This window comes from Lonchura striata, chromosome 10 (genome assembly GCF_046129695.1).
Source record: "Lonchura striata isolate bLonStr1 chromosome 10, bLonStr1.mat, whole genome shotgun sequence".
Classification (NCBI taxonomy): Eukaryota; Metazoa; Chordata; class Aves; order Passeriformes; family Estrildidae; genus Lonchura; species Lonchura striata.
The window spans coordinates 16459011-16531099 of NC_134612.1; the positions used below are offsets into that span (position 1 = coordinate 16459011).

The following is a 72089-nucleotide window of genomic DNA, read 5'->3' on the forward strand; positions in this document are numbered from 1 at the left end:
ACAAGAGAAAAACAAAATGAACCCTTTACTCTCATACATTAGTCCTTACACTAGGAGTCCAAAGATGCCTGAAAATGAAGAACAGGACAAAGTAACGTATTCACATTTTCTCCCCACCCCAGAGGCACTTCAGAAAAATGTGATACACTGGCAATGTGCAAAACAGCCCCTACTGGCTATGGCTGGTGGCACAGTGGGGAAGGTGCTCGCTGGTACAGATCCCATGTCTTTAGAATTACTGATTTTCTGACTATTTCTGTGCAGAGCAAGTCTGCACACGGTGCCAGGCAAGATTCTCTGTATGTCTCTTCAACATCAAACAGATCAGGAGAGAAGGAGTAGTAAAAAGCTGGGAGGAGGGGATCAAGAGAGGAAACAAAATGGTCTGGATTGATGCGGACTGGGATTGTCCACCATAGCCTGTGTATTGCAACTGCTAGTGAAGGGGATCTTCATAAATAGGGTTAACTTCACAAAAACATGGAGAGGGAGCAAGAACACTGAAGGCTGTTAAGCTCTCTAGTTAAAATATACACTTGGCATGCAATAGGACATGAGGATATGTGAGTGAGCAATCCTGTCTAGTGCACTCTGCAGCTCCTGGGACTCTGCATCCCTGAAACTCAAAGGAGCTTGTTCTGAAATTGGCAGGGAAGCACCAGCACATTTCCCTTCAGTTTTTCCACAGAGACAAGACAGAATTCCCATTTCAACTGAGCAAACTGAGCTTAATGGCTGCAAAAATTTCTTCCTCTGTTATGAAGCCCGCATGTAACCAGGGGCAATTACCTAGACTAAGGTATCAGGAAGCACTCAGATATCCACCTTTCAGAATCTTTTATCAAGGGAGGTAATAAGTCATACTTTACCACAGTTATCTGTAGGAGAAATGATCTCTGGTGACCTTCGCAATGTGTCTCAATCCAGCCCCAGTTCTCATATCTTTCTGTGAGGGTTAGCTTGTCTACCTGTATTCATCAGACACAGCTGATGTGATTAATAAATGTTGACTGATTATTTAATGGGGTGACCTCAAGAGAGTTGCTCGAGGCAGTAAAGGAGTTGTTACAGGTGGGACTTGTTGCAAAGATTTTTCCTTTCCACCTGCTAGCAATATTACTTAATTATTTGGTGCCTTCTAGCTTTAAAAAATGAAGGAAAATATTCATGTAACTAATCTAATATTAATCCAGTCTGCTCTGCTTGTGCAGACAGGAATGAGAGATAGTAAGAGCTTCAAACTTTCCCTAGTTATAACAGGACAGAGGTTGCAGCACAAGGTATTTTGAAAAAAGGGCCAAATGCCAATCTGAGAGGAAAGCAACAAAAAATTAAATAATGAAGTAGGTCCAATTTAGTGATAAAGGTGACAATGGGGAATGCTGCTAAGGTGGCAGCCAGGCAGTCAGGAATTCTTGACAATAGTCCTAGAGCTTGCTTTTGGGCAATTCTCTCCTTATTCCAGTGTTTCTGTAAAAGCATTGACTAAACAGAGAATAATAAAGGTTGCCTTTAGTCTATTAAATGAGTGGTGACAGTTTCACTTTGTAGTAATATAATGGAGAGCTGCTATTTGCCTGCCAAGTACTGTATTTCCAAAAAAGGAAAAAAATAAAAGAGGAAAAAGAAAGAAATAAGAAAAAAATAACCCTATCATAAATAAAAGTATAAAAGTACAACTGGAAGTTCCAGGATGAATACAATTTTTAAACTGGAATGATGTGATCTACTTTCTCTGCCACATCTTTCCTTGTCCCATATCCTTTCATAAGACCACCTACTAGAGACTAAATATAAGCCACTGGCCCAGCTGAAACAGCCGGTGACAGGAGGTGACACCCTGCAGGCTGCTCTGATCTGGCTGCTCCAGCATTTTGTGGTAACTGGCAGACACGTCTGCACACAGACGTGGGCCAGGCTGGCTGATGAAGTCAGTGCTCCAAAGCATCTGTTGTGTTGACCTCTGCACTGGAAGCAGGGCCAAAGTGAACAAATTTAGCGTACCTCGAGGAAGTTTGCTGTCAGACAGCTGGGATTGCACAAAATAAGAGTAAAGTCCCTTAGAGAAGGAGTTCCCTGACATTCACATAGCACCTGGCACACTCTTCCTTAGCCATGGAGGATAGAGAGTAAGAACATGCTGGAGATTGAATTATCTGGCTACTGATGGAGCAGGGGGGTGTAAGGGCAGGAGATAAGCTGCTGTACTTCAGAGAATTAGTGAGAGAATGCAAGCAAGCAGGTTGGGATGGAGTGCAGGCAGATGGAGAGCCCCAAGCACCTGCTAAGTCTGCCTCTCTCTAATAGTCAGGGCGGTGTGCAGAGCAGCTGGAAATACTTGGATGCTGCTTGTGTGCATGGCAATGGTTACCAGGAAGCTTCAGACTAGGACAGGTAAGACAGAGGGGTAACTAGGTTAGAAAATGAGATGGGAAGCTAAATCATCTTGATCTAGTTTTACAAAGTGGTGACCTTGGATCCCCCCTTGGCATAAAATTCATGTAAGAAGAATTGCAAGCAGCTGAGCTGGACTCAGCAAAGCATTAAGTTTGGAGTGAGTTCTGGGCATCTTCCCAATTATGTCTGCGTGTAAGAGCTTGGCAGGAGTGAGAGGCAGCATGTGGGAGAGGTCTGGCTCACTGATAACAACAAAAAGAAACAGGGTGTCTCCAAGGAAAAGGTTAACTTAGCCCAGTCACTTAAGTCTTCTTATTTAACCCCCACAAAAAGCAATAATAAATGCTTAAAATTAGTGATATGAATGGATCCTGATGACACTGTGGGCATTTATTAAACTGTAGCCTTGAAGCCCTCAAGGGAACAAGGAGCACCAAGCCAAGACAGCAGAAAACTGGGATTCAGCACTAACAGAGCAGCCTAGCAGGGGGTCTGATGGTAATTTCATGAGCTGGGTAGTAGCTACATATTAACATACCCCTGAAATACTCACTTTTCTTTATTCAGGTCCAACTTGGTGCCAAATGAGCCAAAACTATTGTTTGGGTCAGGTAGGACTCTGACAGTATTGTGCTTCTGGAGTGGATGAAACCTGGCAAAACAGATGTGCGTATCAGGGGGAAACACCAAATATTTGTTGGCTGATTTGGGGTGGGTTTTCTTCATGTATGCAGATCTGAAATGGATAGTAAGTGGGTTGAAACACTGATGTTAAATGCAGGTAAATGAACATGTACCAGGGAGGCTGACACTGAATGGGAGCCAGCAGCTGCTCTCTCCTGCATCCCCAAATGGAGCAGATGCTTTCGAGGCAGAGATGTGAAACATAATGATAGATGTTACTCTTGCTTGCCTCCAGAAGGGAGCATGCAATTAAAATGTAAGCATGAATGGAGCAGAATTTTCTTTCAGTGGCAACAGTGTTCATAGAAAGAGTGTGAGCAAAGCAGAAGGCATGGATTGCTGTCTGCACAGACATCCCCATTTGTGTTGGCAGTGTACAGAGGAGAGAGCTAGTAAGGTATTATCCACAGCCAAGTTCTTGGACCTGATACACAAACATGAGTGTGATTTGAGGAGCTGATACAATCTGATATGCAAACATGTTGATTTTTTCCAGCAAGCTGTAAGAATATAGTTTGAGGCTTTTCAATTGCTAGAGGGCTGGTTAGGGAGCTCACGGCAGCACTGACCTAAATCTTTAGTAAATCTTAGCAGACTGGGAAACTGCAAATACTGAAAACTGAGAATGCTGGGCCAATATGCAGAAAAGGGCATTTATAATCAATGCAGATCTGATTTGTTTATAATGAAATCTGCTTTCCAAAGGAAAATGCTGTTTTCATTTAAGTTGAAATGTTTTAAAAGGCACTAGTCTTGACAAAGCATGTGTAAGCAAAACAGCAGTGAAATACCAGACTGATTTTGATGCTCTCAGTATAGCACATTTTGAGCTTTGTTTAAAAACTTTTCAAAACGTATTTATGTTAAATAAAATATAATTTTAAATGGCAATCACGTTTTCCATTTTCATGGAAAATTTTGATATGGTCTTGTGCTGATTTTGTTCTGCTTGAGGACAGAAGAGCAGGAAAAAAATAAAATCAAAGAAATGGGATTTGCAATGAATGGAAAACTCAAGTTCTTTGTGATTATATCTAGTGCACTGCAGGCTCATTCCCAGACTGATCAATATGGAACTGCCTATATGTGGAATTTCAAGGTGTCACTGTAATCAGCAGTAGCCAGTGAAAATGGCTCAATGGGATCAGATATTCCCAAATGATCTTTTTCCATCAATAGTACTTCCAACTTGGCTGGTAACTGTGGGTACTTAGATGTGGTAATGTTTTGTAAGCATCACCCTGCACACATTAATAGCAGGCTTTTGGGTCTTCATCCATTAACCTATAGATCTCAGAAAGTAAAAATTCATTATTGAACAAGTTTCTCACGGGAGTCAGTGGCTCAGTGTCTTCATGGCTGATCTGGAGATAAATAAAACATCATTTGCTAATAACCACAGCAGATGGAACAAGGATTGCCTGTCATCGCTATTTCCCGCTTCACCAAGCATGCAACGTGATCTGCCTTGCCTGATGAACTGGCCCCAGGCAGGCACAGTGCACTGTAACAAAAAATTCATCTAAGATCATGCCAGTGGAATGCCCAGAGACACCTCAGCCATAGAACTTCCTTGGGAAAGGTGTTGGACATGACAAGCAATCAAGTCCAGTTTCCCACTGAGATGCAGTGGGATGAAGAAGAGTGTCAGTGGGAAGCAGTGAGTATCTGCAGGTCAGGGACTTCCCTTCCTGGTTCAGCCCAGGCAACAGGAGAGACACTCTGCCACCTATTTCTCCTATTTCTGACACCTAGTTCACCTGAGGCCAAAGAAAAGGAAGAAAAAAACCTTTTGGAAAACAATCCTTTCGTGGATAATGGATTGTCAGGTGATTTAGCAAGAGAATGCAAGTACTCCCACAAACAGAAAAATACCTGAAAAGTCTCTTTGCTGCAGCAAAGGAGTAGAACCATCACCCCATCTGGAAGCAAAACCCGGGTTACACAACAATCAGGCACAATATTAAGACTGAGGCTGAATATTCACTTGAACAAATACTGATGATTTGGAAAACTTGTCGGTGTTTTCAAGCCAAATGAGTTTGTGGCAGATACATTTTAGTGAAGTACAAATCATTAGCCTGATTACAGGCACATCAGTGGAAATGCTGTGTCCCCTCATGTCTGGTCATTACTGTGTCTGTGCTACAAAGAATTCAAGTCATATTCTTCTGTAAACCTATTCTGTAAACCTTCTGTAAACATAATCTGCAGCATCTCTATTTGTCATTAACATCTTTGCAAAAGGAGCCTGCATAGTACATTTATGATGCCATTTAAGAGCCACAGCCTTTTCCCAGCATGACCAGTGATGGTATCCAGTGTGAACATCCATGTGAACAGCAGTCAAACTCTGGCACCTCTTTCACCTGGATTTGGGCAGGCACTGCAGGGTCATTCATGTTGCTTTCTGCTCGGTCCATAATGTTTTAACTTGTGCATTTCCAGAACAGCACCACATTTCTTTGGATGCCAGGTGAGGCCAAATGCCTGTGTGGTGAGCAGGGAGCACATAGATCCCCCTATAGATCCTGATATGTTCTGCCCTCCCCTGCTTGACATGACTCTGGTTATACTCCTAGGCTGGGTGTGTCACACAGGGCAAACACTGTCCTAGAGGTGGTGCTGCCCTTCATAGATATTGGTGGTGAAGCAACTGTGGAAGATAAAATATAAATGTGGAGCAAGGATTAAAGGTTGGAAGCATTTTTTTCCCTATTTCTGGCATCTGTTGGTTCCTTCACAATCTTGTCATTGTTTGGGAAAATGTCTGCTATAAATACACTTAGATCAGATGCTCTGAGATCAGCATCTAGTGTAACAGATGAGAATAAAAATCTGTTTGATGTTAGAAAGAGAGTTTCTTTTAGTTCTTGCAGGTTAGTGATTCATCTGGCATTTCAAATGTGAGAAGCAGCCCATTATTTGCATGTCCAGTGGCACTTGCTAGGGAGAGACCTCCTAGGCACCAGAACTTTGCAGTCACTAAAGTGAAGACAGGTTGATGTTGAGGTGGACCTGGTGGCTTGTCTGTGTCCCCTAACTGTTTAGTTACCCATGTTCATTGTCTTCCTGACAGCACCAACCTTCCACAGTTTAAAAACCTCTAGGTAGCAGTGGAAATACTGTACAAATGGCTCTGCACGTCATCACCTGGTAGCATTCTACTATTGCATGCCATAGGTAGGATATTCAACTTTGTATTAATGTTTTTATATTAACATATAGCAGAAATTCTACATATGTACTAACCCTGCTCCTGCTGAACTGTTCTTTTGAAAGAACCATGTGGGGTGAAGGAAGTTGTAATACTGTGCTGCCAGTTAACTTTGGAAATTACTACATTTTTTATTCAACTGGCAAATGCACGTGTACCAGAGAAGAGAGCAGTGACTACAGTCCATCTGCACCAGTAGGTGTCAGATGGGACATGAACAGATTTTAACAGATTTTCAGAGAGTAGAATTCAAATCTGCAATGAGTTTGTTCTGGTCCTAAAGTAGGACATTGAGATGGGATATAGGGTATTTCTAACACTTTCCTTAGCATGAGAGACAAACTCAATGGAAATTGGTTCTAGGGCTTCCTCCCATATCCTTGCTCAGACATCCCTCCAACATGAGGGATGCCTTTGGCCTCTGGGATCTTGGCCTTGGGAGGCAGGATCTCTGCACACACTGTAAATCCACCATGTCTCACTATTTGTTACAAGAGCAAACAAGACCCTGAATCCATTTGATGAGTCAGAAAAGAAGTGGGGAAAATTGCACTGTCTCTGTTGAAGCATCAGGAAAAGCAATGATCATTACTAGTTTGTTTTTCATGAAGAGATGACAGTTTGCCCCAAAAGCCTGCATTTGGCCATTTTATGCATCTGTGAGGAGCTCCAGCTGTTGTTTCCTCTATCTATGCATTGTTGTCGTCAACCAAGACAATACCACATTCAAATAAGGGTGAAGTCTGTAAATAAAAGCTGTTTAAATGCCAACAAATAACAAATATGTTGACTCTGGAGGCTGATTGATTACAAATTATTTATATTTTGCTGCACTTTTCAGCAGACTAACAGACTTACTGACAGTACCATCCCACATTTAATTGTAAGCAACTGGAGTAATGTCATGGCATTTTGATTACGTCTTACAACACATCCTGCAATGTGTCAGCTTGCTTTCCAAATATCTAATTCCTGCTTCTCCTTTGATCACTGAGAATAGCCACATATAGACAAAGCTTTTCTGAGTAATTTACAATGTTTCTGATGGAAATTAAGGAGAAATCCACGCCTGGAAACTTCTCCAGAGTCTGAATTTTTAACTCCTATGAGTTTGTAAGGTTTGTTGCCCTTATTTTATTTTGATTGACTCAGCACCAGGTTTTTTGGTTTCTATTTCTCAGTCTTTCAGGAAGCTGTTTCAGTTGCAAGAAGCTCTTAGGATTCAGCTCACAGAGGCTTCTAACAGGAGAACTGTCAGCTGTGCTTGATCTCAGAAGGAAAGGGTCAAAAAAAGTCAGGGCAATACTGAGGAAGAGGGTCTGCTGAGGGAAGGAAAGTGATATATGAATTATAACTGGATTTCAGCACTATTAAAATGGGTGAGATATGGCCTCATCCTTCCTCACAGCTCCAGCAAGTTCACCTGAGGCTATCAGATAGGGGTCCTGGGGCCACCAGACCTTGTACCCCAAGGGCTCAGATCATATTTTCAAGGCAGAAGAAAAATAATTGCTTGTCAATCTGATACACAATTACTGGACTGACTAGAGTGGTCAAGGGGACCTTTTTTGGTCTTATGGAAAGAAAACAAATGCAGTGTATTAGCAGGTCTGTCATGCCAAAGCATCAGCTGAAGGCAAGCAACTGACTGCCGGGATTAGCACTCTTCCTTAGTGGGGAGAGAAGTCTTTACACAATGTGGAATGAGGCAAATGAAGTTTTCAGTGCACGAGAAGAATGGGAAACACTGCTGACAGCCAGCTCAACAGGCTGAAGAAACAGCAGCCCCAGGGAAACTGTTCAAAGGCTTTTTTGGTTATTTAATGAAGTGTGGTTGAGTTTTGACCCCTCAGATTCAGCGCTGGAGGTTCTCTGTGAGCATTTGAGGTCTTGCTCCTACCCCTGGGCTCATTAGCTACTCAGAGATTTTTTTTTAATCATATTCCCTGTAATGGTTTTCTTTCCTGCTGCATGGAAGGCCACTCAACTGACAGAACAAATTCCTCATATGGTGAAGCAGAGATAGGGACCAAGACCAGGAGCCCATGGAAAGCTCAGGGAACAGGAGGGACCTCAGCCAACTTGGGCAAAACATATCTCCAGGCATAGCCTGGTGAACACGCAGCATTTACCAGTTCCTGTGGAACTTTTTACAACAGCAGGTTAAAGAAATCAATTTTATTTATAGAGAAAGGGCTTGTCTTGAAGCTGTTGAGCAAGTTCTTATAGACCACAGTGGATAACTCGGTGGCAGGGGCTCCCATTACCCTCATCAGCAAAGTTTTAGCCTTTGCAAAATGCAGGCTTGCTCCCCTTTGTCCAGAGGTTACTACCAGCAGGATGGCTTCTCCCTGCTCCCTCCCTCCCAGGCCCCAGCTGGGACCTGCCTCCAGCACCCGACCCCAGCAGCAGCCCTGCTGCAAACACAGCCACGGTGTGGAAAAGCAACGCCAGAGAAACACATGTTCAGCTCCACTTTGTAATTTAAATTCTGGCGAAGCAGCCGGGCGGGAAGCCCCGGCCGCTGCTCCGTGCATGGCCCAGCTCCCTGGCTCAGGTCAGCAGCAGAGCTATTGCTGCAGTCCTCCATGGGGCACGGCGCTGACACAACGCACCGCGCCGGCCCGCGCGTGGCAAAATATCCTGAGGCCGCGGCGAGTTTCTGTCTCCGGCCCGCGGGTCAGAGCACGTAGAAGTCGTTGTTGTTGGACAGGTCACTGTAATGGCAGAGGGCGAGCGCGGGGCCCTGCGCCGGCGGGGGCTCGGCCCGCGCCCTGCCCTGCGGCGCCTGCGGCGGGGCCCTGCCCGCGCCCGGCGGGCAGCGCTGCCCGTCCCAGCGGGGCTCGGCCCGCGGCGCGTGCCCGCCGCCCGCGCACCGCGGCCCGCAGCAGCGGCACGCCAGGAGCTGCCTGGCTCGCCGCTTGGCCTTCGACGCGGAGACCGAGCCCGTCCGGCCCGGCGTGAGAGTCACGGGAGTGGCACCCCGGGGGTCGGGCTGCCCTTTCAAGCGGCTCCTTCTCCTCTGGACGGGGTCCAGGCTGATGTCGGACTGCGAGGAGCAGCTCTCGTTCCAGCCGGCGCTGGCGCTCAGGCTGCGCAGCGGCAGGGCCAGCCGCAGCGCCTTCCAGAACTGCGAGCCGGAGCGCTTGGACTTCTCCCCCTTCCAGGTGACGAAGGAGACGGATTCCTTCAGCTGGAGGATGCTGGGGTGGGTGCACTGCAGCGGCCTGTACTCCACCACGATGAGCTTGGTGGCTATGGCGTTCTGGCACATGATGCCCAGCTTGAACTCCAGAAGGCTGATGCTCTTCTCTGTCAGGTAATCGGGACTCAGGACCACGATCATCCTGCGGCTCCTCTGGATGAAGTCGAACACGGCTTCGGTGGTATCTAAGAGTACAGGGGTAGAGGAATTGGGGTGCACAAAGAGAAGGGAATGGGGAGAGAAAAGCTAAGGAAGCTGTTCGGTGGCACACCTGCACAGATCCCTCTTCCCACAGAGGGAAACCTGGCACAAGCTCTGTGACTTTCAACTTGCCCACACTCCTGCAGGCAGCATTTTTGCTGTGCAGGGGGTTTTTGAGAAGGCTGAGGTGGTAAATGAGAAGACAGGATATGCCATGATTGTACTCTTGACTTCTGCACAGCATCACTCATGCCCAGAGAAGTGCAGGCATTTGATAAAGGGTGGGTCTTGTTTGGGAACCAACTGCCCACAGCTTGAGCAATTCTCTGCATTAGAGCATCAAAGCAATCCTGTCATCCTGCCCCAGCTCAGACTGCAGGGGCTGACCCACCTCCCCACTGTCATGCTCTCTCATCTTTAAACCTCCACATTTAGAAAGCAAAAATGTCATCCTTAAACCCCTCCACCAATTCCCCTGAGCATCATGGGAGGTGGAAATTATGTCCTTCAAAGCATTTCTTGGGATTAATTGCAAGTTGTAAAGCTCAGGAGGAAGCTTAGCTGAAATGGTGCCAGGCAAGAGCAACATCTCTTTTATTACCAATTTTGAAAAGCAGCAAACATGAAGGATGTCCTTGGACTTCTACCTGTGGCTTGGGATGCAGAAAGTATATTGAAGGTGTAGTGGCTAAAGGGTGGGCAGTGGAAAGGCTCAAGTATATGGCTGTGGCACTCAGCAATTTAACAAAAGCTGAGTAATAAAACTGTAAAATATTTCAAAAACCCATACACTTACAGTGCCGCTGCCTGAGATGAGAGGGGACCCAAGGACAAATTGGTGTTCAAGCAAGACAAAGATCATTAGAGTAAGAGCTGTTGTACATTCAGAGAGAAAAATCTGCCTCTAGGAATGTCTTTCAAATATCTGCTCTGGGAAGAAGGGCTACCTCCTGCTTCCCTTCCATTTCACACTGCTGAAGCCTTCAATCCTCAGGCTGGAGACTCTCCTCTCTCCCTGACAGCAGAACACTGCTCTTTTATATGAATAAAAATACTGTTCCTCCCTGCAATGGCAATGCCTCTTAATTCTCCCAGCACTTGGCTGTCTCTTATCTCACAGCAGAAGGTGTACTGTGTTGCATCTGAATGCACCTTAATATGGTACAGAGCAGTACTTTTCAAAGGATAACTAGCTGTAAAACTCATTGTCCTTAGATTATTTGGAGACCTAGATAGGAAAAATGATCATACAGTAAAATGCTAATGGACAAAGTAGGGCACTGTTCGGTTAATAAAATATTGGAATCAAAATCAAATTATTTTGAGGGTGTTTTTTTTCTTTTTTTTTATAAATAGTTTGGTGGGATTTTTACCCCCAACACACACAGGAAAACACTGATTCATTGAAACCAAAAGTAGATGGTAGTCAGTTCTGTCAGAATTGTCACTTACTACCATGACATGTTTTTACCACCTATTTCAAAGGCATAAAGAATTGGCAGCAATCTCCCAAGTCTAGACCTCATTCAAACTTTTCTACAAGTGATTGAAATCTATTGTGAAAACAGCCAGGTTTCAACAGTTTGTGAAAGAAAAAGCTCTTTTGCTGTTTGAAAGGTCTTTCTTTTTGAAACTGGAGTCACAAAACCACAGCAAAATGTAAGCAGGAGCAGCCCCTGGGAGATCTACCTGCCTGCTCAAAAAGCCCAGCTTCAATTAACATGAATTACTCTGATGCTGCTAAAAGGAAATGTTTTGATTGAGGTGACAGTGCTATTTTTCTTTTATCAATTCTGAATTTGCAACATATTTTGAGATTTTTTATTTTGAGATTTTGAGACTCAAGATTTTCCAGTTTGGTTTTTTTTTTTTTGTTTCTTTTGCAAGGAAGGTGTTCAAATTTCCAAAGATAAATTTGATTTTGAGAAAGGGATGCATTTAGACTTGGCTGACCAGGATACTTTGGGATGTTCAGTTTGCAATGTTTACTCAGGTCAGGAAAAATCCTGAGTAACACTTCACAATGTGCAGGTAGAATCTTCCCTCCCAGTGAAGCAGCACTGGATGGGACAGGCAGCAATAACACTGCAGGGGCTTGGGGATTCAATACTCTTGGTTATACGCTTTTCACTAAAAAACCTTCCATCTTTGCTAAAAGTTTGCAAAAGGCACTGTGTATTTTTACTGGTTTACTTGTGTCTTCCCAGTGCACCCCAAAGATGTAACAGATTATAAGGATTATGGTCACAGATCCCATACTCATAGACCTCAAATCCATAGATGGTCACAGGTACTCATTTTGCTAGTGGTCTGGAAGTGCTGGGCTGTCTCTCAACTTACCTGCAGGCAGGCAAACATGGGAAATGGGCAAGAAAGTGACTTGAAAGAGAAAATAGGAAGCTGACTGAACCTAGAAACTGATGGGCAAAGCAGCCTGGGAGTGAATTTGATTTCTGTGGTTTTGGCAGATTTCTAAAATTCTGATTTGATATTTAAAGCAGAGATTATGTTGCCTTCCCATCTTTCTGTCTTGTGATTGCCAAGTGAGCACTCTTCAGATCAGAGACTCTGTGTGTGCATGTCCACTGCTGTGAGCTATCTGAATGCTGTGTGTCACTGTGTTTCTGCTTAAATGGTCCTGGGAGCTCAGGTGCCTCTGCAGGCACAGCATGAAACAGCCAGGAAAATGTCCTGTTCCAAGGAGGAGCCCCAAATGATCTTGATGCTTGGACTACACACAATCATCTTTCTTTAACAGCATTTTGCAGATGTAATGGGAAGATGGTACTCATGAGAAATGCACAAGGACTGAAATGCAAAAATGAAAATGTTTTATTGAAAAGCAAAATAAAATAATACTGACACTTCACAGACCAAATCACACAAAGGCAAAAACATACAGAAAAGGGAAAACTCTGAACAGCTGTACAACATCAAACAGCACAGGAAGGGAAGATATTTTTTCCAATTCGTGCCACGCTGTTTCCCGATGAAAAAATAATGAGAAACTTTGCATGAGCTACATATTGATAAGTGTTAGGTTAGAGCACAGAAACTCAAATGAATCAACTGATTCAGACGGATGCTGTGACAGAATCCCACAATGGAAACCGTGTGTGGCATAGAATGAAATGACAGGAGTATCTGAGGCACTTGCAGATCTACTTTACAGTTGGGACTGGGCTTTACCCTTGGCCTGAAATGCCCCAGCAAAGCCAGTGGTAAAGCTCCTGGGTGAGGGGAACCTGCTTCTGGACTGCACGCTGCTCCCTCTGACCTCTCAGCCCCTTTCAAACCATGGCACCTTTTGCCTTGTGGCTGCTCTGCTGATGTCTCTCAGTAACTCTGTTCTGGGGTTGCAATGACACCAAAGGCCACTGCAGTGTATGCCTGAGAAAGCCCAGGTCTATTAATTATTTGGAAAACATTTTCAATAAAATCAGCAAAATACAAGATGTGGATTTAAACTTCCTAAAATAATGAGACTTACTAAAACATCAGCATAAAATCTCTTGGTAACTCAGACAAAAGTGAAATGTGATGTAGTGAAGTCTGGGATTTCAATTCAATTTATGAGTATCTGGGAGTCAATATTTTAAAAATCATATGGGAACCTAACACAGCTCTGTTTTGTCTTCAGGACCTTCCCTCTGCCTGCAGATCTGGCAGCTGATTACAGAGATGCTTAAAACACACACAAAAAGGGGAAGCTGGGCACAGTGACAGGGTTGCAATGGGTTCACCAAGCCAAGCACGGGTTTGGGTTCTATCTCTTATAAATGAAATTTTCTGGAGTGTGGGAAGCAGTTCTGTCCCTCCACAGACAACCACAGTAGAAAAGCTCATAACAAAACTTTTAAGCACCTCTGGGCAGAAGAGGAGCTCCACTGCCTCCAGTGAAGCCGACTGCAATTTTATCAGCTTCAATCAAAACTTACTTGGGTGGGAAAGATGAAAAGGACAGTAAGAAAGAAACCCTATTTGTTACACATCTGTACAGTGTCCTGGTTCTGGCCAGGACAGGGTTAGTTTTTGCAGTAGTCAGGAGGGGGCATGTCCAGGACACTGAAGTTATTCTACACCACCTTGCATTTGCAAAGGGTGGAGGGAAGGGGGTCTCTTTTGGAAATAAAGGGTCCCAGCAAAACACAGCTGGGCCAGCAGGGAAGCAGAAGGAATGGCTGGATATGGTCAATTGTCAGGGGGTTTTTCCATGGGAATTATTCATTTATTGTACCCTCTATCACCACAGTTATTGTTGCTAATGTTCATTTTCTTATCTCAGTGTGGTTTCCAGTAAACTTTTCTTATCTCACAGCAGGATCTTTATGTTTTGTGCCACCAGTTCTCCTCTCCCTCCCTCCCTCTGTAGAAGGAGGGAGAGGGGGGAAATGAGGGGCACATGGTTTCAGGGGGAGCCCTGAATTGTGGGATACCATTCCTAAACACAACATACAGTACCTGACTAAGGGAATGGGGGCTGTAGCTCCCTGCAGCCCTGGAATAACATTATTAATCATAAAATGTTAAGGGCAGAAGGTTTTCCTGACACCATTCAGTCCCACACCTTTAAGGCTGGGCTTTTTACTGGGATGCCCTCAAAACTCCCAGCTCAGCTGGGTGAATAGTGCATAGACTCCTAATTGTAATGCTTTTATAGTGCCATTATGAATGCTTATGCCTCACCCACAGGACACGAACAGGACAAATGCATGAGTCAAAGGTGACTCAGGAGCAACCATCACCAATAAAAATAAGCATACACTTGGTGTGTGTAATACTGAACTCCACAATTCAGTGGGCAGGTCCTTGCACTAAGAGCTGCAGGAGTATGGAGACACCCCCAGAGCCTGAAGTTTTATTTGAAAACACTATGAACCATAGCACCAGTCAATGCCAGGGCCCCACTGTGCTTTGGTTTGTCCTACAAGAGAGATTAAAATCCCCTCCTCAGCATGAACTGTGTGATGGGGGTTGACTCACCATGCCCTCTCCTGCTGAACCAAAGACACCTACACAGCGGGTTTTTGTGCTTCTGCTTTGTGCAAATGTTGCAGAAGCTGAGATACACTCTCTGTTCTGCAGCTTTGGGCTGGAATCAAGATGGGGAGAGACTTGCTTTGTAAAGCCAAAGCTCGTTTAAACCTAAACCCTGAATTAGAAATGGCAACATTGTTCAAAACCAGGTACTGAAGACAGAGTCTTTATAAAATCATAGAATAATTTGGGTTGGGAAGAACCTTCAAAGGCCACACTGCCTGCAATAAGCAAAGACATATTCAACTGGATCAGATTGCTCACAACCTTGTCAAACTGGGCCTTGAATGGTTCCAGGGATGGGGTATCCACAACCCTTGGCAACTCGTACAGTGTTCTACCACCCTCATTGTAAAATATGTCCTCCTTAAATGTAGTCAGAATCTACTCTGTTTTAGTTTAAAACATTACCCCTTGTTCCTAAAAGGGTAATTGCAAAAGGCCCTAATAAAAAGTCTGTCCCCACTTTTCTTATTGGCTCCCGTTAAGCACTGAAAGGCCACAAAAAGGTCTCCCAGGAGACTTCTCCAGGGAGAACATCCCCAGCTTTCTCAGCCTGTCATCACATTCTTACCTACAAGGATAGAACTAGTAGTTTTTAGGAAGTTCAAGTAAGTTTCTGGGGTGTCCTTCTGAGCTGGACTTATATCCATGTCATTCCAAAGACCTTGGAAGCACCTTGCATGATGCTGTCCCCCAGCCAGTGGCAGAGAGAAGTAGGCAGGCTTAGTAGTACACTAGATTCCTTGTAGTGCTTGTAAAGTCCCTGAGTTTACTCTACAAATAAACATCTCTTACATGCTCCACAGCCTGTACCCATGAGAGATTTCCCTGGATTTCAAACAGCTCTGAAGGATCTGGGGCACTTGTGAGATTGCAGAGTCCCAGAGACTGTTATTAGGTGTGCTACAATACAAATAGCACCCAGTAGAGTTGTGGGTGTTTTTTTTAATGCTTCTCTAACAGCCATTTCCCATTGCCAAACTACCTGGATGCATCTGCTTCAAAGGCAATTTGGGGAACAAAGATGAGGAGCTTCAAAAGTCCATGCTCTTCACAATGCAGCAGGAGTCTGTGATCCCACAAGTGATTGGGACTACAGACCTGGGCCATGCAGGAAAAGCTGTGCACTGGAGCTGCCTGTCAAATTGTTCCTCAGCCTCTGCAACAGGGACTGAGGATCAGAAAGAAGTGAAATCATTTAGGACTGGAAAGAAGCTCTGTCCTGGATGCTAATGAAGGTCCCATTGGAACTGGCCATGCTATCACAAGGTGCTGAATGCATCCCACCTAGATCGCAAATTTAGACCTTAAGCCCAGGGCTTGTGTGGGTGACAACAAGGACATACATTTGCAGAAAGCAGGTGTTTGCATTTTCGGTCTCTTTAACAACAGAGCAATATCAAAGCTGCAGAGAAAACATGACTATCCTCTGAAATGCCTGGGACATGGTCCTTCATGGAAAAATCCCTGTGTTCCTCCCCACTCCCTGGCCTAATTTGTGGATTTTTGAGGTGAGTTTTGGTTTGTTTTCTGATTGTGTCAAACATTTTTCAGGGATATGCATCAACCCATCAAGGCTTAAACTCCTGCTAATTTTTTTCACTGGCATTTCCACCTGCAGCTGCTTCCAGAACCTGCCCTTTGGGAACTTGGATTTCTCGCCTTTCCATTTAATGACATTCAAGGCCGCCTTGGCCTGCTTCAGCTCCTTGACTTTGCTCTTCTTGATGGCTTTGTACTGCACTAGAATGACTTTGATGTTGCCCTTGGAGGCCATATTCTCTAGGCCAGCCTTGAGCTCCAGCAGGGCCTGTGTCCCCTGCAAGACGTAGTTGGGGCTCAGGACAACAAGCAGACGTCGACTTTTCTGGATGAAGCTCAGGGTTTCGTCTGTGACAACTGGGAGAAAGAAACATTGAGGTGGTTAGTGATGCCCAAGAACATGCTGCTGAGCTGCTGCTGTGACACCAGGTGACTCTTGAAAGGGACAATAAATCCTTTGAAGGCCCTCTCTAGACTACACTGGTGCTCCCCAACCCAGCTAGTGACTCCAGGTGGGACTTCCTACACCAGGGTTGGTTCCCACTGCCCCATACAGTGGCATATTCTCCATCACTCCAGACTACCTATAGATGCCTTTCCACCTTCCTATGCTACACAGAGATAACCAAGAGAGCTACACCTAAAAGGCACTGTACTGCACATCAGTGACACCACCCAGTGCTGTGAAGATGCCTTGTGACCAAGAGGGCTGCTGATCTCAGGCTGAGATTTAGCTTCCTTCTAATGACAGGGGAAAAAGCAGGGAAACTGCCAGCTGCATAACACATGAATTCAAGGGAAAGAGTCACCCTGGAGAAGTTTCAGGAAGCCTGAATGTCTGTGCTTACATCCTCATCTGGCAGATGTCCAGAATGACTCTGGATACTCCCTTCACTCCTCTTGCTTCAGTTTCCCCACACAAAATAAGTATTTATACCGTACCCAAGTGTCCTCATGGGATAATTTGCTTTGGTAATGCTACTGTCCTAACTCCCATTACTCATCCATCTGTTCCTGCTGCTGTCATCTATGAAAGCAGATTAGAACATTTTTAGAACTGACTCTGAGGACTTTTAGTGAAGTGTCCCAAAAATGACATCCTTTGAGCTAGAGAAATGTCATGGTAACTGTGGATCCTCTTTAATTTTCTAACATCTGCAGGTAGACTGTCCTTGGCCACCATCTCTAATTAATGTGAAAATCCCTTGTAAGTGTGAATCCAGGTCCTTGTACTCTCTGCTGCAGGATCTCCCACACTTCTTTGATAAGGGAACACTCTTGACTGGTCAGAAATTACAATGGAGAGTAAAATAATGCTGACAGACAACTTCATTTAGCTGTCAGGCACGTTTGATTAGTTCCTGTCAGCTAACTCACGGGATAATCCATCTCCCACTGTTTCTTCATCAAGGACAACATAACTCTCTACCCAGGACACAGATGTACACTCTGGAGGCATGACACCAGCTGCCAAAAGCTATTTCCTGGCCCGCTGTGCTTTCCTGAGAAGGAGATTAGTCAAATCCTGGCTAAGGAGCTCGGGGAAGCCCCAGCAGCATCGCGGATGGCAGTGCGGTGACAAACCACTCCAGCAGCGCTCCGCAGGGCTGGCACTGGCTCGAGGCTGGCAGGGACTAAGGGGAGCACAGATGGAAACGTTTGGGGGTAAGGTGAGGGACAGAGAGCCCAGAAGAGCAGTGCTGAGAGGAAAATGACACCCTCTAAAGTGAACAGGGCAAGAAGCAGCAGAGGGAACAGGAGGGAGATGGACATCTGGTGAAAATGACTCAGAGCAAACCTGTTCTGAGCCTGACAATGGCTCAATCAAGCAAATTGAGCCTGGAGGGTGCCCTGCCACATCATTCAGGTTCTCTTCAAGAAGGAACAGCACCAGGACTGCAGCTGTCTCACTGAGACACACATATTTATTCACCCTCAAAGTTTAAGGTGCTCCTAGATCCTGGCAACAATCTAGGAGGGAAAGATAACAGAACCCAGACTGATTCTGCTCCCTTTGTCAGGCAGGTGGGCTGAGAATCCAGCAGTCCCCTCTGTTCCTACTCAAAAGGGACACCCCAATGGACTTTCCCAGCACAGGTTTTGTCACCAGTGGGGTCCTGAGCCAAAGCCCATATATTCAAAGAGGGGTGGTCCGCACTGGCAGAAATTCAGACTTTGAAATTGTAATAGGCATCAGGACCATACAACCAACTCAGCCTCCAGAAAACTAAAAATCAAGAGTGTTGTCTATATTTGTGCCCTTGCTGTGGAACTTGCGTGAAAGTATGTATATCTGGATAGCTTCACAAACTTCCATTCTTGGTGATTCCCTGCCTCCCTGAAGCAGACATTATGTCCAGAACCTTCTATGATTTATCTCAAAATAGTAAAAAATAATTATATCTTACTGAAGAGATGAGTCTCACTACTTGCAACAAAGTCCTCTTAATAACAGCAGCTAAACTGATGCCATATTAGACACAAACTCCTTAATTAACAAGGATGAATGGGATGCACATTATCTTCTCACTGATTTTGACACCTTCCACTCCTTCCTGAAGTAGACACTCCTGGTTTTTACCAGGATTCTCCATTACCCTCTGTGAGCTGTTCCAGTACAACACTTTCCCTGCCTCTTCTAGCCTTGACTTTGTCCCATTTTTTAAGGCAGCTCAGAGGGCTTGCATGAAGGTCAGTTTTCTGGGTCCCCATGCTGACATTCCTGCACATCACTCCTGGAAAGAGAGACTGAAACAACCAACCACCATCCCCACAGCGGCCATTTTGGTGGCCTGGAGCATCTGCAACACTGTCATATGAAGCAAAAACATTAGAAGACACTAAAAAGAGTTCATGAACAGTGATAGGGAAAAAACCAAAACATAATCTGGATAGGCTTGTTGCAATCAATGATCAATACCTCAAAGAACAATAAAGGGGACGTGCACGGAGCACAGCTCCCTGTGAGATACTCACTTCCCCCAGGAAGGCTGTCTCTGTCGAAGATGCACAGCTTGTACCCAAACTCGTTCTCCAGGACTCCCCGCAGCGTCAGCAGCACAAACTCCTCCTCCTCCGCGTTGCGCGCGTAGGACACGTACACATCGTACTCCTTCCCGTCTGGGCAGGGGAGCACAGGGAGACACAAAGGGCACAAGGGACACCTGTGACACTGCCCATGCTGGCCCTTTGACTTGCAAGAGAAGCAGGTAGGAAGGCTCACTTGGAGCCCAGGCACTGCAGGTTTCCACAGACCACCCCATTCTGTCCAGGCTTCTTTTGTCTTTTGTCATCTTTGACTCTGCTCCCTCTTGCTGCTGTCTATCCACACGAGCAGTCCCACCAGACAGAGACTTGCACCCTGCCTACACCCTCTGAGAGCTGCTGCACCCCCATGGCAGGTTCACACCCCAAGCTGCAAGGGCTCAAACACCCTCCTCCTCCTCCAGAGGAGGAAATCTCACCTCAGAGTCCCTAGCAATGAACTCCCAGTAACAGAGGGAAGAATTGAGGACAGAACGGCGATTTCCACATCCATCCTTTTGGATGCCTTCCCACATTTTAAAGCAGATCACTCATGAATCCTTTACATAGAGTCACCAGGGAAACAAGGGACTTATTGAAACCTGATGACATATCTTGAAAATCTAGATGCAGCTGGATGATACAGATAGATTAGCAGGGCAGGGCCATGGGCAGCCTGGCATGTCCATGCTCCACCTCTGTAGAGAATACAGAGGACTTCTTTCTCCTTTTCCCTGAGCCAAAAGCCTGACTCCCCTTGCTCTAATGAACAATGACCCACACAACTGCATGTAGATAAAGAAATGGAAGGTCAAAATGTCATTATGCTGTGAAGAGGTTTAAAAATAGCTTATAGGAAAACTCCTATATGAAAATAAAGAGCCTGAAGCAGGATAAATAAAAGAAAGCATTTTAACTCCTTACCTAGAATGGTTTCATCTGTTCCAAAATGAGCCCGATAGAAGAGGACCATTTCAAGCCAATACACATGGTAGATGACTATGAGCACCACAACGAGCAGGATGGTGGCCCCCAGGCCACAGGCCAGCTCCACAGTGTACTTGGGTGCTACAACTGAGCACAAAAATAGACAGGGGGTCAGGGTTAAAGAACAGGTTGGACTTTCAGCTGGGCAGGAACAAGCTTCTGTCATGTGCAGCCAAACACCACAGAGGAACAGCCAGGAGCCAAGCTGACTCTTCAGAGTAAGGTGGCCAAGCCAAGGCTTTTCTGACAGGACACGTGATGGCTGGCCACCCTGGACCTCCATTCTGGGTTATTAGGTCTGGTTCTGCTGGCAGAGCAAGTCCAAAGCACAGGCTGGACTTCTGTCTCTGAGTGAGGCCCTGGGAGCAGCCAGGTGATAGAATGACATGTTGGTGTAAGAAATCTGCACAGTCCAAAGCCAGAACATGAACATGACCTTCTCAGCAGTATCAGCAAACTCTTGAGGGAACACAACTGCTCTGACTTCTAAGAGATCCAGATAAAGCATCTGCAGCAAAATAAAGGCAATGGTTACCATCCTCCTTCCCTATCAAACAGACACAGGTCTCGTGGCTTGTCCCAGACTGACACCCAGGCTATAACTAGCCATGGCCTGACTCTTTTCTACCATGAAAGAAGAATCAGAGTTCCTTACATAAAAGCTGAAATGCTTGCAAACAAACAGGGCAACCTGTGGGCATCAAGCCAGAACATCACAGGCCCCCTACAACTGTCAAACCACTGCTGCTTCTTTGTACTATGGACAAAAAATTTCTAACTGTATCCCTGGGCAACTCTGTGGCAGCTGATGTGCAGATTGGCAAATTGCACAGTAACAGAACAACAGGGAGTGGAAACACACCAAATTCCAATATTTAATAAGTTGCTAATAAAACTGAATTACAAAATCAAAAATGGAAAGAATTTATCAATGTTCATTAGGTGATGAGCAGCAGAAGTACATGAGAAGGAGAGGGAAATCATCCAGAAAAAGCAAGAAATGCATATGACCTAATGTAATGAAACAGTTGGAGCCAATATAAAGAGTCACTAAAAGCCAGGTGCTGAGGGGTTCTGGCATGCCTGATGCTCTTATGGGATGTGCAGTGGGATGGGCTGCACTGAGCTTAGCATAATGTTGCTCTGCCAGCAGCAGCTAGGGATGGTTCTTGGATTTTACTGTGGAACAGAGCAGGAAGAAGGAGTGGTGGGTAACCATGTCTGCTCAGAGCAAACCCACTCAACTAACCAAAAACAGATGTGGGGAGGAAAAGGGAGGATAGTACAGATCAGTCCACTAGAAAACAGTATTTAGGCACTGATATTTAGAGAAAGAATCTGAGTATTTCAGATTCACTTCTGTTACATGTACAAATATTATCACCCTAAAAGTATTATATATGGAGTATGAACTTACTGACAGATGGTTTCAGCCTTTCTTAGTTATGTGTCTGGTCTATTGTTCCTCCCTAACAATCCAGAAAAGGTTTATCTCAATGGAATGAGACTAAAATAGAAGGAGGACAAGTACCAAGAACACAAAGACGTTCCAGTAAAGACCTCCAAGAGCTTTCCCATGCTTATAATGCAGAGTAGAGGGAAGAAGGTGTCTGCTGTGAGCTACACAAGCCATGGCAGCATTTCCTGTGGGAGAGGGGAGTTCTGGCTTACACTAAAAGCAGGTGTTGAAGCTCTAGATGAGGCTGATAACGAGGCAGAAAAATCCACCTTAATCACAAAGCCTCACATAGCTTTTATTAGAGAGAGGTGGGTCTGGGAAACAGGAGCCAAATCTTTGATGATAAAAAGATGTTGGAAAAGCCCACATGGAACAGAGCTGAATCAGTCTATACCATCCATGCTGAGGTGGCTGTATCTAGACTGCAGCATCATGACAGCAAGGAGTAAAACCAGCAAGCAGCGTGGTGTGACTGTCTCACTCCCTGAGCAGTGCCAGCAAGTGTCTTCTGGAGGACGCCAACTGGTTGTGTCGTGAAAAACCCTCACACAACCAAATAACCTGAAATAATTTCAAGCAGCCTGTGCCATGGGATAATGACAACAGATCTGTCCTTTCTCTAGCCACAAACTTGCCCATGGAGGGGGGCCCTTTGTTCCCTGCCTCCAAGAAGTGGTGCAGTATGACAGCAGTGCCTACAGAACAGACTGTGTTAGGCTGACAGGCCTGATGGAGCTGTTGTCCCCTTACTGTTTAGCAGGCAAGGCTGAAGGCAGTCCACAGCCCCTGCACAGCCCCTGCACAGCCCCTGCACAGCCCTGCACAGCCCTGCACAACCCTGCCCTGCAGGCTCCGTACCTTTCATGCGCACCACGGCCTGGCTGCGCTCCTCGCCCTTGGCGTTCCTGGCGTGGCAAGTGTAATTCCGCTTCAGCTCCTCCGCTGTGGCTTTTGCAACTGTTAGAGTCCTCACCAGAGTTTTGTCTTCAAAATCTCTAGTAATTTCACTGTAAGAGAAAAACTAGAGCATTACACATGTGAAAATGCAGCAAATTTTTAGTGACAGATATTCCTTTCCCTGATATAACCTCTTCCGTTAAAAAGGCCAAAACACATAACTTGGTATTTATAAATCAATATACACTTCAGACTGTAATACAGCTGCAGCTATTCCTTTATCTGATTTTCCTTAATATTTATTTTACTGCTCATAATTTTCTCATTGCAGCTGTGCCACATTGCCTTTTAGAGGAAATGGAAGTTCTTGCCTATAAACAAGAAGATCTCATGAACTCAAGATTCACAGCTCACGTCACATTCCCTATGCAGTCCTGGATGAGTCACTTAGTCTCTCTCTGTCTGAACTGACCGTCTGCAAAATAAGGATACAGTATTTCCTTTTGCCTTTCCTTTTCCTACATTGGTTTGCAAATCAGCTGGGGCAGTGACTGCCTTCCACTTGTAACTCAGCATCCAGTAAATGGGGCTTTGGTCCTCATTTGGGTTCTTTATGTGAATGAATCTCTATTCTTCCACATCAATACTATGTATACATAGTACATATTACATTTTTGTTTTCAGCCTCTGTTTTACTGAAACACTTTTACCCCTTATGCTATTTGGGAACACTCCTCTAAATAGAATTGCCAGCCCCTGTTTTTTAAGTCCCATAACAACGGCAGCTGTTGGCATCACTGCCAGGACCTGAACAAATGATGATGTGACCTGGTTAACAAAGCTCCCTCAAATCCATTTTGTAAGATGTGACACTGTCCAGGTCTGAAGGCCTCCTCCTGGGAGATCCTGGTGCTCATCACAGCATGGGGCAGACACAGGGGCTTCTGATTAACAGGGAGACTACACACTCCATTAGGACTGTCACATGCCTGCACCCACACAGACCCAGGGGATTAGAAATGATGGTTCACATTGTATGTTACCTTTGTGTGACTTTTATCTTGGGGTCCGTGATGTCAACCGTGTTTCTCCCATCTATGGTCCACCACACCTCAGTCCGGGAGTCCTTCAGGAATGTGAAGAAAACCTCACAGGGCAAGATAAGGTCATCACCTGCAAAGAAAGGACCATCATCTCCTAGGAGAAAAGGTATTGCAGTGCAGGAACAGCAACACCTCACTTTAATGCCTTCCAAAATCCTACCAGCCTATGCTCTGCCTCCCTTCAGGAAAGAATGAGGCCAACATCCACTTTCTGACATAAACTGTAGTAACAGCTTAACATCCCTGGACATGAGGATTTGTGACAGACAGATAAATAGAAAAAGATGTCCTGCCTTCTCAAATGTGTTACAAATTGCATGACTGCATGAAGTGACACACCCAAAGGGACATGCTCCATGCCAACCACTTCCTTGGAAGTGCTAACCAATCCCACTGCACATGGAACAGATGCCATAAAGTGAAGGCTCAAGCTCCACAAAAGTATTTTGGAAATACTTCTTCAGGAATTTGACTTCTGCTCAAGATCAGACTTGGGAGTGTGAATATCTTGATGATCAGTAAGTCATTTTATCTTACAGAGGACTATGGATGAAATCTGACCTGAGCCAAAAGAGCTGTTCTTTATGGTGAATACTCTGCTGCTAATCATCATCATTGCCACTACATTTATTACAGCAATGTAATGGGACATAATCCATTTGATATAAGGAAATGCTCCAAAAAGCTATTAGGCAAAACTGACAGTGTTGGGGAAGGGGTGAGGGAAAGGGTGTGGTTACCCCATTACCCAGTGCTGTGAGGTCAGCAAAAGGAGAGCTGTCATTAATTAGGAAGTCATCAGCCAAAAAAAGAGGACATGATCAAGAATTGGCTAGAAGACTAAAGCCACTCTAGGGGTGAATGAGGGAGGATGGGAGCAAACCACTGCCAGGGCCAGGGCTGAAACAAGGTCCTACAGGAATTCTCTTAAGCAGCTGAGTGTCCCCATTTCATCTGCTTCTGCAGCTGCAGTTCTGTATCATCATGCCTGAATATCTGTCTTCAGTTTTGCTTGCAAAAAATCAGCTTTTAAAGCTGTGCTCTCCAGCAAAAACTAGCATCCCACACTGTCCACCAGGCAACCCGTGGCAGCTCGAGGGGTCTGTGAGGGAAAGCACCGGGGATGCAGTGGCAGGGTACAGCTTTGTGCCTGGCTGGGTCTCCCTGTCCCACTGGCACGCTGTGGGTGTTGCACTTTACCTGCTTCCAGTTCGTACACAACTTTCTCATTTGGAGAGGTGAACTGTGGTGGCAAGGCCTTGTTTGGAGATCCTGCAGGAGACAACAGAGAGCCCCCATGGGGCCCCAGACTTCATGAAAATCTGGAATCCTTGCACCCTCACTTCCTGATGCCCTCGCGCCACACTGCACATTCCCCCAGCTAACTCATGATGCATTCCTACTGTGGAGTTCTGTGCACACACAAATCTAATCCTAGTCCCCAAACTCGGGGCCAGGTCCAGTTTTTAAGGCTCCCCCAAAGTTTAGGTAAGATAGTTTGAGCCTCTCACGCGAGAAGAGCTCCATAACCTTCTCATCCCCCACAAGGCATAACCTGCACCAGTTTCTTTTTACTGCTACTTCTAAAAAATAAAATACAAACCTCATTTCGTGTCACAAATATGTATTTCAACCCTTAAAACAGCTGTTTCCATGGAACTCAGAATGTATCCTAGGTTTTTAAACCTAGGATACATTCTGAGGTTTTTAAATGCTCACTAGGTTTTTAAACTCTGCAAATCGCTGGCAGGTAGGCTGAGCCTCTGTGCCTGAGATGGATGTGTCCAAGCAGTGGGTACCTGGAGCTCTGCCTAGTTGATTAGTAGTTTCAACCCCAGCACAAATGGCTTTGAGATTTGAAGAAGATCAAGACAAGTTGGCTATGAAGTGACAATCCCACAAATAGTGAGGAGCAAGGGGCACAGGAGACCACGAGCAGGAGTGCCAAGGTTATGCATTCACATGCCAGCAGAGGGTACCCCTGGCCATCTCATGGGCTGAACCTCAGCAGCCTGAGACTGGCCACTCTGTGTTTGGGGCATTTGACAAGGTGGTAGGAGAGACATCTACTGCAGTATGCTCTGGACAGTCACACAAGTCTGACCCCAGCATGAAAAACACCGTCAGGTCAGCTGGATAATGCAGATTAACTACAACCACAAATGGATCCTGCAACAACTCTCCCAGCCATTTTTACTACTTCTGAAGTCACCACATGCATTTTACACATTTTAAAGTCATTCTTACCCACCACCTTCATCTTTATGGTTCTGGTGAGATTATAGGTTCTTCCGTGGTCCTTGAATGTCACAATGCAAGTGTAATTCCCTTTATACGCACTGCGGACAATGCCAATGACAAGCTTGGGCCCTTGGGGATATCGCTCATGGAAACCATCCACCCAGTTGCAATCCTGGAGTCAGGCAGAAAAACACTTGAGTTTGGGACTCAAAAGTACAGATATTGGTTTAAATGCTTCTACAAAGATCTGGTTTAAACTATTAATATGGCATTTGTGATCATGATGTAGGTGAGACCTAAATACCATGAACTTCGAGCATGTTGGAGTATAGACTGCTATGTTCACCTTGAAAATGAATGATGAAGCAGATCACCCTAATAACTTTATCCCACTTTAAACACAGACAATTTTATAAAGGAGAGATCTCTGATCCAGAAGTACCTTGGCAATCAAAGTGAGCACCTCAGCAAAGTGAAGAATAAAGTAAAAAGTGATAAGAAGAAAATGATGACATATCCACAAACGGATACTAAGACTAAAGGACATGTACCCCATTGATGTCCATCTTTCGGGACTAATCAAGCTCTCCTGGCTGCCTTCAGCTGAGGATGAGGCCCCAGAATTTGCAAATAGCAAACGAGAATCTATAGTACATAAACCTTAATAACTCCTCTCTTTCTGTCAGGCAAGGCAGGAAAACTGCCAAAATACCAAGCTGGAGATCCCTTTTCAGAAAGAGGTTATGCAGATAACATCTTGATTGTCATAAAACCCAAAGATGTGCACATTTTCTAAGAGATTATTTTTGAATGGTACATTTCCAAATCTGATACATCCTAATGGGGTAGTTTAAGACAGGGGTCATATACCATTTTTAATGATTTTTATTAGGCATGAGATGACTTGCTGCCTGAAAAATTACTTCCAAGGGGCGTTTTGTTTCATTCTGCTAATTGCTTGCTGAGATGTGAATTTCAATGAATGATATAAATAAAGCATTTAAACTACTGGAGTGAAATGGCTTCTCTTGATACAAGAGGAAGTTTTTCCTGAAGGGTTTTAGAGGTGGGGTTTTCCTTTTGGGTCTTTTTATTTTTTTTTTAAATCAGCAGATACATTTTGTTGTCAATTGTCAATTGTTGACAATTTCCCCTATTATTAAATTAATTTATACAAAATCTTCTATCTAGAAATACAAAAGCACTTTATAGGATGTTATTAAAGAATTTATTCCCATAACTCTCAGACTTTACATCCCCTGAGACTTCTTATTCTCTACTGACTAAAGGCATCCACCTAGAGAAAAAGAGTGAAATCAAATTTAATTAAATTGAGCAGTAATTCTGTAGGCAAGAGCCTGAGGATGTCTGGAGACAGTCTAATAATCAGAAAAGTATGAAGGGTGGGGTAGAGATGCATCAGAAAAGAGGTTTGCTGAATTGTGTCAAACAGGACACGCATTGTCTTTGCAGAGCCTGATGTACAATTTCACTTCCTGACCTCAGAGGATTTTGGAAAGGATGCAATTTTCATTAACAGGTGGGGGTTTTTAAAGAAGAGGGAATATGAATGACAGTTTCCTTTACAGCAAAGTGAGAGGCTCACACACAGCAGGTCAGGCACACTGCCCATAACTGAACTGAGCCACCTAAATCCCTCTTAGGAGTATTTTTCACTTGTGCATGCTGGTCAAAAAAGCTTCAGTGTTAGCTCTGAATTTCTTTCCAAGAGCAGTTTTATCCTTGAACTCAATGGAAGAAGAGCTCTTAAAATTAGTAAAGCTTCATTAACAGTATCACCACTGGGGAGACTCTGAAACACAGTTCCATGACTGTCATGCCAACCACTGCTTTTTCACACACACCACTGCATCCCCCTGCTGCCCAAGTAATTTCTTACCAGATACCACTTGACAGTTGGTGTCACACTGGCAGGGTAAAACCCATCAATATCTGGACATGTGATCTTCTGGTTGGCATGCTCCAAGTAGAACATCTCCTCAGTGGGTTTTATGGAATGGCTCACACAAGAGTGCTGGTCTTTTGGAACAACTTCCAAGGGAAAAGCAACTTTGCTGCAGTAGGTTGTGTTCCTAAGGGTGGACGAGAACAGGGCTGATTAGTTGAAATTTGTTTACTCCTACAGCAGTGGAGTGGAATGAAATAAAAATTACATCTGCAATAACAAGCATCATAGTACTGATGAGGTATGTACAGCCTTAGTTGACTCATTTATAAATGGGAAAGAAAACCCCACCAGAAGTAGCCACACAAGCTCACAAAAGCCTATAAAGATGACTAACAAGCAACATCCACTCCCCTGCTGCTAAAGCAGATCATAAGGTCAAAGACACAGACAAAAGACAACGTGAGGAAGATCAAAAAGAGCTCTTACGCATAGCAGATGCTACGTACATTTTGCACCACAGTTAGAGACACTTTTAATTTCCTAGAAGTCTGAATCTCATGAATCTTTGCCAAATTAGCGTGCAGTCAAAACATTACCCCTGCATCTGAAGCTATTTTTACTCTAGACATGCAGATCACTTCTTAATGGTGAGTGCCTGTGGATTTTGCCATGGGCACAGCAATAATATTTTCACGGACACTTGCAGCAAGGAGAGGCACGCTCATTAGTGTCTGCAAGGCTCCAAGCATTATCGCCATGTAAATTGGCTCAGCACTGAGCAGTCCTATAATTGCAACATTCTTTTCCCATTAATGCTTTTGTAAATGGCAGTCTCCCCACAGAAAGTTCTGGTGCTAACAGCATCATTTCCTCACCTCCACAAAAGTTCTTTGCTTGCACTGAAGATGTACAGAAACTGCACCACACAACCTACCTGAGCATGCAGGTGTAATTCCCAGTGTCATTGAGAAGAGCAGGCCAGAACCAAAGGGTGTCTTTATCCTTACTGATGTGATTGTCAGGGAGACGATAATTAATGGGCTCCTCCAGATCCCGGTCCTGCGCGATCCTGTACCAGATCAGGGTTAAGCCAGCAGAATGGGCTGTGCTATAGTTGTACTTCAAGAAGGTCTCGAAAAGTGGGCATTTGATCTTGGCAGGTTCCCCATCATAAATCTGGATCTGCTTCATGGTGTCCACACCCCAGTCATCGCAGCGTTCTGCAGCCAGGAAGAACAAGGTGCCTTAGGCTTGCAAGTCAGCAGGAGGAAAACAGTTCTGCCCGCGCTCCCCACAGCCCCTGGTTCTGTCCCCGTTAAAATCAGAGACAAAACTGTAGTGTTTTCAATGAAAGCAAACGGAGCTTTTATAAAACAGAGCAAGAACATTGTGTTCATTTATAGAGAACTTGGAAACTTCTGTTTTCATTTGTATACCTCCTACGTTTATGCCAAGCTATTTATCTCTCATCAGGACAATAGAATAGGATATTCCTGCATAAAACCAGGCTTCCTACAGAGCTCCAAGAAAATTTACCACAAAAGTCTTATGTGGGAAGATAAAATTTGGATGACAATGCCAGAGGTGTGTGTGCATCCATACACAATGATAGGGAAGATGGAAACAGACGTGCTGAACTAGGAGGAAAAAGAAAAAAAAAATCAAACATCAACCCTCCCCTAGAGCTGTGGGTCACTTTTCCTGCCAGAAGAAGCTGGACTGTGGGTTACAGAAGTGAGGACTGTCTTTCCTGTGATGGACTGATGTGACACCTGTGCACACCAGCATAACACAATGAGTACAAGCAGTAATAAGTGACACTGGAAGACTGTTGATAGTGAAGTGTAGAAATGGAGCCAAGGGGGCAGAAGGGTCAGTACAGAGCAGGGAGCAGCAGGTTCTCTTGTATTCCCAGGCAGTGCCCAGGTGCAAACCCCAAGCACAGTTCAACAACAGCCAGTAGCTCAGTGTGGCTCACAGCAGACTTGGACTGACACAGAAAACAGCCAACATGAAAAAAATAAAAAGCTGTGTAGAGCTTTTTTTCTTTAATTACTTTCTTTAAAAAATATTCTTGTCATTGGCAGATTCACCACAAAAAGCACAGTCCAAACCCATTTCTCTTCCAAGGACTCTTCTCCACTCCATTCCTCCTACCCATCAGGATGTCCAGGCAGGCAGGGACTCGGTGCAAGCAAAGCACAGTCCCAGGGTGTCAGCAAACCTGGGAGCAACCTGCACTGTCAGAGCCAACTGAGACACACGGAGAAGCTGCTGTCACTGCACCTCCTGCCTCCCCACGCTGACAAGGCAGAGCACAGCATGGCACACTTCCCAGTGCCTCTCTTGGAGCTGCTGGGAGGCATTTGCTAGGGCAGCCTGACGTCTGAGAACCCAAAATGAGTCAAACAGGAGAGGGGTGTGCTGCCTGCAGCAATCCTTGGGAGCAGTGTCTCAGCACATCACACACAGGCTCACCAGAGAGGACACTGCAAAGCCTCTCCCATTTGCAGATATTAGAAGAACTCAGACTGAGAGGAGAAACAGAATACAATCTGCTCTTTGAGCCCAATTCTTCTGAATTCTTCTGAACTGACTTCACTGGCCCAAAGCAGATTTCTGGCATTTATTCTCCCCTAAATAGACAGCAGGATGTAGCTTGCTCCCAAATTCATACTTAATTAAAAAAAGCAGAGATAAACCTTTGAGAAGACAAGCCTGCAGCACTTAAATGCAGTAATGCTAACTCCTATGGCTCAGCAATGGTTAGTCATGGGCAGGAGGAATCTGGGCCAGTAAGAATAGAAATGTTTTCTGGCGGGTTTACACATAAATGTAAATGCAAGCTGCACTGCTCCTCCTGCAGTATGCCAAACACCCATATGACAGAGTGCTACTTCTGGAGGAAGAGAATGAATTGGGCTAGGACGAGGCGGTGAAGCTACCCAGAACACAAACATTTGCTCAGAAGAACCCCAAACCCAAATATCTAGAGAGTGCTCATCATCTAAAAACATACAGATCTTTCAAAAGTGCACAGCATCACACACCATGGCTGCTACCACAGGCAGTGCCAAGGCTTGTTCTCAAAGACCAAACCACTGCTGGAAGCCTCGCACCCTGGGAAGGAGCATAATGACCCATCACCGCAATGATCAGGGCAAACTGGAACCAGCAGACTGCTTGATGCTGGTGGGGCCAAGAACTGGGCATGGTCAAGTGTCCTTAGAGTGGTAATGAGACAAATGAGCCTGCAGAGACTGCCTGCCTGCCAGCTGCATGATGAAGCATGGACTGCTACTCATGGAGACAGGGCATTTTTTTTATAAAGAAAGGCCTCCCCTCTGAAAGGAGCAGACCTGGCTCTGTAAATCTGCATGCCCAGGTTCTCTTCCCAGCATCTGACTTGTGTCTCCTCTTGGGCTGCATAAAGGCAAATCACCCTTATTACTTCAAATGGCAGGACTGGGGAGAGAAGAAACTATATAAAACATTACTGTACTGAAATTCTTGGAGTCAAGATCAATGAAATTTGCAATCATGAGCAGCTCTGCATTTTGCAACAGCCCATAAATCAGCACTGTAAAACTACTTACCCGTTCAACCTGAATGAGTTACTGAAAATAAAAACAACTATTTTCTTTTTTTTTCCTTCCTACTTTTCTTTAAAACAATGCCCAGTTTCCCTTCTCCCTGTGCCATGCTGACAGTTCCACTGATGTTTCTACAGTTTGGGGTGTTTTACTCCCAAGACAGCTGAGCTCTGCCTGATATAATGTGTGAGAACTGCAGGGCACCCCTCACACACACCTTTGTGAGCCTCCTCCTCCTCAGCTGTGATGGTGCTCTTCTCCCTGTGACAACAGCAACCTTTGCTGTGCTGGCACTTCTGCAGCAGAGCCCAGCAGATGGGGCAACATGTTCACACACATCATTAAGTAAAGGGAATATTTACATTATTATTGCTATAATTTTATTTGCATCCAACAGCTCCCCACAACATTTTGTGCTCCTTCTACTATTTTAAGGTCTACTGGATATTCAGAGCCTACTTGCTGCTAACATCAGCATGCAACTACTTGTAGTACTGATTCCAGCAACAATGTGATTTGAAGGAGCACTGCAGAAAAAGGATGCAAGGATCCAGTTCTAATTGTCAGAAACAGCACTAACTTCTATGGTGCTATGCCATTTTTAACAACTCACACTTGTTTTCACTGGCTGAGCCTCAGAAGTGAGTTTTTTCTCTCTTGAAACATTTCCTGCACAAAACACCTGCTGGAGTTAAGAGCAGCTCCCAATTAAATCAACTGGGATCAGAATTCATGCTGTGACTCCAGAGGTTCTCTAACAAATGGAAACTAGTGAGAAGATGGAGCTATATCCAACTCCACATCTCTTCTATGCTGCAGCAAATGGAGCACTACACATATACCTGAGGGACAGAGTAGAATTCTCTAAAAATACACCATCCCACAAATGCACAATCCTAGAAATGCCTCTGCAAAACGATTTTGAAAGAAGCCACCTTGTGCTCAGTACCAATCAAGAGCACTGCAGCTCCCTTGACCCCTCTTACAGCTGAATGCCCTGCAGTTACACAGCGAGCCCATGACCCACAACAGGTGGGGTCTCACCAGAACAGAGTAGAGGGGCAGAATCACCTCCCTTGACCTCCTGGCCACACTTCTTTTGTTGTGACCCATGACACAGCTGGCTTTTTGGGGCTGCCAAGTCATATCTCAACAGCTTGCTACTGTCTTCATCTGTCCCTGCTGCATTAGCTTAAAGCAAAGCTGGTATGAGTCAGCCTCTACCCGGGGGCACAGCAAGGCCAGCCTGTTATCATGATGCACAAATCAGCATTGATAAGGCAGAAAAAGCTGATCACACAAAGCAATTAAGCAAGAATTAATCATTACTGCCTTAAAAAAAAATTTCCTCACCACCATCTTTCAAACTCAGTCAGTGAGAAGGAAGGAGAGGAAGCCAGGCTGAAGGAGAAGCCATGCTGTGAGCACAGGAGGCACCAGCTGTGGCCAGAACTCCCGTGGGTGCATCTCCCATTTATGCCAGTGCCAGGAGCACCCACTCTCCCCACTGTGTCTGCATTCTTCCTTCTCCACCCTGCACGAGACCACCCCCTGTTCCCTGGCTGTGTTCTCTGCTTAGTAGCATCCCATCTGACCATACAACAGGGCAGAAGAAGAGAAGCATGGAACAAAACAAATGAGAGGCTCTGCCCTTAAGTGGAAGAAGAGGCACAAACCAAAACACGCTGAGATGGGTGGGAATGACACAGAAGTTGGGTCAGGCCCAGCCAAGATCAGCTGGCTCTCACCGTTTGCTCTCACTACTTCTGCAGCAGTGACAGTGGCCACAGAACACCTCAAAACTGGTTGTAGCTGAATGCTGCCTTGGAGGCTCAGCCTAGAAGCTGTGCCAACTCTGCAGAATTTATAATCTCACTTCCAGCGGAAACGCATCCAAAGAGGCCTCTCATAACCCCACTGCCTTCCTCCCACAGCCTCTCCAGTAGAGCAAGGAGGTGGAAGTGGTCCTGGCACAAACCTCCTACACAGCCCAACCCCATCCAAGCAGTTCTGTGATGGCACTGGTGACATGGTTTTACACTTCTCCCAGGTTTCATCGTATTCATCCTGTGCTGCCACTGAGCCGTGGTGCTCCCACAGAATTCTCTCATCTGGACTCTGCACACTAGGATGGAGACTCTCTCTCTCCCAAAGTGCTTTTATCATTTGAATAGGTACAGCAGCTCAGAAAATAGGAAGGAAAAGGACCTTCTGTTGTAGCATAGTTCAGTTTTGAAAAGCACCTGTACATGGCAGTTGATTAACTTTAGACCCTTAATGTCTAATTTAAACAGATGTGAAAACCTGCTTTGGCCAAAGTCATGGAAAACAAGCTGACTGCAATAAACATTTGTTGACTTCAGGGGAAGCAGCCAAAGCAAGACATACAAAAAACTATGGCTCTGTAATGGAGCCCAAAGCTTCTGACTCTAAATCGCCTTTTTTCATCAAGCACAGCCTGTAACGTGGGGTAGTCTTTATTTGTGTCTCTTAGAACTCCTCCACAGTGAGCTCTGTGACTTCACTCTCTATCTGTGCATAAAGCTGTTTACTGCATGTGGCAGAGTATTTTGGTTACCCCCAGCAACTGGGCCAAAAAAAAAAAACCCTAAAAAATTTTATATTCAGATTTCTCTAGCAAGCTTGACATATTTTTCTAGAGGCTTTCTTTAAATTTGAGATCAAAACGATAAAGGTAGGGGCATGAACTGCTTCTCTGAAGGATAAGAAGAGCAAACAGCTACTTTCAATCCCACTTCATTGAGAAAATTTATGCGTGAAGCAAAGCAGAGCAGCATAGGAAGAGGAGAGGGACAGGAAATGGAACACCCCATTGCAAAGTCATCTGCAGGAGAGGCAGCATGAAAATGGGGTTTATCTGATCAGCATCACTGCTGAGCTGTGCTTAAGCTGGCAGGGGCTCTTGTGTGCCTGGGACACCGCACTGGGACTTGACAAGGTCCAGGCTAACTCCTGGCTCTGCCAAAGGCTTGCTTAGCTAAACCCACACAGCCCAGTTAGCCTGCTTTAAAATACAGTCAGCAATTCCTGCCTGTCCATCCCACAGGGATGTCTGCATTACAAAGATGCTGCAGCAGTTGTCCTCGGACAAGGATGGCACCCAAACAAACACAGCAGGCAGTAAAACACACTACAAGGGTCCATGAGTCCAGCAGTCACCTGGGTGCCACAAAAGCTCTGACAGAGACAGCAAAACCCTGCAGCTGTGGCAGGGGGACCTGACAGCTCCCTGAGGCCCTATTTGATACACACACAGGAGCAAAAGTGACTGTTCAATCCTGTATCAGCAGCACACCCAGAAAGGGCTGCTTTCCTCCACACACCTGCACTTCCACGCAGATAGGCCACACCATGATGCCTGCACAGAGCTCACCCCTCACAACCCATTTCCTCAGCTGACAAGAAGCAGACATGATGTTTTATCTCCTCAGTGAGCACAGCTCTGGCTGGTGTGGAGGGAGGCTGGTGGCTGTGGGGACAATCTGCACCCAGGTCAGCTCTGCTCCACGGGTTTTATCTCCATCCACTCAGGGGTTGTGCAGCTTTCAACACCCTCAGTGTCAATGACTTCATGCCTCCAAGTGCCATAAACTTCTACAACCACAGTAGCTCACAGATGGGTATGGATGGTTATAAAATCACGTCCTAAATTAGGACAGCAAGAAGCAGAGATTGGAAGAGTAGGAGGAAGTCAGGAAATCCCAGGAGATGATGGTGGGGGAGGGATTTAGTCTCTTTAAAAAACAATAATGCAGTTTAATCTGTTTTTCTTTTGACTTTACACACTAAAATAAGCTTCTCAGCTTCTGGGGCTGTCACAAATCATAAAGAAAATAAAGCAACTGGAACCCCATCAGTAGAGCAAGAGCTATATAGTAATAATCCTGAGGAGCTGCACAGGGCTTTCCACCTTCAAAGTGTTTTACAGATGGTAGTTTATTAATCTGCAAATTTCCCCTGGCCAAAAGTAACTGTTCTGCCTCTCTGCTAAGCATGAGATCCACAGTGCAGTTCAGCACTTGGGAGAGAGTGCAGGCAGTGGCTCTGACCTCTGGAGCTAGACCTCTGTTTCTTTCTCACTGCAGCCAGAACTCCACTGCTCCAGCCACCACCTGAACACAGAAGCATTGATGACATCTGGCACTTTGGAGCCAACTTCAGAGCAGACAAAACCAAAGTAGCTGAAAGCCTCTGATATGGGGGAGTGTAAATAGACATGTTCACAATCCAAAAAATAACAGCAAATCCTGAAATAAAGCTCCCAGGAGAGAAACTCCTGGCTGCCTTCCAGCCACTACCTGCCATGCCTGGGTATCATTCTGGCCCAGTCCTGGGCTCATCCTACCACACAGCCTGTCTGATAGCCCCCAGGGGAGCTACAGAGGCATTTCCTATGCACACATGATGATTCCCCCTACCAAAGGGCTATTTATGCACAACAGGTACCTGCTCACACTACATGGGTCCATTAGATAATCAGCATGAGGCTGCTCCTCCTCTCCTGGCAGCAATATTCTTCTGCTTTTGCAATTCCCTAAGATAGTGCTCCCAATCACGGTCACCTCCCCAGCCCTCACACTACAAAAGCTCTTGGAGGGTGAAGAGAGCAGCCTGGTTAGCAGAGAGGAAAAAATGGAACAAGAAGCCACATCTTATTTATAAGTTGGTATCTAACATTGGCCAGTTTCATTCAGAAACAAGAAGATAACATTATTCTGTATTCATAGTGGCTGTTATGTTCTTTGAGTGGTCTTTCATCTCTTTTGAGCCAGTGTATATTTATATGACTTCAGCAGTGCCAAAGAAACTACTGTACAACCAGACCCGGGTCCATCGGTTTTGTTATCCTTCCCTGGCTATCAGAACATCTGGGCTCATTAAACATCCTAAACATGAGTTCCATCTTAAGGATGCATTAGCTAGGCAAGGAAAGCACAAGACCTTGACTTGCACTGTAAACACTGACCAAAGGTCATGAGTGATGCACTCGTGCACTCCACACACTGCAGATCACGTATATTCTCAGGACTAGGAAAAGATCTGCCCACGCGTTCAGCGCGAGCGAACAGAAGACTCAGGCACCAATTCAGTCTCAGGCTCTACATCTCTTACTCTACACTACTCAGATCACATTTCTTCCCTCATACAGCTTGCACCTCCCTTTCAGCAACTGATTTTGTTTCAGCACCAGCCTCCATACGCAGCAGAAACAGCAGAGCCCAGAGAACAGATGTTTAGAGCCACAGTGCTGTAGGCAAAATCTGGAGGGGAAATAAAGTTTGTGGGTTTGCCTCTCCAGTAGGAAGCAGGGTGAAGCATAATGCTAAAGCTTTCTGACACACTGCCAGAGAGACTGACAGCCATAGTGGCTTAACTGGAGGGAAAGGCCACTTGCAGCCAGAGCAATGATGGTATTTTTAGAGCTGAAATTTAACAAGTGTTGGTTCCTCACCTCCTCTGTAAGCTCATAGAACTTGGGACTCAGCAGAGCTGGTACCCTTGGCTTGGGCAGTCCCTGGTCAGTACTGCTGACCAGATTGCTCCACTGGGAAGGATGGCAGAGGCAGGAAAAGTGGCAGCAGACCACAAGACAACTCCTGTCCCTGCCTTCAGCCTTCCTCAGTCCATCCTGGGCTGGAGAGAGAGCTGGTCTCAACAATTACATGACTTAATAGTCAAAGCACAGAAAAACTCATCTGAAATGACAAATCTCTACCAAGTCACACATGTTAAATATCCCAGGAACCAGGCTCCCCAGTGAGAGCTACCCATCTCCATGGCCCTGCTTGATATTAGGTGACCACCAGGGCAGCTGTAGACTGTGCACAGTCCTTCTGCATTCACTCCAGATAAGCTCAGCTCTGTTCCCCCCACCTACATACCCTGCTCCAAGAAGGAAAAGCAAGCCCAAATGCTGTAACATTTCCAGAACAAGGCCACTACCATACTGCTATGTATTTATGACTTTGCAAGAGTGAAACGAGCTCCAATCTCCTTTTGGTGCCAGTCCCAGGAAACCCTGCAGTGAAACAGAGGGCTGCACAGACGGCTGCCCCTCCATCCAAGTACAAACAGCCATCCAAGCCCATCATGAATAATAAAGGACATTCTGACAGCCCAAAACGGTTGTCCATGGCACAAAAAGGAAGCTTTGAACTAAAGAGTGTGTCTGACACCCACAGACCTGCAGGAAATTAAATGTGTGCACTGCAGCGGATTTGCAGGAGAAGCGTGTTTTAACTGATCACGTGTCTCATGTATTGAGACTAGACTTACAATCTTGCAGCACTCTACAAGGGTTCTGGCCACCCTGTACAGCAAATCTCTGCTAAAGAAGAAATGTCTAAAAATTACTAAATGCCCTGCAGAAATGCATGGAAGGTTCTGGTTCAGCCAGATCAATAGGCACGAGCCTGTGGGACCCAAATGCCAGGGTGATCATTTCTGAAATCAGCTTCTTCTCAGCCAACTGTGTTAGCTTTTAGAGCTGCTCTAACATTTCCTGGGCAATCCTGATTCAATTGCACCCACCTCTCATTTCTGCAAAATCCCAAGATGACTGCACGTGGGGTGTTGTAATGCTGCCTCAGCAGGAGGAGGATGTTGCGTTGGTGGAGAGCAGAACAGCTCGTCCAGAAGCACAAGCAAAGCAGGGATTTTCCCAGCCAGCAGCTGAGATCCATGTCGCTGGGTTCCTCCTTCCGCACACACTCCTGCAGCCAAGGGCTTAGTGGAGGAGACCTAGGCTGTGTATTCTTTCTCCTTTGCTGTTTCCCCTTTGCTCACCACTTCCACACAGCCCCTGGTAGCCAGAACAGGATATCCTCCACTAAAGATCACAGCCTACTGGGGGTGCCAGCAGCCCTTAGGCAGCCCAAGGAGAAAAACCTCCCAGGCTTCAGCCTCTGCAGTGAACACTGCACTGAGATGAACCTTGCTGAAGTGCACGTTGTGAATGTGGCACACAATAATTCAGTGTGGTCCAAGACAGAATGACAGAAGAGCTGTTCATCTGCTCGGGGTATATTGTAACTGCTTGTTTGCCAGCATTGCAGAGGGACAAGAGTTCATGAGGGGACTCGTCAAACCCCTGTACAGCCCTTATTTCTGAACATTTCCTCCCATAAAACCAGCTCCTGTTCTTTCCTCCCTCCCCCTTTCCACTTGCCTCCTGCAAATCATGCTGTCTCCTTCCACCCCCAAATAGGAAGTCCGGAGCCGAGACATGCACAATCTGCCTCTTCACAAGAGCTGGGCTGAACCAGTGCCAGAGGAGCTGCGAGCATGACAACATATTTCCTGTCAGGAAAGTGACTCAGTGAGACGGCTATCAGAGCTCCTCTTACTCTAGAAGTTCCCCTCTCCCCTTGCATTGCTAAGGCATGAGTCAGAATTGGAGAGCTGAATGTCAGTCCCCTCCAGATCCAACCAGGGATAGCAGAGTTCAGGTTCAAGCCTGGGTCCTTCCTGCAACTCAGGGGCAATAATGATGCTGACAAAAGGGACAGCTGGAGTTTGCAAAGCACTTTTAGGTTGACGTGCTGTTGCTATTTGCTCATGCACCTGTTCACACCACACTGGTTGTCTCTACACAGAGCATTGTACAACAGTCCCCCAGAACCAACACTGTTCATGCATTTCACTGAAGTATTCTATACACAACCATTTAATCCATAAATACTGCAAATGCTCAAAACTCACTGCAGGCAGTTTTCTTCTCTGCACAGTAAGTGGGCAGGTCCATCACGTGCCACATCCTTACCTGAGCCTCTGCCAAGGGTGACCATGGACAGCCAGAGCGAAACCAGCAGGACACTGACCATCTTCATCCTGGGAGACAAAGCACACAGACCTGGTTATTTGACACTGTTTTACCATTGCAGACCACTTTTTAACTCTATGTTTATTCCTCCGTTCACCCAGTGATCCTTTAATTCTGGCACATCCCTGTTTTATTTCATTAAGGTTCCTTAAAAACAGCACCCTCATGGCAGCATCACTCTGCCTGCAGGCAGCTTGCCAAGCCTGGGAGGTGATGGCTCTGAAGAGGATAGTCCAGCTCATTGATTTAAGCCATCAGAATGGTCTATATCAGGGAGCACAAGGAGTCAAATGGATGTTTGTAGGCTACAGATCCCAAGCTTTGACTCCCAAAAGAAGGTTCTTTGCCAAGACCTCCTTCTGGTTATCTCTAAGAACAAGTGCAAGAACAAGAGAGCTGCAGCACATCTGCACTGAACGTGTCCCACACTCTGACAGAACAGCCACACCAGAGCAGCCCCAATTGGCAAGGTGTGCTGCCAGTGACCTGCAAAGGCTGCCAGAGCCTGCTTCAACCTGCTCCTGCAGGCAGAGGAGGCAACACAGAGCCTCACCAGCTCCTCCCAGTCAAACCCTCCTTGGAACTCGCAGGAGTAAACAAATGCCAGGTTTGTACACTTTTTAGAAAGGATCTAAACAAAGGTTTATATTTTCTAAGCAGCAGTGATAAGCAAAAAACAATCCCAAACTTTTCCATTCCCACTACAGAACACAATTTCCTGTAATTTGAGATAAATGTACACTGGGCTGCCCACTCCAGTATCTGGCATTCGGCTCTCAGAGCTGCTCACTCACTGGAATTAAATATCCCTCTGTTTCTAGGTTTTTCAGGATGCAATTTATAAGCTGGTAGTCATGAAAACTGACATCTACTAGATGCTCTCTTTAAAGGGGTTAAGGTCACATTTGATATTCCTGCATGCTGTCAGATCACAAAGGGAGAAGAGATGGTTAAAAGGCTGAACTTCATCAAAGCATCTCAGCTCTGCCAGGCAGATGCAGTAATGAGCATGGTGATACTGTCAGGAATGTGCTCATGAGATGACAGAGAAACCTGCTCCATCGGGGTGTGTTAAAAGTGTGGGGAGAGAAGCCACAGAGCTTCCTTAAACCTCTCCCTCAAAAACCTGTCCAGAATATATGCAGTATACAGAGGGGCTTTGAGCATAAGCAGAGGACACCTAAAATTGCACAGATTGCAGAGATTAACAAGAATGCGACACGTGAACTGCACTACTCAAAACCCAGCAGCGGATATTGAATCTTCCTTTTCAGTGCTTCCATCTGAAAAGCCTTTGTGCGATGCCTTCCCTCTGCTGGGCTCATCTCAAAGAGACAAAGGCAATCTGAAGCATGCCTGTTCTTCCCTGCACAGCCCATGGAAAGGGCTGCACACTGCCTCTGAAGCCATCAGGCTTCAAACATGGTCAAGAAGCAAGGAATAAAGTGAGGGTTTTTTTTCCCTGGGGTCCAGCTCAGGGGGCTGAGCATCCCCTACCACATTCCTCCAAATTTAAATGCCAGCTGCTTATCAAACCCCTCTCTATTGCCACCTACAACCAGCTCCCAATGTTACTTAAGACTCCATAGGGAAGAAACAATATTAAGTACTCCCACCCCTTGGAAATGCTGAAGAATGATAAAACATTTTTATGCCATCAGATTGGACAGAGAAATCCGACATGCTGCACTCTGGTGGGTATTAAGGAACTTTTGGTAATTGAGATGCTTGAAGAGAGGGGGTGTGAAGAGTGGCAGGGAATCATTCCCATAATCAAGATCCCTCATGGTTGGTTCCCTCTCCATTTGTCATTAGCTAAATGCACAGCGTGTCCTAACTCACCCTTATTTTCCAGCGACTCTCTCCTGCATTTTGCACAAATCAGACTGAATTCAGCCCTGAAGCAAGCAGGAGCAACTACAGACTTTGGATGAGTTTCCCTTGTATTGAGCAAGGCCATTTGCGTGGCCTGAGGCCAAAATAAACTACTACACTTCACTCGGTGATACATGAACTCTGCAGTGAGCTAATATTTACATCCATTAACTGTGCTCACAGGAACATGCTCCTTTCAACTGTCTCACAGAGCCACCAGGTCTCCATTCCCATGAGCGAGGTATCCAAGATTTCCATGCTCTGCCTACCAGTAGGAAAATCCTTTTTTTCTTGCTCTACGCAGCTATAAAATCAGAAGCCTTACACACAAAGTGATTTACTTCTGGTTCATTCCAGAAGATCTTATCAGTGGAGACAGACAGACACAGAGCCTGTCAGATTACAGCAATTTCTCCATTACAGAGAAGGGACACAACTGACCACAGCCCTGGCTGCTCCCACTCTACACAAAATGCAAAGGACCATGGAAGGGACAGGCACAGAGTCAAGGGCTGGTCAAGGGGAGGCATCACACCCTCCTGGATGCCCTGACCATGCCAGAATTTGCCAGCCCAGCTCCATTCCTGTGGCACACGATTACTCAAAAATACTCCAAAAACCAAATAGCCCCAAACCTGTGAAATGCCCCCAAATAAAAAGGTCTTCCCACAGCAGTGCAATGGTGACACCAGAGAAGAGCACTGCATCCTACTGCAGAGATGGGTGGGTTTTGCAATGCCCTTAAGAACCTCACACCACAGGACTACAACCCACCCTGGTCTTGCCAGGAACAGAAGAGTTTTCTCAATCTTTCCCAGCAACCTGCTGCTGTGTTTCGTGACAGGACAGAGCATGCTGATATTTTTCCTGCCTGTGATGCAATTCCAGCAGTGTCTGACAAACTTCTTGCACAATTCTGTAGCACTGCATCAAACACCAGCTTCTGTGGCTGCAACCAAGGGAGCCAGAAGCCACAGAGTGCAAACCCAGGCTGCATCCAGAAGGCTTCACCCCACTGCATCCACCCAGTGCAAATAAAAATAAAAGGAGAATAAAATCGGTGAGCAGGAGAGTTACCAGCTCAGAAATCACACAGCAGCTAGAAAGCAGACAATCAGAGCAGCCAGAAGGCAGCTGGAGAGCTCTGATACATCCTCAGCACTCCAGGAACTTCTCACGAGACCAATATACTCCGAGGTGCTCTTAATGTCTCCATAAATTAACATTTTAATAATAATTCATAGAGTGGTTAGGGAAAACGATCCATCACAGCCCTTGCTAGAATTTTTTAAGGACTTAACTTGAAATATTCATTTATTTCAAATCAGAAATTGTTCCCTTTTCCTTCTGGAGCACTTTTTTCTTCAAACTTTCACCTTCCGTCTACTGAGGAGCAAAGAAAAGTAGGGTGGGGGGAAGCACAATCATGGGCATGTCTCATGCTCTTAACATCAAAGGAAATGGAAAGTCTAATTTTTTTCATTTGATACTGGTCACAAGTGGCATTTCTGTCAGAAAAAAAAAAAAAAATATTTTTATATAAAACACCTTTTACTAAAACACCCTTGCCAAAGAGACCTCAGGAAGACATCATTCCCTCCTGCCTTTAGCAGCATGGACTCTGCAAAGCCCACACACTTTACCAGTAATTATAAAACCAAAGACAGATGTCAAGTAATTAACAAAGAGAACTGCACTCAAAGTAACTACTGCACACCTATTCTCAAAGACACTGTACCAATTTTACAGAACAATGCTGCATTTTCCAGGAAAAATGCCTTTGTCCCTCCTAATCAGAGGCCTCTAGGGAGAGCTGATAGGTTTTTCATGGAGAAGTCACACTACAGCCTCCAGAACAAAAGTGCCCTTCAGAACCTTGCCACTAAATTCTCTGACTGAAAGGGAGTATAAAATAAAGCAGTTTTTGAAAGAGGAAATAAATAATTTCAGCCAAAGCATGTTTTGCATAGTATTTTCTTTCTGTAATTCTGTCCCAACTCAAAAGCATTTGAGAGCCCCAAAAAGTGGGATACAGACACAGGAAGGCTGGCAAAATCTGGAGTGGGCTAGCTTAGGAAATGCTTTGGTTGTATGGATTGGAGATGAAGGTTGATGGATGGGCTGCAGAGCAGAGCTGGTGCTCAGGAAAGGGGCTCAGCTCTCTGCTCCCAGCCACAGCATGCCCATAAGCCCTGGGTCCCTGCATCATCACACAGCAGCACTGGAGAAGGCTGCTCAATGAGTTTGCTGGGTTTTCTTATGGGGAAAAATAGATGTACAGCTCAAGCATATTCAAAGAATCCAAAAGGCAGACAAAGGGCAGCCTGAAAAAGCAGCTGCAGAAAAGTAACAGCAAAAAACACTAATGGAAAATGGGAAAAGGCCCTTCAGCCCCCCAGGAAACACTTTTGCTTTTCAGTATGTGCAGGAGTAAGTCAGACAAAAGGAGGGATTACTGTAGCATAAAGCATCTCGGTGCCACTTAGCCAGGGCTTGCACAGTGTTCCTCTGGCCCTGCGTCTCCTGCAGAGGCTGGTGGCACCGCCTGGCACTGCCCCTTGCTGTGGTGCCCGTGGTACCACTCTGTCCTGCCCAAAGGGAGCCCCTCCTGCCCAGAACTGGTCAGTCCCAGGGACAGCCCTCCAGAGGAACAGAACGTGACACCCAGGCAGAAAGACAGGCCATGGCTTTTGGAAGCCCAGCCTTTACTTCCCAGGAGGAATAACCACATTGATGGCAATTTCCATCCCCAGACAGCTCCCGGGAACAGAGCAGGGAGGAATGCAGCAGCAGTTTGATGATGAGCACCAAAAGCAGCTCGCAGCACTTGCCCTGCTCTCGTGCATGCTACGCCACACTCATCACTTCAAACACGGCCACTTTGACCAGAGGGCCCCAACGCTGCCCTTGGAAAAAACATTCACATCTCTCCTGAGGGCAGGGAGCCCAATTTGTCTTGGCAGCAGCTCCCAAACAGCCAGGCACATCTCAGGAGGAATCAGGCAGAGCCAAAGCCTGCCCTGCAATCAGGGGTATCACAGGAGCCATAGGTGTGACCCAGTCACTGCATCTACTGGTGACACATCTAAGGCAGGGACCTGCAAAATCAGTGCTGGAGTCCCACCTGTGCCTGGGTAGCTGCACTCACCAGGCCACCGCATGCCTGACATCAGAGCAGGCTCAAAGGAATTTGTTTTGAAATATGTCTGTTACAGAAGTAATTTATGTCATCAGAACTACAGGAAATGCTGAAATTTGAGTGGCCTGAAAGTTTTTCACCAGCTAGAGTCACAGCAGATATTATACACCTGCTTTTGCAGAGGGGAACAAGAATTAAACTAGTGGGAGTCAGATGGAAAGGTGCCCTGCTGAGAGGTGTCTCCTGTTGCCAGCATAAAGGATTTTCTGCCTTGCTTGGTCAGACCTGGCCATTGGCAAACAGCTTTACAGCCAGAGTTCCTGACTACCCTCAAGAACAAAAATACCAAACCAAAACCAAACACACAAGAAAATCTGGAAACAGTGTTCTTAACCAGTGGCTCAGCCAGCTCACTGCCAGCCAAGGACATGACACCAGGTATCCAAGGTGGCTCCATTTGCCTGTCACCCACCACAGCTCCTCCCTGCCTTCCTGCCTGCACATCCAGGCCAAGGGCTGCAGCTTGATGGCTTTTTAATAATGACATTTTACAAAATCCCCAACACGGGGATGAACAAGCTCAGCAGTGTGATGCTCCAGAGCCACCATGGGAGGTGATCCCAAGCTATTTCTCCTTCACTGGAGCAGCACACATTGCAGAAGCAAGGCTGCCCTTCCAGGAGCACCAAGAGCTCCCCAGGGCAGAGATGACAGCAGCCTCCCCTCAAGCTCAGAGGCTCAGGGAAAAAGTGTGGAGACTTTCACTCATAGTGAGTCATTCCTGGGAGCTTCCTTGGTAGTGCAAGATTTGCCAGTGCCAATGTTTGGGACATGGAGGTGAGATTTCCAGGCAGGGAATCTGTGATTTGCTATTGGCTTTTACATACCATCTCCTGGCATCCTTTTGGCTCAGCAGATTTAATGCTAACAATGAGAATTCAGAGGAAGAAGGTTTTTTTCACCCTCACAAAAAAAAAGAAGTGCAATCTAGGCATGTGGAGAGAAGTGGAGGGGGTGGGGCTTGAAAATGTACCTGAAGAAATTTGCAATGCCCTGCTTCCCTTTGCAGTTCTCCTGAGGGTCCCTCAGGATTTGGAAAAGCAGAAATGCTACAGATCTTGCACACTGCTCTGCTGGAGTCCTAGGGTGCCACTGATTATACTCTGCCACCAATTTAGCCAGCAGAGCACACTACATTTCATACATAGAAAATAAATGAGCTCCCTGTCACCTCTACAAAATGTGCACACCTGGACAAGTCAAGTAAGCAGCTGGGAGTATTGCCTAGAGATCTGTGGAGTGGGCTGGAGAGGGGCAAGTAGAGCCACAGCTATAAAATCAAACAGCACAGATTACAAGTGGATCCATGCTAGCCACTGAGCAGTTCAAACATTCAAGCTTCAAGAGCACTTCTGCGCTCAAGCAAAAGGTATCCAGCTAAGATAGTCTATTTTTTGTGTGTGAATAGCCAGGGAATGAAAAGTTTCCAACCGTGCTTCAAAGAGAGCTGAGATCTTCCATGAAGCCAGACACAATGCTTCTATTTTGGACAGCTATGTTATAGTCAAGGGAGAGTTCTGAGAAACACACACCTATTGTGTTACCACAAAATAAACTGAGAAACCAATCTTTGCACAGAAAAAAAGGAAATATGCAATCAGTGTGGCTCAAAGACCTGAGAAGACTTAAGGAATCCAAAGTGAGATCCCCCTTCACTGGAAAAGTTTCAATTAACTGTTATGGAACACTTGGAGACATCTGACAACAAGCACTTGATTTATACATCCTGCCTCCTGACCTTTTTAATGGTTTTACAATGTAAGCAGCTCCACTACCCTCCCTAGGAGGTTGTTCCACTGCCCCAGTGGACAGAGCAGCACATCCACACTGTGCAATGATTGCACAGCAGCAGCCCCAAGCTAGCTCAGCACAAATCTCTAAATCCAGAGAACACAGTGCACATTTGAGCAGGTTTTCAGATGGGCTTCATGCCTTTTTCAGGACAGGCCCAGGTCTCTCAAAGCCCAGAGCAGCTTTCCAGGAGATGCTTCCTCGCAAGCCCAGCCTGGTCCAACCAGTGCCCTGCAGCCCCACTGCACATCTCCCTTGTGGAGCCAGGGGCTGCACCCAGCCCTGCTCAGCACCACCTGCAATACACTCTCAGTGTCAAAAACTCCCCCAGGAGTTTCTTTTCTTAAGTTCAAGTCCTTGCTGGCAGCTATGTACCTGCTCCTTCACTTCATCTCCTCCCCTCACAGCACTGAGTGTTTGAGCACCACATTCCCAGGATGGCTGCTCCACATTCAGACTCCCTTCCCTTCTTGTTACTCCAGAGAGGGACACAACAGGCAAAATTCCTCCAAGCACCACCACGCTCCAGAGCACATCACTGTCTTTCACTTCCCTTCCTAAAAATCTGCTTTCCTGTGGTGCCACAAATTCCCCAGGCAGCTGCAATGTCTCCAGCACTGATACCAGCTTTGCCCGTGCTGCTGCCAGCAGGGAAGCCCAGCTCTTCCTGAGGCTTAGGAGAATGGTTTCCTCAAGTGACTCTGGGTATCCTGAGATGAGCAACATACTCAAGGGTATAAGCAAGTCAGATGAGTTTTTCTTTTTCAAGTTTGGGCCACACAGCATTTCCACGCCTAGAACTTATATTAATCATGTTAATTTAATCCCATTTAACCTTACAAGTAAAAGCAAACAAGAATAAGACATCAAGATGCTTCAATCCCTGTCCTGCAGCTCAGACAGGCTGATCCAAGTGTGCTTTATACATCAATCAATTTAAAGCAATATAAAAATAGAAAGCCCAGGAGCTACCAGCCTCCCCCAAGACAGCACCTCACTTAAAAGCAGCTCTCTGGAGGTCCTTCCACATTCCCAACCCACCCACTTGGTCCTCCTGGTGACTATCAGAGCAGCTTTCTTTTGCACACCTGTCCCTTTCTGGCCAACATAGTATAGTTGCATTCTGCAAAGGGGCCTAAAAAAAGCTGTGTACACACAGAAAAAAGGAGGAGAAGAGAAACAAGAGTGAGACAATCCTTCCCCCTGTGATGTGTATTCCTTTTGCTCCCCTTGTCTCCAATATTTCCCTCTGCAAATATTCAGTCACACCATCACAGAGAACTTGCTCAGGCTCTGCCTGCACTGGCCCCATCAATGCCTCTTGAAATTCAACCTTCAAAGAACAGCACCCTGAAATTTCAAGTCCACGAGCCTCCTGCTCTGTGACCCACAGCCCCTACACAGTGGGAAAGCTGAGATGGAGCTGCAGGCAGCAGTATGCCGGGACTGTCATCAATATTAATTATTTGGGGAGAATATGATTGATCTCACAAGGGCAATGAATTCATTTCTCCAGCTGAATGACAAACAAAAGGGAATACATGCGCTGCTGACATTTCCAAAGGCTACGAGGTGCAGAGACACAAGGAAATACTGCTATGCACTAAAGCCCTGCTGCAAAGGGCCAAAAATTTGAAAAGCCTCTGAATTTTTTTTTTCTGAGCACCTTCAGTGCCAGGAAGTAGATGCCTTCATAGTCTCAAATCTGTGCTGACCCCAGCCCTGGGCTGGCTCACATCTTTGCATTGAGAGGAAGTAATCACTGAGTATCTTTGGGAAGTTGGTGTCGTGGTTTGACTCTGGCCCAATGCCAGGCACCCACAAAGCTGCTCGCTCACCCTCCCCTCCTGTGCCACAGCTGGGCAAAGGAGAGAAGAAATTAATGAAGGGTTCATGAGTTTAGATAAGGACCAGGAAAAAACACTCCAAGAGCAAAACAGGCTCAGCTTAGAGGTACAAAGTGAATTTATTACCAGCAGAGTCAGAAGAGGATGATGAGAAGTAAAAGAAAGCCCTTAAAACATGCTTTTCCCCCCAAACCCTCCTTCCTTCCTACCAACAGCACAGGGAGATAGGGCATGGGAGGTTTTGGAGTTTGTCACTGAAATTTTCTTCTGCTGCTCTAGGAGAGGAGTCCTTCCCCTGTGAGACCGTGGGGTCCCTCCCATGGGAGACAGCTCTCCATGAACTTCTCCAGTGTGGCTCCACTCTCATGAGCAGCAGTCCTCCCAAACCTGCTGCAACTGAGTCCCTCCCATGGGCAGACAGCCCTCCCAAAACTGCTGTGGCATGGTCAGTCTTCCATGGGGTGCAGTTCTCCAAGGCCAGGCTGCTGCAGCCTGGGAGCAGGGCCCCTCTCTCCACTGAGTCTCCCACTGGATCAGAGCCTCCTCCAGCATCCACCTGCTCAGCCATGGGCACCTCCCACACGGGAGGATCTCTGCATCCCCCATGGATCCCCAGGGGCTGTGGCTGGATCTCTGCCTCCCCCGTGGATCCCCAGGGGCTGTGGGTGATCTCTGCATACCCCATGGATCCCCAGGGGCTGTGGGTGATCTCTGCCTCCCCCATGGATCCCCAGGGGCTGTGGGTGATCTCTGCATACCCCATGGATCCCCAGGGGCTGCAGGGGCTCAGCTGCTTCACCCCAGTCTCACCAAGGCCTGCAGCACCTGGAGCACCTTCTGCCCCTCCTTCTGCACTGACCATGGTGTCTCCACATTGTTTCCCTCACACATCCTCACCTCATCCTCTTTTCTGACTGGAAGAAAAACTGCGCCTGCCCCACTTTGAATTGATCCCTTCCCAAATACGTGATCACAGAGGTGCCACCAACCTCTCCAACTGGCCCAGCCTTGGCCAGCAGCATATCCATCTTCAGAGCCACCAGGGACCAGCTCTGCTGGACATGGTGGAGACCTCCAGAAGCTTCCCACAGAAGCCACCTCTGTGGCCCCCCCATCACCACCAAAAACCAGGCAGTGCAAAAACCAACACAGGTGGGTTGCGTTTCCCTCCTGCTCTTTGACATTTCATGTCAGCAGCTACAGAGTCATTGCACCTGACAGAGGAGGGGGCAAAAAGCATTTCTATCCCTCCATGGGGTCAGGGAATCTGTGTGTTTGAAACCTCCCAAGGAGACAGAGTTAAACAGGCTCCCAAAATTCCACACAGCAACATGAGAGAGGACAAGGAAGGAGGAGAAAGGTAAATGCACTGGGGCTATTTTTTAAGAGAATGGGTATGAGGAAAATCCCATCCCAGTCCATAGGGATGTTATTCCAGTGGAGTCTGAGTTCTGTCCTTCAGTCACCCCAACACAACCACTCAAATGCAACCAGCACAATTTGCTAGAGCAACACATTTTGGGATCCAGCAGCACATCTGTGTTCATTCAGAGAGGCTGGGTGCCCTCAAGACCTCCACAGCCTGACAGCTGGGCAGCAACATCCTCCTCCCACTACCCAGATCCCTTCTTAAAAGAAGGGCTGAGAGGTATCTGTGCTTGAAGAGGGGCTATTTCTCAACAGAACAAATCCAATTATTTGTATTAGAGTGAATTTGCATGGCTCTTACTCACAAATTAAGTTTTTTTTTTTTACACATCTCAGAACTTTGACGCAACAGATTGCTAATAAATTCATGTAGGTGGGGCTCTGGATGTTACCATAGTGGGAGGGAGGTGAAGTTTTACTTTTTGCAACAGGACTAACCTGAGAAAAAATAACTAGGAATTTGGGCTCCTTACACTGCCATTTACTAGGCACCTGTAAGTCTCTAAGGTTGAAGATTTTAAAACAGTCTCTAGTTTAGGGTAGAAATATGAGCTTCTGGCTAATAAACATGAAATCTGTATATAGGCATCAATCACCAAATGCAGTGCATGAAAAATTGTAGTGCCTCCCTGCTAATCAGGCATTAGAGAGCCTACAAATGGCTGGCCCCTGAACTGAGTGCATTAGTAGAGGCTTCAGAAATCTGTGCCTCTGTTTCCCCAGCCACATTTAGAACAGCCTCTCCCCATCTCACACCACGGCAGCGCATCTTAATATCTCCTAAGTGCTTAGAGATGCTGAGATGAAAGATAACATATGAGTGCAAAGTATGGATTAATTCCCAGTGCTCAACAGTCAGTGGAGCTGATGGGGCTGAAAGTAACACATACCCACCACAAAAAACTGGGGTTCTAAGCCTATCTTAAACAGTAACTACTTAAGGAACAGGTCCCTTGGAACAAGTAATTTTGGGGCCGGGAACCCAAGTAATTACACAAGTAATTTTGTGCTCCATAGCTGGGCACATGGAGCCCCAGCAGGCAGGAAACAGAGAAATGCAATACACTACTATGAAAAATGGATGCTTTTCCAGAAGGTCTTCAACCTGTTCCTATAGAATTTGGCAGTGGGATTTGAACTCATTTCAGTTAGAGCCGTTCACATTTTAGCAACCACTACATAAAGAACATGACCAAACATAATTTGAAAAGCTATTTCAATTTCTGTTTGTTTTTATAAATTATTAAAAATCCAGTTTAAATAGTGCAAAGAAAACTTTAAATTGAGCAAGAGAAGTTTTGGCATCCTTCCAAGTAGAAGGCAAACCCCAAAATGTTACTGAAAATCCAACAGATGGGCGTTATTTTTCACGCTTTAAAATTTCATTCCTTTGCACTGAGATTAACTGTAATTAGCTCTTTATTTACATCTAAAACAAAAAGTAAAATGATAAAGAAAGGCAGCTATAACCACAACTCACAGGCAGAAAAAGGCCAAAAAAAAAAAAATCAACAAAAATTCCCTCTGAGAAGAAAACGTCTTTCTTGCCAAGCAGCATAATTGTTACAAATATATAGTTAAACAACTCCACAACATCCTGTCAGCGCTAAGGATAAACATTTAAGTCACAGTTTTGCAAGCCTTTGCACACAAATTGATCAAATACCTAAGAATCTTCCTCAGAACACTGGGAAAATCTCGCATCCCTCTAAATAAACAGCATCAGGCCTAAGAGAGGCAAGATACTCCACCACACTTTTATTTCAGTAATGCGAGGGATTAAAGAAAACTGTGAGGAAAACAAACAAACAAAAAAAAGCAAACCCAGCAGCTTTCCCAGATAAAGAGAGGTATTAAAACTTACTCTTTTTATTTGCTTTTTTTTTAAAGCCTTCTTCTAGTTCTGCTAACACCTTGGCTTAATAAAGCTGAAGAGGCTTCTTAAGTATTTGTGTAAGTGAATGACTGACGTTGTATCTTCAGCTGCAGCACAGCAAAGCTGTCCAGGGAGCTGCATGGGGAGCCCAGCTCCATCCCCTGACCTGGCACTGCCAGGCTGCACCCAGGAGCTCCCACCAGCACCCAGAGAGCCCCCAACCCATGGCCACAGCCAGCGCTGCAAGGGTTAAACAGCAGAGCTTGCCCAGCCTTGCCTAAACAAGCTGTTAGCAAAGAAAAAGAGTGAGTGGGCTTGAAGGCAGCCTCAGATGCTCCTGAACCAACTGGAAACTCTGCCATGGCAGCTCAGGGCTCTCAGTGCCCGTGATGGACTTGGGATGGGAGCGCTGGAGCACGCAGGGCTCCTGCCAGGCAGGGCACGGGTCTCCTTCTGGGAGAGCTGGGAAGAGCTGGTAGCTCCTGATGGCCCTACTCTGAGTGGGATTTACAAGCTAATGGCTCTCTGGCACCTTCTTAGTGTTCCCAGGAGAAGAAGCCACCTACCACTTCCCTGACTGAGCCCAGGATTCATGGAAATGTCTTATTCTCTGCTGGAAATAGAGCATTTCAGTTAACAGTCTCTTTTTGTTAACACATGTAAATGTAAAAAGACTCCATAAGAATCTATGTAACTTTTTCATCTAAATATCATGTCAACACATAAGAAGACAGAGTAGAGGGAGGGAGAGGAGGGAGGAAGAGGGAGGGAGATCCAAACACCAGGGACCTTGAATCCACTCACTGCAAAAGTTAAGGACTGAAATAATTCTCATTTACTCATATGAGAAAGTGAAACTCTCACTTTCTCACTCTCTCCTTCTCTTTCCCTAACGCTCTCAGATACTTCTATCTTTAGCCAATTATCCTTGCTGTAATTTTCTTTAAATTGTAATTGGATAATCATCCAGACTCAGGGGAAACCTTTGTCGGAGGAACTCCTGGGGATATACTCCCATTTGAGGAAACTGAGAGTTGTTAGATTAACAAAGCACTGACTAAAGACATGATTCTTCACTTGTAGTGAAGATACTGTTTTACAAGCAACTATTTTTAGAGAACCTTATAACAAAATATACACACTTGTACACTCATTTTCCTGTATTTTATTTTCTGTAAAATCAGACTCCTAGATTATGAATATCATGTTCTGTGCATGTGTCTTACTGGGATCTCTGGGGCTGAACACAGTAAACACAGTGGCCAAGATCGAAATTCCCTAAAGCACAGGCAGGCACCACTGAAGTAAATTCCCCAGCTCAGTTCCCTTCCTGCATCTCTGAGCTCATCTGGCTCAGTCGCGTGCAAAAGCCTCACACGGACCAGCGCTGTGGCTGGGAAACGTCAGATTAGCCCTCTGCCTGGCAAAAGCACTGCTGGGGTGGGGGAGAAATCCTAAAATACCTCCCAAAAGAAGCTGCTTTGTTCCGGTTCAGCAGCGAATCTCAGCCGCATGTTTTGCTGATGGTGGAGCAGAATAAAGCAGCTACACAGACCGTGGATGGCAGAGCCCCACCTGCACACACAGAGCCTCCTGCAGGGTGTGAGAAGGGTCAGCTCAAGCATGGCACACCTGAGCCAGCTCTGCCTCCTTCTGCCTTCACATCTGTCCCACCCTGCCCAGCCACAGATGCTCCAGCTGCCCTCCAGGTACAGAGCTGCCACCAGCCAGACTGCATCAGCCTGGCAGCACAGAGGACACAGGCTCTGCTCATGGGGACACTGAAATCCATGAGCTGTGTCAAGAGAAAGAGAGGGGAGGAAGGAGAAGAGCAGAGCTCCACTGTAGAACGTGTTTTAGTTCCCAGATAACGTGGCGCTGTTCACAGATTTCAGCTTATATAGGCTTTTCCCTATTTCTATTTTTAATTCCCAAAGCACTCCCCATTACTGTATGGTAAAGAAAGAAAAAAAGATATGAATGCGTTCACATGCTGATATAATCTTCCTAACTGTCCACCTGGCTAATGCAACCTGTTCTTTGAGAGCCAGGCTGGGGCACCTCCACTCCCACACCACCAGTCACAAGGGCTTTATGGCAAGTTTTTGCAAGTCAGAGTCTTGCTGAAATGGGAGGACATTTGACAAGAGAGGGGACCCAGGACCCACGAGGGAAGAAACATGAATCATGTGCCTGCCAAAATAATCAACAGAGAAATCCAAGCAGAAGTGAGAAGAAGGAATAAAAAAACAATTTTTGGACTCTTATTCTGAAGGAATATAATTCTTCCTCCCTAGAGCTGGCATCTGGTTCATTCAGGTCTTGAAGGAATAAGGTTAGGACAAAATCTTTCTGCCTCATTCTTCCTGAATGCTTATTTTAGAGCTTAAAATTACAGCTCTGAGGCCAGCAGGGAGGCATTTCCCACACCTCCAAGTATCCAGGCTGCTACACCACTCCCCCTACCCTCTTAAGTCTCTCTTATCTGTGTGTGCTTTGTGGTGCCAGGTGTTTTTGGGTAGCACTACCTGACCTGGGGATGAGGCTGCTGGAGCCCAGAGCAGGGCAGTACTCATCTCCACTGTACATGCTCATGCTCAAATGCAGAATACCTGCACAGACCAACAGTGTGGAAAGGGAGAGCCCAGAAGTGTTCATATGCAAGCTTTCCTTCAACACCCTGGAGGGATCAGAGGACCTTCTGGATTCTGGGGAGGCATGGACAGACATCATCAAGCATCATATCAAATGCAGACCCTTTGAACTTAAGCTAGAAGCAGAGACTTGGAAAGCAATCCCAGGGCTGTGTGGATGCAGCCCTGCCCTCTGCCTTGCACAGAGGCATGGAGTTAGAAACATAACCTCTCACCCCACAGCCCCTTCCTCCAGCTCCATGCAGCAGCTCCCACCTTCCCAGCTTAACACTTCCCAGTCATTGCAGTGCCCTGCAGGCTTCCACCACCCCAAGTCCTCTCAGGCTTACTCTCCATGTCCCTCATTATCCTGCATCCTTAGCTGCTCCTCCAGACAAGGTGTTCCTAGCAACAACACCATGCCTACGTCCAGGGAAGAATATCTGGTGTTTAGAGTTTAATCCTCTCTGCTTGCCCCCTCCTGCTCACCACAGGCAGGCAATGGAGACAGAAAGCAGGAACCTTTCCAGCACCAAGCCTGCCCACTCGAGAGCCTGTGGGCTGGAGTGATGCTCTCCACAAAAACAAGGGATGCCTTTCCTGCAAGGAATACAAGACAGCAAGTAAATCTTCCAGAGCTGCCAAAAGCAACCTGTTATAAATGACCCTCTAAGTTATGAGATATGGACTCTCCACCATACAGTTAATAAATAACACTTCACAATCCTTCTAGGTATGGAAGCTTACATTGGGTGACACTTCTGCTTGCCCGAGAGGGGCACAGTTCAGGAAAATAATACTTTTTAATTACAAAGGAGGTAAGTGTTTTTAAAATACAAGGAGCTTGCTGTAATCTCACAAATCCAGAAATGAAAAGCCTTTCCTAGGACAAAAAAACCTGAATGCATGGGAAAAAATCTATCATTTTATAAAAAAAGAAAGATCTCTAAAGCCAAACCAGAATTTTATCCACGCACTATAACTAGCTATTCACAAAGCAGAAGTCAGGATGAAAAGAGAGAGTGTGCATGTGACAGGGCATTTATAATCCAGTTTATTGTGATATCCTAAGGCCCCAAGATCAGGATTCTGTTGTGCCAAGCACTGTACAGGCACGCTGCAAGAAACCAGTCCAGAGTGAGGAACAAGCACTGCCACTGTAACAGGGGAAAGCGACATTGGCACAGAAAAGGGACACCTGAAGTAGTGAAGCACTGATGGTCTCCTTTCTCCCCCTTCTTTTTTAGGAAACCATCCAATTTCCCTGCAGATACACCCCTCGCAAAATAAAAAAAATAAATAAACCTCCTTCACATAAGGGGGCAGCTGCCCCCAACAAACACAGCAAAGGCCATCTTGCTGCCAGCATCAAATCGCTTCCAGTCTGTTTTCTTGGACACGTCTCTTCCACTTTATTTCCCTGCTACGGCTTAAGCCTTCCTCTCCCCACTTCCATTCCAGAAACCCGTTTGACAGCAGAGAGCAGGTATCAGAGGCTCAAGAATTTGCAATCCGGATGAAAATCAAAGTTGCATTTCTCCGCGCGTGTCGCGCTCCAGCCAGGAATACCCAGCTCTGCACGGCCCGCGGGAGCGAATGGAAGGAAGCAAATCCCTCCGCACGCCGGGGACCGGGGGCACGGCCGGCCCGGCTGCGGAGCGGCGGGCACAAACCCGCGGTGCCGCAGCTCGCTGGGTCCCGCACACCGCGGGGTCGCCGGGGTGCGCGGGGGTCCGGCCCCGCGGCCGCACCGGCAGCATCGCGCCCATCCCCGCTGCCCATCCCCGGCCCCGCACGCCCGCTCGCACCGTGCCCACCAGTCCTCCGCCGCTCCTGGCCGCCGGGCGCTGCTCCTCGGGCTCTCCCGAGCGGCTCCTCTCCTTTCCTTCCCGTCTCCCCCCGTGCCAGCCGGGGAGCGGGGGCCGCTGCCGCCTGCGCGCCGCCGCCGCCCGGCTCCCCCCGCGCCGGGGCTGCAATCCGCCTCCTCCGACACAAACTTTCCCTTCGCGTGCGGCGAAGTTCACGGCCGGGGCGGGGCGGGACAGGCTCCCGCGTCCCTTCTCCCTGCCCACGCCCACGCCTACAGGAACACGGGCGTCCCCCCGCACCCTCGGGCAGCGCGGCTCACCTGAGGACGCGGGGAGCGCACAGCGCCGCGCTCTCCTCTTCTTCCTCTTCCTCCTCCTCTTCCTCCTCTGCTGCCTGCTCGCCGTCGTGCCCGATCCGCGCCCCCGGGCTCCGCTCCGCCCCGCCCGCCCCTCTCCCCGCGCTCCGTGCGCGCTCGGGGCGGTCCCGCCGCCCGCGGGGTCACTGCGGGGCCGGGCCCGGGGCCGGGGCAGGCACGGCACGGCACGGCACGGCACGGCACGGCACGGCACGGCTCCGTCCCTCCGCAGCTGCCGGGCCGGGCCGGGGGAGGCGGGGTGCGAGGCGGGGTGCGCGGGGCCACGGCTCCCTCTCCTGGCCGGAGCCGCCCTGCCGGCGGCGGCTGCCGGGCCGAGAGGCGCCCGGAGCCCCTGGAGCCGGCCCGGAGCCCCTGGAGCCCCCCTGGAGCCGGCCCGGAGCCCCTGGAGCCCGCCCGGAGCCCCTGGAGCCCGCCCGGAGCCCCTGGAGCCCCCCTGGAGCCGGCCCGGAGCCCCTGGAGCCGGCCCGGAGCCCCTGGAGCCCCCCTGGAGCCCCCCTGGAGCCAGCCCGGAGCCCCTGGAGCCGGCCCGGAGCCCTTGCGCACTTTCGGCGTGGAGCGGGCTGGCGGACACAGCCGTGCCGCTGCCGCAGCCCCTGAGCGCTCTGCGGGCCGCCTGCCCCTAGGAAAGTAAAGTTTGCCATTCTTCTCTCTGGTGTGCTGCGATTCCTTCCTAGTAATTTCTTCCCGTGGCTTCCTGGACATTCTGGTGCCACCTCGTCCCAGAGAAGTGGCACCGGTTTTGCACTATCGCTGGCACAGATACAGCCTTGATGAGGATGAAATTGTTGATGGATGAGGAGTGGGCAGCTGAAACAGATTGCAAGGGCAGTGTCAGGGAGTCCGAGGAGTAGAATAAAAATCTGCAGAGATTTGGGCCAGCAGCTGCTCCTGGAGAATGTGGCCAGCAATTTTAAGTGCAGCCCCTAGTGTAGGAGTGCCCTTGCCCAGGGAAGCTTTGTCCTCTCCGGTTGGCCTGGAGTCTCTTTCATCCTGGCAGTGAGTCCCCTGCCCTTATTGGTACTTTTATCACATCTTGGCAGGCTGACAGCAGAGAGAAATGGCTGGACACAAAACCTGTAGTGCTAAGGAAACTCCTGTCTGCTCAAAGTGCTGCAGCGCTTCTTAGCAGTGTTGGCTACTACACCTGGACTGAGTTCAACACCTCGGTTGTTATGCTCAGAAGGTGATTCCAGGATATCTAGAAGACCGAATTTCATCCCATCTCATGGAGCTCCTGTGCAGGAAACCTGTCCTGGGGTGCAGGGTCTGGCCAAGGCATCACAGGCATTGATAGCCCCCATCTCCCCATCCCTCTGCATGGCTGCATGAGGCACTGCTGCACACGTGGCTGCTCTGAAAGGGGTCCCTGCCCTCAGCAGCCCCACCACCTCTCCCAGGTGGGCACACCTAAAGCTCCCCCCACCCTGAGGAGCTGCAGCCTGGCTGTGCCACTGGCTGGGAAGGAGCTGTGGTGGGAAGGCAGTGCTGTTCCTGCAGCTCCAGCAGGAAAACTCTTCCTCCTGTACCTCTCTCTCCTTCCCTTCCCAGGGTTCTGGCACAGCAAAATTAGGCAGAAAGTTTCTTATCTCAGCAGCTTCTGTGTCCTGGTGGTGAATGCCCTTGAAAATCTGCCTACTTGGCTTGTGCTTAGAATCAGCTCTACTCAAGCCATCTCTAACCCAATTCCATCCAAATATTAAAGCAACTTGTTAAGTCAGAGCTCTGTGAAGACTAATTTACCCCACTCTAAGGGTCTCTATTTTGTTCCATGCGACCTGCACTGCTCCAGGACCCCATCTTGTCTGGACCTACTTAGGTGTCTGTAAAACTTGGCTGCAATACTGAATATAGATAAAACTGGAATAGCAAGGCTCAATTTATGAGCTGTATTTTCCAACATACTGAGAAATATATGCTTAAAATCGCCTGTTGAAATTTGACAGTCCACTTTTCTCAGAAAAGATGAAATGACAAAAGGGTTGCATATTTTAGTCATGATACCTAATGCAGCTGTGGGAGTAGCTCAGCTATCTGGTGATTGTTACAAGAATTTAATAATAATATTAGTAATAATGATAATATTTGCTTGTTCTGTGTAATATCTGCCATCCATAGATACTGATCTGGGATAGGGCATGTCATGATTCTTGTTTGGGAGGATCCAGGTACTGTTGCAATACTGGTAATGCAGGTTAACAGTCACCAACACACACACCCTGGGAAATTCGTACTGTTCCGAACTCCAAGCTTGCCAGTGCAAATTAGGGTCTTTAGGCCAGGGTCATTAAGTTTCTCTGATCTTGATGAAAAGCCAGAATTCAACTTTAGACGTCATTGAAAGGCTCATAAAATAAGATTCAAGACCAAATTTCCAGAGACTGGTTAAAAGCTACAGCTGATAGCAAAGCCCTAAACCACACCTGCTTATTGTGTTTTCATGGGAAAGATTTCAAACCCTTTTGTTTATGGATCAAAAGAATAAAAAATGTCCTACTGTAAAATAAGGATAATATTTCTCACTTGGGCTCAGTGTTGTCATAAGGATATTTTTGTATTGCTATTTTTTCTCCCATCCTCTCTCCACACTTCTACATGCTATTTCTGTGCAGGTTAAAATGCAACACAGTTACACCCTAGAGTGAATTATACTATGTTTTGAAGAGCAATTCAGCAAATAGAAAACATTTTTAAGCTCAAAAAGGCAGCATTGTTCCACAATTTTTGGACAGGGAGCAAAGAGTAGCATTACTAAGTGAAACCACGGGGGGGACTTAAAAAGCAGAGGAATGTGTTGGTGTTGAGCCAGGACACTGGAGCTTCTGGCATTGCAACTGCTGTGAAAATATTCCACAGACTCCAGTAACAAGTGGCCAAAGGCTTTGTTTTGCTGCTGTTCTATTCCTGTTAGGCAATTTAAAGTTACAAGCACAAGAGGATCCTGGATCATAGAGCCCAGTTCTCTGCTATGCAGGAATAATGTTGTTTATGGTCCTTTTCATGAAAGGACCATGCTCCGATTTTAAACAATTTTGTGGTTTTGCCTGTTACCCCACTGTGGGATTCTCCTAGGCTGTCCATGTCCCTGCTGGTCAGGAACCTTTCCCCACATGTTCTGGCACCAGCACTGGCTCTCATTTCAGTAGCTGTTTTGCTCACTTCTCCTTACTCAGGTATTTTTATGGAGATGGTTCTTGTCTGCCTTTCTCGCTGAGCTATGGAGGACTGGCTTTTCAATCTTCTTTCCCGAATGACTCTCAGTTCACCTCAGACCTCTTCCCTCCATCTGCTGTGGTGTCAATTAATCTCAAAGTGCACATGGATTACCAAAAGTAGTTAGAATATTAAATGGGAGGAGGTCTCACTGATGCTTCATACACTGACATTAAAGTGCCCATTTCTCTCTGAAATATCTCACCTGGTAATCCCAAGACTGCACTTTTCTTTCTGCAAATAAGCTGTAGTGGTGACCTCATATTTCTCCTCCATTTTTGTTTGCAATACTAAGTTCCCATCATCGATCAGAAACTTGTTACTATTCCCTTGTCAGTTCCCAATTCCCTTGTTTTTGTCCCAACTCTCAGCCTGCACAGAGTTTTCTGATATGTTTGTTCTTAGCCAGCACTTCTGATACCGGGAGATCAAGGTAGTTTCATAACCTCTAAAAGACATGTTCTTGCTTGTTACTCACACCCACCTAACCCATTTTTCCTCCTTCCTAGTTCAGGAAATAAACCCTAGACTACACATAATTATAGTCTGTGCAGTTATAAATGAACGTGCCTTCTGTGTTTGACACCTACCTTTTAACTGGCATTGAGAGGAGCACACCTGATAACCTAAGATACAGGACACAGGGAAGATGGGAGAATGACAGATATTTCTGACATAGCAGCACATGGACCTCCCATCTGCTTCTGTCAAGGGAGCTGATGTTACCCACACATGGAGCTGAACATTTTCTGCTGAGACCATTTTGCAGTGAGGAACCTGTGCTTGGCTGAGCAGGCAGGCATGGCTTTCAGGCAGGTATGGCCTGCACATTCACCAAAATGCATGAGGAGTCAAAATTGCATGTGTCAGGTGAGCCTGACTGACACAGATTGTGTATTCTCTGCTGTATTGTCTATGTCCAAACCAGATCCTGGACCTCACTGCCCAGTGAGGCATTTTGTGTGAACCTCTGCAAGAGCCCTGCACAATGAGGAGGGATTGGAAGCACAGCTTCGTTATGTGTTCATCTGTGTTTATTCCTGAGGATGTAGCACATAGCTTTGTCCATGTTAATGTGCTAAGTATCATTAGTGTCTCTTCCCCTGTGTTAACTACAGTGGTAGGACTGCTAATACAAATGGCTCTTAAATGGAAACTTGACCTTACATGACTTGCATCCAAGTCCATTTAAATCTCTGTCACACATGTTTTGATACAGCCTAAGGCTGGAGATATTTCCAGTCCTATGAGTCTGTGTTTCATACAAACTAAAGCTGTTTCAAAGCAGTGATGGAGAGGAATCTCTTCTCATCCTACTGAAGGCTTTGGCTTTTGGCAGGTATCTGACCCACAAGTACACACACATTGGGCACCATTTGTGTTTAGGATGCCTGAACATCCTTTTGCACAGTGTGTTCAAACACACCAAATTTGTGTAAATTGCCTGACTGGGGAGGCTGCAGGAACACTTAAACTAGGTTGGCATTTCTGTTGGGCAAGACCAGCATCTGTCTCAGTCAGTCTTTGAAGAAAACCTCCAGCCTGGCCATTAATTAGGCTGCAGTTTACCTTGCTTGCTCAGTGATGCCAGTGAGAAGTGGCAGGCTGTCAGCAGATTAATAAAGCTAGATAGGCTGAACACAGCCTTGGCATCGAGGCAATTCCCAAGTGATGGGCATTTCTTCAGGGAGTGGGTCTCTGGAGATGATTTCAAACTCCTGGCTTCTCTGGCTGATGGTTTGCTGACACCAGTGCAGAAGGGAAAAGGCACTGAATTAACCCATTGTCTTTCCTGGGTAAATGGAGCCAATTAAAAGATCTTATAAAATCAAGAAAAGGCTTAATACAGTGTGGTTTTATCTTACCTATTTGTAAGAGTTCCTCCTGTCTTGACACAGATGCATTAACAGGTTTTCAACTGTCTTTTTTTCTTAACAAAACCCAACTTCTCTGGATAACTGTCTGATAATAAACTGCAATGGTTATGGAAAAAAAGAGATCGTCAAGTGTGGTAAATGAAAAAAATTCCATTTGCATATTCCAAAATCATATTATTATAGTCAATAACAGTTTATTTTCCCCTAAAAATGCAAGCTCATTCTGCAGAATGACTTTTTAAATCTTTGATTTCACTTCAACAGTGATGAAGCAACATTAACCTTTAGACTCTGAGTTTATCTGCGCATATGTTAAGGATTTCTTAAGGAAAAAATTCTTTTGTGTAGCTCATAAAAAGATTACACAAACAACAGAAGATTTTAGGAGCAAACTCAAGAAATTGCAGAAAACCTTACACAGTCACTAGAAAGGGCAGCTGCAGGTTAGCAAGACCCTGATGAAGGGAGACGCTGTTACTTGCCAAAATCAGGAATCCCTGTGTAACAGACTGGCATGTTCCAACCAAAGGGCAGGACCCTCTGCTCCTGTTAATCAGCACTGCTAATGGAGATGTAGCAGTTCACACTCATGGAGGTTTTTTGGCAATGCTGATTGCTCTGGTTAGGCAGAATACCCATCTGCACAGAGAGTGATTTCTGGCATCCTTGCAGCTCTTTTCCCAGGTCAGAGTATTTCCAGGCTTTTGAAATTCCTTTCTCATAATAGCTGCTATCCATCCTTATAAAAATGAGGATAACAGATGAAACTGAATGGCCAGTTTTGCTCTACCTCTATTGACCTTACTGGATTTACATTAGAGAGGATTTTGGAGTAATAAATTTGCATTTGCACAATTACTAGGAACGTGCTGTAATTCCTCCCACCCTGACTGCTATTGATTCCCAGGTGCCAGTGCAATGCAGCCCTGTGCCACTGCAAAGGTGCAACAAATATTGTTAGCCTCCCAGAATAAAACAAGCCTGGACAAAGATTTTTGAAGGAATGGGTGAGCCACAGGAATGTTTCACTAGTTTTGTGGATGGTGTTCAGAGAACAGCTGTAAAGGCAAGCAGAGGAAATATTCAATTTATGTGGAGAATGATGAAAAGCTGCTGCCTGCATATGTGGGTAAAACCTCCAGCTCTCACAGGAGTGTGGGATCTTGAGGAAAACACTTCGTTTAGGGCAGTTAATGACTGCTAAGAAACTTGACAAAAAGGACTGAATTAAGTCAATGGAAATTGGATGGATATACAGGCAGCCTTACTCTACAAGTCATGCTTATGGAAAATGCTTTTTTTTTTTTCTTTGGAAGCAGATCTCCCACCTGCCTCTTCCTTATGAAATGAGAGATCTTAAAGATCACTGAAGAGGAGGGAATCAAGCAAGAGCGACGCATTTGTTAGCAAGTCATAAATTTGCAGGGAGAAAGCGCGGGGAGCAGAAAAAGAATGAACTCGAATTTCACAAGGGCGAGAGGCGCCCTCGAAGCCCAGCAGTTGCTCGGCTCATGGCACAGAGCCATCAGCTGGGAGATGCAAAGTCGCGGAGCAGCATCCGACAATGAAGTTCACAAGTCGTTAACCAGCAATGTAAAGATGTTCTCGGCAGGCTGCAAGTGAAACGACCTCCCAGGTTTAACACTTAGTCTTCATAATATGCCAGAGACATTTCTGAAGAGAGTAATTGGCCAAAAGGAAATGAACGATAAACCCTACGATGGAAGTCAATGCTCCTGAGAACTTTTAATTTTTTTGCAGTTAACATTCTCTATATTACTATTTCTCTGTATGTAGCATGGATGAAAGATCTTGGGTGAACTGGATGAACTGCCCACCCTGAGAAGGCTGAACTTAGAGGACATTTCAAATCAAGGTTGTTCATCCTGGTAAACAAAATCTTCATCTGATCTGAAACAAAAGGTGTCCTTTCATGTTTGAGCCACTCAACTTTTTTTTTAAACCACTTAAAATACTTCAGATTTGCATTTTTTTCTTTAAGATTTTGACTTCTATTTCAAGCACATTAAAATTCTCCCCTCCACTCCTTTTTAGTCAAAACTCTTCACTGAATTCTTCTTCAGTTTATAAATAGTTTTGGTCCCTCTAAACCATCATTTTTATGACTTTCATATTTCTGGAAAAAAAGGCGCTGCTATTATTAGTTATCTACAGTCTTCATGACATTACCCAAAGTATTGTCAAACAACTTCTGTTCCACTGTTACTGGGAGAACACCCTATCAAATGGATGGGGGTTTTTCTTTGGGCAGTCACTTCAGACAGGTTTCTCAACCCACAGTTGTGAAATCAGCTAGCAAATTGAGGTTGAAAAATACCTTTGGAGGAAATTTCCAGTTTCTTCTCACATGGCTGTGTGCTCCCAGTAGCCTTTTGCTTGAGCCCATGCCACCATGTTGAGGTTCACCAGGAACTACTCCTGTCCATGTGGATGGGGAATACATGTGAGATCCCACCCTAATGGACAAGTGCATTAGATTGGGCTGAATTAAGTAATGAAATTATCTTGTACTGGTGCTACAGTATAACACAGGAAATTTAGTGGTTTGGATATCAACACAGGTTCATGGGGAGGGAGCTGTTTACAAATAAGCTGTGACTCCCCATTACTTTCCAGATATATCTGTGGGTAATATCTGGTTAATTCTTTCCTTTAGCTCCACCTTTCTGCTCTTGCCACACCTGAGATATAATTACAACCTGTGTTACCTGTACTTAAGTCAGGTTTAAAGTACAACTTTTAGCATATCCAACGAAATGAAAATTCTCCTTTGCAAAGGGTAATAGAAGAAAAGGTAATAGAAAACAAATGTTACTTGGCAAGCCAGGTAAATAACTTCAAACCTGGAATTCCTTGTGAAGAAAAATACAGGGCTACAACTCTTCCATTCTCCATGAGCACTCCACTCTGCTGGTGAAAAGATATTTCCTTAAGCTTTTCATCTGGTGAAATCACCTAACCTTTCCTTTTCAGACATGGAATTTTTCTGCTCACACATGCTGTCAGTTGTTCTGTGAGGTTATTTCTCATACAAACCAAAATAGTTCCTGGTTTAAAGTGTTCCTCAACCTGACTGTTCACATGATAAATGACATAATGGAGTCGCATTCGTTAGCACCAGAAGCAAACTCCAAAATAGAAGCAGACAATTACTAAACAAACATTCTGTAATTATCTTTTCTTTCCTGACCAGCTGAACGATGAAGAAAGCAGCAATGTGTGGAGCTCATGATTAGAGCTGGTCATTTAGGCAAAAAAAAAATATCAGACTCTGGTGTATTTCATCAATCAGAACGTGGAGGGAGCTGGTTTCAGCCGATGGAACCAATATTGTGGTAGATGTTGATAATTTTCCCAGTGTTGCCTCCCACTGACTTCCCTTTTTATATTTTTAATCTGTCTCCTAAATCACTTCATGCAGCTGTCTCTGCCTTATTTTCTTCTGTCTCGCATAAATAATTAATTCCATTGCTTTTGGTGTGCCCTTGACCTTAATCCACTTCCAACAATTTGATATAAATCTTTGGACATATTGCATTATATATTCCATTATACATGTTTGAATTCTACATGGAGGTGTTCACACACTGTCCTGTCCTCATAAGAACTGTAAGAGTCTTTTACAGACCTTTTTTACTACTTCTTTGGTGCTCATTAGTCCATTATCTGGCAAAATAACAGACTTATTCTGAGGCACACCACTATTTCAATTACAGAATGATCATAATTAGACTTTCTGCTCATTAGGACTTCATTGCTTCCTCTACACATGGGAACCTGTATAAATCTTAATTAAAAGAAGAAGAATTGCTTATTGTTTAAACATGAGTTTAACCTTAAATAGGAATCTGGAAATTAAGGAAAAGTTTAAGTGCTCTTTTACATATAGGTAAGGTAACACTTATTGATGACTTACAGAAATGGAATAAGTGTTCCAGATGTTCAAGGCAGAACAGCTGTGGGATTATTTGTTGGGGATTCAAGGAAGGCTCAGGGCAGTTCCTGCCTGATGTACTGTTGGGTCCTTTCCACCCCCTGCCTGGCAGTAGAGAGGCAGAGAGTTTGGTTTCTTTTAGATTACGTGTTAGGAAGAAATTCTTTACTGTAAGCGTGGTGAGAAGCTGGCACAGGTTGCCCAGAGAAGTTTTGGATGCCCCATGCCTGGCAGGATTCAAGGCCAGGTTTGATGGGGCTCTGAGCAACCTGGTCTATGAAGGATGTCCCTGCCCATGGCAGAGGTGTTGGAACTGGATGATCTTTAAAGTCTTTTCCAACCCAAACCATTCTATGATTCTTAATATGCCATTCTGGCAAACATTTAATTTATTGAATGAAGAAGCAATTTCTTTCAATGTGAAGCAAAAATTGTCACTGGGGAATATCTTGAAGGGGAGAGTCTGAAGGGTAATAATTATTTGTTAAAAATATTCAGCATGTATTTACAAAGAATGAGGCACAACTGCAATGCAGTCTGATGTTTTGCCATTCCCAAAAGTATTTATGACAGATATTATCATTAGTTAACTCCTGATGAGCCCTAACATGGGAGTGTTTGGGACCGTGAAATTTTGTGGCTCTGTGGAGCTGGTTTTCTGAAAAACCATGGCCTAAGTCCTCAGTGGGGTTTGTTCTGTACAGGGAAAAACCAAGCTGAGGGGATTGCTAGAGACTTGCCTGCAGCAGAGCATGGACACCCAGCAGCAGCTCATGAGCCCCTCTGGCCTCCTGCCTGCCTGCCTGCAGAAGAGGGAGCTGTTCACATCTCCAGGGAGCAGCTCTCCAGCTCTCTCCCACTGTAGCCAGGTGTGCTGTACCTCTGGAAGTAGCTAAGCAAGTCTTTTGTGTTGCAGTTACATATCCAAAGGGCTTGTGCTTTTGTTATTGCTGGTAGCATCTGACAGCTCCTCCTGAAACAACTCTCCAGGCGTGCAGCAGATAAAGTTTGGTGGTACTATGGATCAAATCAACTACTTCTGGTTTCTGTAACAAAATAAGGAACATCCCAGCCTTGTCTTTAACAAAGAAAGAAGATTTAATTTGCAAAGCAGTAATTCACAAAGCATCAGCTGTCCTCATTCTATTATCCTTAAGATTAGCCAAGAGAAACGTGGAAGATCAGTCCTTTTCCCCTCCAAGCAGTGTTCAGGGCTTCAACTGATACCAGTGCTTCCAGGTAAAACCAGCTCTATCTTATGGGTTTTTTATAACAAGGAATGGATTAAAGATCCAAGCAGAACTACTTCATCACCCTGGTTTAATGACATTCAGTAAATACAAGTGAACCACTTAGATTCCAGAAGCAGGAGGAGCAGTAATTGATTAAACCTTAAATGTTCAAGATCAGAAATAAAGTCAGGGGGATGCTGCAAAAAGCCAGGAAAAAGCAAGAAAAACTGATTGAAAGTCCCATCAAGTGCTAAGGGAGCATGTCATCCTCCCAATGTCCAGGGAAAACATTTATTTTTATAATAGTTTTTTTTTTTTTTTTTTTAATCTGTCAGTATCACCAAACTCATTCTGCTGGTAGACACTGTTCTAATCTTCCCAATTTTTATGCTCAGTAGATTATGCAATATCAGATAGAATATAATTGCTCAAGGATTTATGCCTTGTGGTTTAAAGATGCAGCCTGAAGTGGAAGTGCTGGGACAGAAGTGGCTGGTGGTGAGAGCAGGGTGTGGCAGGGACCAGCAGAGCTGCTGGCTCAGGGCTCACCTGCCCACTTGTCAGGCACACGAGTTTCCCTGGGAGAACTGGGAACCTTTTGGCTTCAATAATGAATCAAAAAAGTGGAAAGATTGTTCTAAACACTCTTAAAATTAAATATATGGAGTTCTACCTTTTTATCAGGTGAACATTTGTCCCTGTTTCATGCTAGTGAAATAAACACTCAGATTTTTAGTGGTATCATTCAAGGGTTGAATTGCTCAGGTATTGAGAACAGTGTTATAAAATCAAAGCTCATGAAATTACAAATATAAAAATCAGGTTTTTTATTTCCCTACTTTTTGAAAATATCTCTTCTGCTGTTTGTTTAGACAAAATTATTGAGTATGGCTCACATTAATTTGTTGGGGTTTTTTCCAAAAAGTATTGTCTTGGTAAGAACAGAAAATTCTGTCTCTCTGTGCAGTCTATCTCTGCATACAAATGATTGTTTTTAGCTGTGATTTTCTAACTCCCGAGGGAATTAATGAGTAAAGATGAGCTCTCCATAATGCATGCATGTATGTGTATATGTCTGTATATACAGTTTATGTTGCTTATTTATTATTTATGTCACAGGAGCTTATTCAAAACATTGCTCTATCCTTTTTCTTTGAAAATATTCATCTATAAAAATTATTGATCTGTCTTTCTTCCTTGTCCCTCTCAGTGGCAGCTCAGGTCCCTTTTTGTGGTCCCACAGTGGGTCCAGTGCAATGACCCAGCCTGTGCCAGGCCTGGGCTGGGAGCTGAAGGCTCAGATTCATTCTTAGGGTTCCAGTTGCTGGCTCACCTGAGACCTCCTGTGGGACACCAGGTGAGCCCCCAGCAGGGATGGCAGTGGGGAGAGGGGCTCTGGACAAGGGGGATTCAGTCCACGGCCCCACCATGGTGCAGAGCCTCCCCACGCCCTGTGGCCCTGAGGAAAGCCTCCACCACTCCCCAGGGAGTGGGACCAGAGACTGCAGCATCCTGCTGGCAATGTCAGTCTTCTGAGGCAGAAAGACACAGCAGGCTCTTTTGATTAAAAATAGGTCAAGAATTAATTGAAATGAAGGAACATTTTTGGTAGTGCAGAAATTTGAACCAGAGCTGAACCTTCCTTTTTTTTTCCCCCCATTTGATGCTCAGTATTTGAAAGATGCGCAAAATTTCTGGATTTCTGCAGTTGGTGGTGATCCAGGAATGTAATAAAGCTCTTCCCTCACTGCCCTCTCCTCCAAAATAATTCCTGAAGATTTATTCATCATTTCACACATCACTAAGTAAACATCCCCCTTCCCATCACTGGCCTGATGGAGACTTAGTACATTACTGTGTAAAGCAGAATGATCATGATCTGAAATGCAATACACAGGCAATCTCAGTATCCTTGAGGTATCTCTGCCAGGAGCATGGAAAGCAGTTCAATTTCAAGAGTAATGAGACTAATTTGCAAGTCTCTTCTACTGAGCCTTTTGTGATTTTGCTGTTCTCTCCTACAGTTACAAGTCTTGACTAATAAACAGTGTTATTATATATAATACAGAACATTTCCATGTCTCACTGTGCAGTGTGGCTGGAGAGGGCAGAGCGCAGCTTGAGTTTTGTAATATTTTCCAATTAGATGACCAGACATTAGTGTTCAAAATTCCTGTTTGGAGGAGGTTTGCAATCATTGTTCCTTAGCAACTGAAGTAATGTTAAATTAAACTGATAAATGGTGTTCTAAAAAAATATATAAGAACTTAATCACAGTGATTAATTTGTGATGCCCTTTTAGGAAAGGTTTCCAGGATGTGTTGTGCATTTTCTATCTGCCAAGTGCAGTTCTTCATCAACTGGGTACACAAGCTTTGAAAAGCTGTTCTCTGATGAAGTGTAGAGTAGATGTACTCACTCCTCCCAGCTGATGAGGAAAGATCTACCCCTTTGTGAAAGTTGGTTTGTTTTTTTTTTTTCACCCTGCCTGCAGTCCTGGGAAGTCCTGGCCAGGCTGGGAGATGTCAAAGCTGTCACTGGAGGCACAGATCAGCCCTCAGGGCTGGGACATCAGGAGATGATGTCCCAGCTCTGATGCTATGGACAAACTCACTACAGCACCTGTTTCTACCATGCTGGGCCACTTCTTCTCATGCACAAAATACTGAACTTACAAACAAAAGTACAACCTCCACACCCCAAACTATGTTTTACCATTCCTCCTCTGTCTTTTCCTCCTTAGTTTAATTAAAACCAGAATTTTAATCCAGCAGATGGAAGACTTTGAGACTAAGCCTACTCATTTCTTGGTGATGAGACAGAGCCTGCTCTGTCCACTCAGGGGGACAGGCAGCATGTCCTGCCTCCTACATGATGCTCCTCTGTTTCATGCTGGGCAGTGTGAGACAGATTTCTGAGGGGGAGAGGCAGCAGGAGTGAGGTTTGGGGTGCATCTCATGCACAGAGACGTGATGCTGTGCCTACAATCCCCAGCCCACCCTGGGAGTCTGCCTTTAGGAACCTGGAGAAAAGGACCAATGCTCAGGTCAAGGCAAGGCTGCAGGCACTTTTTCTTCACTGAGCTCCCCAGCCATTCACATCTTTCCTCTGGACTATCCTGACATGTGCCACTGGCCTGCCATGACTTCCAGCTCCTTCACAATGAAGTCACTAGTGAAAAGCTGCTTGTTTTATACCCTCCAGCTCCCTTTTCTTTTCCAGTGATTGCTGTTGATTGCTGGCAATCCTTCTGACATGTGCACTTAATCAGTTTGTGACAGGAAGATGGGTCAATAGGCGAGCTCTGAATAAACACTAAGAGCTCAAAACTGGAAACAGGAACTGCTGAGCACAATTCTGGTGTCCTGGCTCCCACTACAGCCAGAGGAAAGTAAGAGAGTAATTATGAGTTATGTTTCTTCTGCACCTCTGTTAGTGTGAATCTAGTTTATGCATCATAACAGAAAAGCTTTCCAAAAAATATTGTTCTGCAAATTTTCCACAGCGATGTCCAATTTTTCTTCTGAATTATGTTTGGCTCTTGTCCTAAATAATTTCCAGCAGCCTTGGATTTCACAGGGCATTTATGCAGTTGCTGTAAAATCTTCTGATGAGTTTTAAAAAGTTGGATTAAAGGATTCGACATCCATGAACTACCTGCCAGCTGGTTGACAGTGCCTTCCAACTTCACTCCCTTCTGTTGTTGTTATCAAGGAAATTTTTTAACAGAGAATATTTCCAATTTGCCTTGATCATGGCAATGATTCTCAAAGTATGTTCTTTGATAAAGACTGAACAATCCCAGGCTGTCCTCCATCAAATCAACAAATCACTCTCATTGGAGTGCACAATCTTGGGGTGTGACCTGATCCTTTCCTCTGAAGCCATTAGAGATGGAAGCACACCCCTCCAGGTTAGATATTTCATCTCCAGGTGAACCAGTTCATCCTTAGGTTGCTCCATCTGCTTTCCCAGACAACATAAAGCTGAACTTCATCACATGTTCTCCACTCCTCTTCTTAACAGCTTTTACAGCAGGAGTTATCTCTGCTTCTTATTCTGCCAGCGTCACCCTTAGAGCAACAAATGGGTCACTTGCTCCTGGCAGTCTCCTCCTGCCTCTCATGGCAGTCCTCTGTGATCTCTCCCTGCTATGCACAATCAAATTTTCCAGTGTTTGTGCAGAATAATAGCCATCCATGGAATCTGTGCAGCCCAAACCATCTTTCTGTTTGGCAAACATGGCCTTTCTAGCATCACGTGCCCAACAGTCTGCAAAACACCAGACTGTGGCCCCAGACACTGTAGACAGAGGAGTACAGGAAGCCCAGCTAACATGCTGATTTTAGTGGAGTGGGTCTGTTTTAATGCAATGCTCCTACTGTTCTGTTGTTTTTTTAGAAAATGTCATAAAAATATTCCTAGACATCTTGTGAGCACCAAGAAAACAGATGTTTTGTTATGGACCACACAAGAGCTTGTTGTTTCCTCTCTCTTTTAATGTCACCACCCATGAATTCTGTTTATAAGGTTTTAGATAGACCACTGTGTTTCCCTTGCTCCATGCTGTCCTCAAGCTCTTCAGGCAGACAGCAGCTCTGTCACAATTGGATGTGATACTGGCACTTACCTTCCATCAAGGAAGACGATTTTCCATAGTGTAATTCTAGATTTATTGAATCAACTCTTAAACCTCAAGAGGTAAAGTGGGCTGTATTTTATACAGAAAATGGTTTTCCCTGCCAGATGAAATCTTAGAGTGTCTAATTTTATATAGCTGCCTGGATATTTCTTCTATCTTGGTATTAATGGTGATGGGGCAATTTAGATTCTGTAGCAATCTGAGATATCTGGATTTACAGAGTTATCAGGCCAGCCACTTACAGGCATCTTTGCTTTAATTGAGTTTAGTGCTGTGAAAATGATGAACTTGATGAAGGAAAGCCTTTTCCACTTGCCTTAAGAATAAAGGGCCAGCTGAGGCAGGAGCAGCACAGTGCCCTCACTGCCAGTGCAGTGCCACAGTGGGATGGCAGAGCGATGCTGCCTGGGAGTGCTCACAGCCTGTGCACAGCAGGAGGGAGCTTTGCTGCCTTGTGCTGCCTGCCCCAGAGCTTGAGCTGAAGCAGAGCAAAGGGTGTTCTAGACCTGGTAACTCTGTATTTGAGGTGCTTTTGTTTGCATCACCTAATCTCCTAAAGGAAAAGGTGGTTTGGGCACATGACTGATGAACTGATGTCCATCTGTCTGAGTTCTCTGGCTCCATAAACTGTCGGCCATTTTTAGCCTGATTTGAATCATCCCAAACCAACTCAAACCTAATCATGACTTCCTACAAGTTAAAAAAAAAATAGTTGACAGATAGAAAAGATAGAAAAGAGAGAACTGTTAATCCTCCCCTGAGGAGGAGGAGGAGGAGGAGGACACATTAAATGCAACAACACTGGGACAATACGAACCTGGAACTGTCAGACTGAGACCTCAAGTGGGAAAGGACCATCTCCCTAACCAGGACCAGCTTCTCAGCTTTACCCAGTGCATCAGAAATGCCAATCTCCTGCTGTCTCACTCAAAGCCTGGCCACCCTCTCATTTTTCTCACTGTGTTGGCAAGAGATTTGTGAGTACATCACCATGTGC

The 72089-nt window shown here is 45.8% G+C and overlaps 1 protein-coding gene across 1 annotated transcript; it reads right to left on the reverse strand.

The window, feature by feature from the left end:
• Nucleotides 1-8978: 8978 nt before the first annotated feature.
• On the reverse strand, nucleotides 8979-56211 carry IL1RAP (interleukin 1 receptor accessory protein). Its single transcript, XM_031505632.2, has 11 exons — nucleotides 56120-56211; nucleotides 39283-39350; nucleotides 28841-29126; nucleotides 27898-28090; nucleotides 26004-26169; nucleotides 24957-25028; nucleotides 23697-23826; nucleotides 22615-22763; nucleotides 20235-20384; nucleotides 19263-19406; nucleotides 8979-9688 (listed from the first exon to the last, which is right to left on the reverse strand). Exons 2-11 carry the CDS (start codon nucleotides 39347-39349, stop codon nucleotides 8979-8981), a joined length of 2067 nt encoding a protein of 688 aa, XP_031361492.2. The 5' UTR covers nucleotide 39350; nucleotides 56120-56211.
• Nucleotides 56212-72089: the final 15878 nt, after the last annotated feature.

What these genes read in the sequence shown, in the direction of transcription:
- IL1RAP (XM_031505632.2), bottom strand. Translation starts at nt 39,349, where the DNA reads ATGAAGATGGTCAGTGTCCTGCTGGTTTCGCTCTGGCTGTCCATGGTC. An exon ending in AATTACACCTGCATGCTCAG is followed by an intron (nt 28,091 to 28,840) that starts GTAGGTTGTGTG and finishes GTCCACCCTTAG; the next exon opens with GAACACAACCTACTGCAGCA. An exon ending in CATAAAGATGAAGGTGGTGG is followed by an intron (nt 25,029 to 26,003) that starts GTAAGAATGACT and finishes TGTCTCCTGCAG; the next exon opens with GATCTCCAAACAAGGCCTTG.